A 72,089-nucleotide genomic window follows, 5' to 3' on the forward strand; every position below is an offset into this window, starting at 1 on the left:
TCGAACATGCTTTGTTGAGACTAGTAAAATCAACACAGACCCTCAATTTGCTGTTTTTCTTCTTCACAAAAACAATGTTTGATAGCCATTGCTAGTATTGGACTTTTCGAATTGCCCCCATTGGTAGGAGCTTGTCTACATCTACAATTACTGCTTTGGTATACTCGATTGAGAACCTTATGTTCTTCCGTACCATAGGCTGAGTGAAGGATTGCAGTTAAGCTTGTGACATACAAATTCAGGATCCAGACCAAGAATGTCATAGGCCGACCATGAAAATACTTCTATATTTTCCTTCAACAAATCCAACAACTGATGTTTCTCATCAGCACTGAGCAAGGTACTGATAAGGAAATATTTTTCAGGATTGCCTTCTTCTATTAGGATTTTCTCTAAGTCTTCCACCATTTTCTCGACTAGAACTCTTCCCATATCTTCTAGTATGGGCTGATCCACTATCCCCACCATTTGGACCTAGTCGTAGAGTTGTTTGGTCTTCATGGTAGCCATGAAATAGTGCTTCACAGCAACTTGGTCCCCTTTATTTGCTCCATCCCATGCTCCATTGGGAAGCAGATGAGCTGATGATAGATTGAAGGGACTGCTTCCATTTAGTATATCCAGGGTCGTCCAAGGATGGTGTTGTAGGGGGGTGGAGTGTTCACAACCTAGAATTCGATCTAGAGGTTTTGGTCCTAGCCATAACAAGTAAGGTTACCTTGCCGAGTGACCATTCTGGTTAGGAGTTGAAGTCGACTAGTGGCATCATTGCCGGAGTGAGGTTTTATTCAGTGAGACTAAGTTTCTCGAACAAGTTATAATATAGAATGTTTGCAACATTACCCCGATCTACTAGGACTTGTTTCACATCAAAATCATTTTCCAATCCCAACAATAATAATCAATGCATCAGTGTGTGGATGTTAAATTCCTTCTATTTTTTTTTCAGTAAATGAAACATTACATAAAGGAAATTTAGGTTATGCTCTAACCTTCTTAAGTGCTAGACCGACTGACATTACTTGTTGAAGATGTGAAGCCTTCACAATTTCCTCTCGAAGCATTTCTTCCTGCTTGGGATCTGTCATGCCGTGGATCACATTAATGACCAGGCAAGGAGGGCATTCGACATTCTGCTGTATCAGTGGGTTCCCCGGCATGGCCACAGTCTTATCTGGATTAAAGTACTCATAAAGGTGCCTAGCAGCTACTAGACCCTCCAAATGTTGCTTTAATGCTCTACGATTTTGAGTCATGTGCCACCTATCTTGATAATAAGTGCACATTAGCTTTTGATTACAACTAGCTAGATCTCCCATCATCTTCAGTGGCCAAGTGAAGTATGGTTCCCTCTTGATTTTCTCTAGGAGGCAGTAAATCAGTTCCTTAAACATTGTACTGATTACTTCAAGGGACTTGAATTAATCTATCTAATTCACTGTAACTTTATAGGGTTCTTTTCGTGCATTTCTTCGCTGGTCCCTCGATTTGGTTGCTTGGTCGTTGCTACTTCGACCAAAATCTGCTCATTCTCAAGATGAGTGTACTGCTCAATTCTGGCCCGAAGATCCTTCATAGTGGTAGCTAGGCGCTTAGTCAGTGATTGCCTCAACTTGTTGTGTATACACAAGCCATGCTTAAAGGATATTAGGACAAATTACTCGCTACAGACATTCTTTTCCAGCTCATTAGACTCCTCTTAGTACCTCCTTGCGTGTTTTCATTTTTTCCTTTCGAAGGCTAAACATGGTGTCTAGCTCCTTCGGAATTTTGCTATTGGAAACAAATCTAGTCAGAAATTCCTCCGAGAGTTGTTTCCAATCATAGACTGATCTAGCAAGGAGGCGATTGAATCATCAGAGTCTGGATTCTCCTAGGTTGGACAGAAACCTTGCACATGAGTGCGTCGTTTCGGTTCCACATAAACATCATTTGTTGGTAATGACTGATGTACATGAGTGGATCCAACGTCCCATCATATGAAATGAACTTTGAGGGAGAGAACTTTTTTGGAGGCTCGAAAGCTTCAATATCTGGAGAAAAATAAGAAAAGATGACCCGATTTAGTGCTCAGTGCTCCCTCTAATGAACAGTATGATCGAGATATTGTGCCTCTCGATCCTTCTGTTGCTCATTCTCTCCGTTTTCGATCAACTAAGTACGGAGATCCTAGGGACAGAGAGGATACTCCATTTGGTGGCTGACCATTTTCTGTCGTTTGCCTTTCTTCGGCATGAACCAAGGACGTGGCTACTCGTTGCTTCACTTTGTACCGAAATTGGCTGATTGCGTTGCCCAAAACCATTTCTATCGTCTTTCTTCCCCAGTGGTTCCAGAGATGGACTCTTTTAGTACAAATGAGAGGGTTCTGCGTCGGTTTTCTTCTTCGTTGGATCGTTCATCATCTTCTTAAGTTGTGCCTTAAGTTCTTGGATCTTTAGCCCCATGGAATCAATAACATAATCCTTATTGTCCTTCTCTATCATGAAATGATGAGAACAACCTGTAACAAAAACTTGATGGTGCTCAACGAAATCTAAAGTCTTATAATTGTTTCTAGTATGCTCTTCCATAACCGTCAGCAGCTCCAGTCTTTTGTCATTTTGTCTTCTCCGTCAATGGAGTTAATCTAGAAAGAGAAGTTTCCTCAATTCCCATTGTCGGAATCAGCTACAGAGCTTAGAAATGAATGAAGTCCATGCTCACTACACAATCCCGTACTAGATGAAGTGGATTGGGGCCTGCAAAACAAAGACACTATCAGAGCTGTCTGGCTGGGGTTGGCCAAAAAACTCCTCCAATGTGGGAATGAGGGATTGAAGAAGATTAAGCTCTCACTCTAGGTGTAAAGAGAGGAAAAGAAAGTATGTTCTATATGTGATTAGATGAGATTCAATCAGTGTAATGACCCTCATTCTAGTCTTAGTCACGTTCATGTGCATCTGTATGATTTTGTCTTGATGAGCTTGCATTTGTACATTTTGAATTGTTTTGCCAAAGTAAAGGTCCCTATCTTGTTTTGTGCTTTTGTGATTTACCTGTTGTAGACCGCCCCCGAGAACTCCCTGGCTCCGCGCCTGCGAGGGCGCGAATTCGTTTTGTTCTCTAGCTACTACAGTCCGGACTCATGTCACGGTTCTGAATCTAATCTCACAAAGCGCAATGTGAGACCGATAAATCACCAAGGAGTCCAAATTCGGTAAATCGTTTTGGAAAACTAATTTTTATAAAGAAGTGCCAAACATGGACTACTTTGCCAGATACAGAGTCGCCACCTAAATATTTTATTTTGGGGGAATTTAGGAAACCCTGACTCGTGCCTAAGGCCACGTGTCCATCATCACCAAAGTTGCCTCGGCTTGAGAACTTGGGTACGAGAGGGGAAGGTCATACAATGAGCACCCCTACTCACCCGATCAAAGATCGGCCTGTACTAAGCATGATATTTTGTTTTTGAAAACACATGTGTTCTTATTCCGGTTATTAACCTAAAATTACTATGTGATGTGCACAGCATACAAGTACAGACTGGATCGCCTAAGTTGGAACAAAACATTACACGTTCGTTTGTTTGAAAACGGTTTGCTACTCGCAAGTAGGCTAAAAATACGGATTTCAATGAATTGTTCCAATTCAAGCAATCCAACCTTCACCCACAGACATTCAGGCAGTTATATCAAATAAGCAGTTAGCCTCATGGTAAGCATGCTTTCATGGCAATCAATAACACACATGCAGTATGCTAAAGTGTAAACACCCACAGTGTACTCCGAGCCAAAACAGAGAACTAGTTAGAAATCATGCATGATCCTAGTTCATGTTAAAATGGCTAATGCAACACATGCAAAAATGCAACTAAGGTAGGCTCGGCTATCCTAAGATGTCACGTGAAATGCAGCAATTGATACATGCATTCAAATCAGAATTGAAATACAATACAGTTAGTATGATGCGCTGAGCCCGGTGCATGCAAAACAGATGAATGGATGCATGCATGCGAAGCATAAGGATGCTAATGAAATATGCCCTAAAACTAACCATCGTAAGCGGTTAAGTAAAAGAGAGAAAGAAATGGGGGTTGGAAGACATGCATCACACACACACACGCTTATTACAACAGTTGGCCCTCTCGACGGAGGGTCCGAATAAGAAGCTAACTAGCTAATCTAAGCTAATTAAACTAATTATTACATAACGAAGCTAATTAACTAATCTTAGTTAAGTAACTATTACAAAACAAATTGAATAGTTAAACGCATTAACTAATTAAGTACAAACCAAAGCATAAACTAGCTAAGCAAATTAGCTAAGTAAAGCGATAAATCAAGAGCCTTAGAGGGAGAAGAATGCACGCATGCTCGGTCGCCTCGTTCGGAAATCCGTCGCGATGCCCCGACTTGCCTCTGTTTGCAATTGTTCTCGGAACCTTGCACCAAGCTCCACAAAGCTTCAACTCCACCATGGGAACCTGTGGGCGGGCTACTGACCAGTTGTTGATGCTTCCAGCCACTGGCCGACCACTTTTTGTTGCTGCAGACCAGAAAAAGTGGTCGGCCAGCTAGTTTTTCTGGCTGGCTGGCTAGTTTTTGTTGCACTTCTCTAGTTTGCTGCAACAGAGAGCAAGAAAAGGTATGGCAATGTATTTGCAAGATATGTGTGCATAACCACCCTTCTTATCATTTCATAAGCTCAAGGGAGTGCGGTTCTCGACCCTCGGGCCACCAATCACGCATTTCGATGCATGATGGCCGAGAGGCGAAGTTACACAATTCAATGCAAAATGAATGCACACATAAACACATAAGGCCTAAAACTCTATCATGTATGATCAAGAGCATCGGCGACCGAGAATTGAGGCACGTTTCATCACTTCAAGTATGAAATATCCCTCGTTTCTCATGTTCGGACTAACACCTAATCCAAACAAATGCAAGGCAACTAAAGCATGCAAACATGTAATGCAACTCAAGCATGCAAACATGCAATGTAAGGCATGCATACACAATGCAATGCAACAACATGGCATACTCAATGCAATAAATAACATGGCATACTCAATGCAATGTGATTATGACATACACAATGCGAACAAGAACATAGCATGCACAATGCAAACAACAACATAACATGCACAATGCGATGTAACATGGCATACACAATGCTCAATGGACTTAAACAGAATATGGGCAAACCTCAATCATGCCCAAATCAGTGGCCATTATGATGAAATAAAGGCATGAAATGCAAGACAATGCATGCACAATGCAAAGGTCCATTTAACGGGCATAAGAGCACAACTCTCAAGAGTGCTTAAGGAGTGACAAACATGGAAGTGTAACAACACTACAAGCTTTGAAATCAAGTGTGAAATGATGCCAAATCATTCAAACAACACAAGTAAAGCATACAAGAGGGCCTAAGGCACAAAGCTAGCAAAGAGCAACACATAGGAGGCATGCAAAACATGGCACAAATGCATGAACCAACGATGGATAGAGCTTAATTAGGTATAAACAAAGACCAAAACATGCTAAGATGAGGGCTCAAGGACCTAGGCAAGATGGCATACATGCTAGGCCATAAACTAGGCAACAATGCATAACACTCAAAGGTACTTAAAGAGTGAATGAAGTGGGAACATGGCAATGCTACATGCTCTGAAATGTCATGGTAAATGATGCCAAATCATGTACATGATGCAAATGAAGCATGCTACGGTACCCAAAGCTTGAAGCTATCATAGGCATTTACACTATAGCTATGCAAAACATGAAGCATATGGCCAAGGCAACCTAAAAACAGTCCTAGAACATGTCAAAATGAGTCTAAAACATGCATGGAAAGAAGCCAAAATAAGCTAGCATGAAGGGCATAAGGCATGGATCATACAAGGCAAATAAGGTGGATTGCACTACACCTATAAAGACCATGCATGAGATGGCTTCGCCAACAAAAATCAGAGTTATATCATGGAAAAATAACCCCCAAAACACATTGAAATGATAGCTTGCAAGCTTAGGCATGAAAGCATACGCAATGACTTATGTTAAGGCATAAAGGGCAACCCTCCAACGCATTGAATGAGTGAAAGATGTGAGTATATGACCACACTACATGCACTGAAATCACATTTCAAATGATGCAAAATCATGGAAATAGGTCAAGCAATGCATGCTAGTGGACCTGATACATAAAGCTAACAAGCTAGAATGCATTATAGCTATACAAAGCATGGCATGCAAGACCAAGTCAACACAAATTAGAGCTAAAGCATGCTAAAACATGGACAAAAGCTTCTCAAAGTTAAGCCAAAATCATGCTAGAAAGATAGTCTAAAGCATGGCACACATTAGGCTAATTCATGGAATTGCACTACAAGTGCATGGAGCATGCATGGGGCTATCAAACCCAACCTTAACAGAGTTATGGAATGTTAGAACAACACCAAAGACCTACTGAAATGGGGTCAACATAAGCTAGAAAGACATGCTACTTCATGAAGCATACAAGACTAGTTTATGAAATTTACACTACAAGTGTATTAAGCATGCATGGGGTGATCAAGACAACCAAAAACAGTGGCATGCCATTTCAAAATAACCCCAAATACATGCTAAGAACAAGCCAACACAAGCTTAATAAACATGCTCAAACATGAGGCATATGAAGCAAGTATTCAAAACACAAGGAGAGGGGATGACCCTCTCCTATTTGGGACCCCAAAACCACCTTTCCACCACTGAAAATTCTCTGGATTTCAATGGTAGAAAGGTCATGCAAAGGCTAGAACAAGAGCCAAAAGGAATGGCTCAAAACAAGGCTTAACAAGGCCTAAGAGGGGGTAGACCACCCCCAACACAAAAGTGACCTTAAACAAACATTTTAAGGACTAAAAAATAGAACTTTTTGCAGTTAAGAGTTAAGCTTAAATCAGCATGAAAATAGGTCTAAAAGCTTAAGCAAAAGCAAGGTTCAAGAGGGTAGAAACTCACCCTTGATGAACACCTTCAAGGCTGCAACTCCAACACTCTTTTTGAACCAAAACCAGTCCAAAAACTTCAAAAACAACTTCAAGGGACCTCAGCTCCAAGAGTATGGTGTTTGAGTGTGTGTTTATGTGTTAAAGTGTGATGAATATACGCTTTTAGGCATAAAAATGAAGAGCAAGAGCAAGATAGATACAAAGATGTGTATGTATAGCTTAAGGCACAAAATTTGACCCTAGAGGAGGGAGGAGGAGGTTCTCTCTTATAGAGAACCAATGCTCAATCTTGTTGGACAAGCTTAGGGTTCAAGGCCATCCTTCCATACACGTGTATGAAGGATGGCTTTAGTGCCTTCCAGCTGTGCCAACTGGATGAAAATATCTCCAAAAAGGTGACAAAAAGTAGCCGGCCAGCTACTTGAAGTGGTCGGGCGACCACCACAAGTGGTCTCCCATGACAAAAAGTGGTCGGCCATGGTGGGAGAAGGTCAGCAGCATGAAAACAATGCAGTGGTGTGGTGGCCGACCAGAAAAGGTGGCAAAGACCAAGGAGACCAGTTGGCCGATCAGAAAACTAGCTGGCGGGCAGAAAAGTGGCCTCCAAGGGGAAGAACTGGTCTCCCATCCTTGTACCACCTTCCAAACAAGGAAAACAAGGTTTGTACCAAAAACAAACCAAAACAGATGCAAGACGAAAGTTCGGGAGGCAAGGCACGCGGCCGGAAGCCTCGAAAACTAGTCTACGGGCATCAAAAGTGGTATGCGACCACACAAGTGGTCTCCCGGACCGCAGTGTCCCTCTAGGCAGAGGCAACAAGGTATGATTCAAAAACCACGCCAAACGGAGAATGTTAAGCGGTCCCGAGACAAGGCGCACGACTGAGGGCTCCAAAAATCGAAAACTAGTCTCCAAACGCGAAAAGTGGTCTACGACCACAAAGAGGTGGTCTACAAGACCTCTCCCTCCCTCCAGGGAAGAGAAACAAGGTTCGGTCCACAAACCGAGCCAAAGTACAAAGAGTTCAAAGGCTTGGAGGCAAGGCTCTCAGCCAAAACTCCGGAAACTCGAATGCATGATGCTTAAGGAATGCAATAAACAGACACAGCGGTGCTTTAGAAAGCACCTCGTGGGGTGAGTGGCGATGAACCGCTCTACTCTGATGGAGATCTCCCCTTGGGTTCTTCGAACTCTTACCTTGCATTCTTCGAACTCTTTCCTTCAACTCACAATATAATGGTTCTGATATACTGACAAGGGATAACCTCCGTATGTAGAAGCCACAGATGCTGCTTTTCTTCCCGACCATATTCACAACTTTCCCTATTCTCCAATGGGGTGACCGACTAGGTTGGTTCAGTATCCAGAATTGAGGCACGCACACGCTATCTCAACCTATGGGGCTTCCATACAGATTTCAAGCCGGGGATACACCCCTGGGTATTTAAACCAGACTTTAGTCTCGGAAATCCTGAACCTTTGCGTTCTAGGCAACAACCATTCGAACTCTAGTTTCCACCGTCGCAGTTGGTCTCCTAGGAACTCATTGCAAACACGGCCAAGATGTCCCTGGCAGGGAATGATACTCAGGGAGAGCACTTCTGATCGCCATTCTGGCTTTGAAACAGGCTTGAGCTTGGAGTAGAGGCACACTCATACTTCGGAGCATTAACAAGGCCTGAAGGGCTATATTCGGAGTACAATCCCAGAATCTGAAACAAACTCAGATGCTCCGATTTTCCCTCTTTTCTTTTGCTTTGCCGTCTGGAACCTATATAGCTTCATATAGGTCCTTGTTCTACTGTTCTCATATGACCTGGGTTGAACCTTGCAGTTTTATGAAAGAACAAACCCTGTTTTGCGCAAATGTGGAGAATGTCACAGCACTCTAAGCACAAAAGGAATCATTTTGAAATTTGTAATGAGGAAAGGGTTCTCAACCGGGTATTAAGCCTACGACTAACCACAGCCAAAATGACTCAACAAAGGAAAACAAAAAGGTAAAACAACCTAAGAACATCTATTGACACACGAAACGACTCAAAACAAGAATCGAGACAGACAAAACACAACAAAACAAAAGACTCAAATGTGCACAGGGAGCCTGTTTCTCCGGGTATTGTTTCCCACCCTTTCTCATTTGTGATTCTCACATCACTCGGCCCTCAGGCTCTGTTTTTTTTTTTCTTAAAAAGCCCTTTCCTCACTTTTTCTCTCAACGCACATCTCTCTATTCTTCAATCTCTCATTTTTTATCCCTCCCTTGGGTGGTTGATGGATAAACAGGAAGTTGTGAGTTCTTTCCCCTAGCATTCCGCTAGATTCTTCTTCTGCTCACAACAGTGAACTTTCCCACAGAGGAGTTGTGACAAGATGTGCAGTAGATCCACAGCTGACAGTGGTTGGCGACGCCCTTGGCTAGTATGGATGTGATCATACCTGTCTAGATGAGGGAGTGAAATATCCTGATCCATTCCATTTTGTGCTTCACACTTAGCTTGATACCTCGCTGCTCGGAGGATGTTGAGGGCTTTTAGCTTTTTTCTGTTGTTAGCTTCAGTTGTGCTCTTTCTGGTGAATACGGTGCCCTTTCTGGTAAGTATGTTGACAATGGGGAAAAGACAGAACACCTGACTCAACTATGCCCCTAGTTCATCATTTTGACCATTTTTTGTTTTTGAGCTTCTACTAAACAATTTTGACCAAAACGAGAGTTAGATTAACATGCTTGTTCAATTTTCTGATTTAAAATCATGCAAGTTAGGTTATGAGCACTGAAAATTTTTCCTTTTTGGGTCCAAGAAATGGCCCAGTTTTGGAAAATGGAATAATTTTCGAGAAAATTAGTTAACCTCAGTAAAAATTCTCAAAAACTGTTTTTGCAAATGGCCACTGCTCGACCAACACAGAATTTACTCTTGAGATGCACAACCTCAGATCCAAAACAATGGAAAATTACCCTTGCCTAAATGGCACTGCACGGCAACGAAAAGTTGCCCCTTGTCTGAATGGCACCGCAACATACTGTATGGCAACGGAAAGTTACCCCTTGTTTGAATAGCACCGCAGCACACTGTAACCAGTTCTCATAGTGAAGATCACAATCGAACTCTCAGATATAGAGAAGACAAAGATGATCAGAACCATTACATGGACATAATCGATTTGGAAGTGTTTATAGCTGGACTTCAGAATGAAGTTGCCTACGTATCCCAAACATAGGAATCAAGCCTGACGTAGTTCCGGGTTAAGGTACACTCGTGTATTAACCTTTCCTTGTATGCTCTAACTTTTGCCAAGGCCATCTTTCCGGGTTTTCAACCTTGCGAGCTATGTCCTTCTTCTCTTTTCTTTTTCTTTTTTTTTTTTATCTTTTCTTTTCAGAATTTTTCTTTTCTTTTTTTATTCTTTGCATTTTTTTTTTCATTTCTTTTTCTTGCTCTAACTTTTGCCTGGGTCGCCCTTCTGGGTTTTCGGCCTAGCGAGCCTCTCAAGGGTAAAAGTGTAGCTTTGTCCATGTCAAATGGTTTTAGGATCTCGAAGCCATCTGAATCCGGGAGAATGGTTGGGGTTCCCTGATAATGTAGGAGTCCATCCAGTGGGGGCTAAATTGACCCTAGTGTTGCGGATAGGAACTTGGTTGTCCTTCAGTAATACTTTCCTCTTTCCTCCCTTCTGGGATTTGGCATTCTTGCCGATCTTTATTAGCTTGAGGAATGTCCCAATTTTTGGCTCTTCGAGCATATCTGACATTTTTCTGACCCCTAGTTCAAGGGCTACTTCTGATCTAGCTTCGCAAGCTTTTTTTGATGACATCTGATGTTCTTGATCTAACTTCCTTGACCCTAGTTCATGGGCTGCTTCAAATCTGGCCACACAGGCCTCACATCATGATTGACCTTTGAACATTCTGAGTCCAAGTTCAAGGTTTGAAAGCAAGGGGTCGAGTCTCGAGGTTGAGAGCGATCCTAAGCTGCATAATCTCAAGAGCGATTCCACACAGGTCTTCGCAGGACGGCGCAAAACATTTTTTGAAATCTTTTAAGAAAGCGACTAGTCGCTCGTGCTGAAGACAATGTAGAACCAATCTGGATCAAGCCAGGATCCTTCTCAGTACTCACATTGACAAGCATGATCTCATTCATTAAGGGCTTAGCATGCCTCTCTTTCTCTCAGTTGATCAAATTTTTGCAAATCCCAAGGAATTCCTCCCTCTTTGTTTTCATCACAATGTTCAAAAAGTTTTGAAAAACTTAGGTCAATGCAATAATTTCAAGGTACAGAAGAGACACAGTTTCTAGTCAAATACTGCCATCTTATTCAGAACTTCTGGTACAACTGGCACAAGGCAAAAGCAAACACAATAGTGTAAAAAACCACTGCTGTTTCATTCAGATCCGTTGGCACAACTGGCTCCAAGGCAGAAACAGACTCAAAAGAAAGGAAAAAGACAAACACAAAACAAGCAAGTGATGTCCGAGATAACACCCCCGAAATCACCTGACTCTAACAAAACAGGACTGCCTTGATACAACGAGACAGACTCAACTGACTCAGTATGAAAAGACTGACTCCATACAACACAACAAGACTAACTCAATACCCAAGTCAGAAAGTACAAAAACTAGCATTCGCAAATGCTCAAAATAGTGCGTGCCATACGCCATATTTGGAGTAAACTGAGCGCCATCCGCAGGTGGTTCACCCCCTAATCACATCACACTATCCCCCAAGTTCACTGATCCAATGACGATAGACTTTGCTGAGCTTGGTGGGATGATGACTTTGTTGTTAAACAAACCCTGCACTTTGTGGCGAAGACGGAAGCAATTATCAGTGCTATGACCGGTTTGTTGATGGTACGCACAGCACTGGGTAGTATCATGACCGGGTGGAAGACGACTAGAGAGAGGCCGAGGCTCGAGGGGTTTGAGATGGCCTTTTTCAACAAGGATTTGAAGAGCCTTGGACAAAGGCTTATAGAGGGCATGGAAGACCCTGAGGCCTCGGGGTAGATACTTCGAGGTTTGCGAATTTTTGCTGGGCGTACTAGCAAAGGGGTCGGCAGGTGCTGACTTGGTTTTCTGATCTCTTCTGGGTGTAGACTTAGAGCTCAGATGATCGTTCCTGGTACGACTGCCGTTCTCTCGGTTTCCCCCTTGATTTGAACTGCTCTCATTCTGAGTGGCGAAAGTGTCCTCCACAGTTTTTACAATAACTGCAAGCACTTGCTGTTTGTTCAGTCCTTCAGCTTTCAGAGCCTCAACAACCCACAGAAGGTGTTCATAGGGATCGATGTCCGCCCCTACCTTGTTCTTTCCACTTGCCTCAACTTGGTCGATGGTTTGGGTCGCTACATCAGTGCGGAGCCCTGTTGTTGTTGACATGTCATTACCCAAACTTGGAGTGGCTTCATGTTGGCCAATTTCAATTACAATTCGCCCCAGGAGTGGGGAGTCTTCTGCTGTGAAATTTTCGGCATGTAATGTGGTCGATGGCGGAGCCGATAGTCCAAAGGCTAGATCAGCCACAGTTCTCTAAAGATCGCCGATCATTCCCATCAGCTCAAAAGTTATGGGCTTACGGGTTTGAAATGATTGGGGTTCCAAGACTGGATGTGTGGTAGACGCTCCAGACAGGCGTTGCATTTCAGCATCGGTCTCACCCTATATGCTGATTCCCTGGTTTAATGTTGTTGCCATGACCACAATTTCTTCTGAACTCTGCGTCATCATGAGTCTGTTGAACTGAACAGAGGTGATGTGGCTAGTGACTAACGGATCAGATGAACTGGTGAGCCTTGACTGGCCTTTCTCTACCTTGCCTCAGCGAAGGAAAACACTGGCTGCTCTATACTGAATCTCTGACCTGACAAAGTCTATCAACACAAGTCCAATGCACTTGGGAGATATCGGAGCCTTCTGAAGCTATGGTTCCACGACCCACCTTGCAAAAGAGAAAACAAGCAGCACCTCAGCCTGATTTCACCAGAACAGATATAAGCATAGCTGAATGACTGCGCTCTTTACTGAATTCTGTCCAAAATCAGAACCAAACTGATACCCTCAGGCCAATACTCAAACTTGTAACTGATATACATAACCTGTAGAGACACACTCTGACAGCATATATCATGCAAGTAAGAGCCAAAACACCCCTATGGAGGGGTAGAGTTTCCCTGTCCTATTTTGTCAGGAGCTAGGGTTTCACTACGCACACAACGGTTTCAAACAACCTATAATCGGGTAAGCAACCTGTCCTAGCTTGGAATGGTCACTATGGATTCCGAATATGCACAAGGTTGAATGGTCAAAAAGGGTGCCTTGGTAAAAATCGGGGTTTGTGTTCCCGTCGTGGCAGAGCCCGCAACCGGTCAGCCTTATGGCACGCTTTTCCAAGCAAGCCTCTGGCAAACCGTTCAGGAATAGCATACAGAAAACATGGTGTCCTAGGCGCACCAATGCAAATGCAATGCAAAGAGACACATAAGTGTAATCAAAACAAGATATCATGAGTTCGAGTTAAGTTCTCTAAGTCCCCAGCAGAGTCGCCAGAAACTGTGGACCACCCCCGAGAACTCCCCAGCTCCGCGCCTACGAGGGCGTGAATTCGTTTTGTTCTCTAGCTACTACAGTTCGGACTCGTGTCACGGTTCTGAATCTAATCTCACAAAGTGCAATGTGAGACCGATAAATCACTAAAGAGTACAAATCCGGCAAATCGTTTTGGAAAACTGATTTTTATAAAGAAGTGCAAAACATGGACTGCTTTGCCAGATACAAAGTCGCCACCTAAATATTTTATTTTGGGAGAATTTAGGAAACCCTGACTCGTGCCTAAGGTCACGTGTCCGTCATCACCAAAGTTGCCTTGGCTTGGGAACTTGGGTACGAGAGGAGAAGGTCATACAATGAGCACCTCCGCTCACCCGATCAAAGATCGGCCTGTACTAAGCATGATATTTTGTTTTTGAAAACACATGTGTTCTTATTTCAATTATTAACCTAGAATTACTATATGATGCGCATAGCATACAAGTACAGACTAGATCACCTAAGTTGGAACAAAACATTACACGTTCGTTTGTTTGAAAACGGTTTGCTACTCGCAAGTAGGCTAAAAATGCGCATTTCAATGAATTGTTCCAATTCAAGCAATCCAACCTTCACCCACAGACATTCAGGCAGTTATATCAAATAAGCAGTTAGCCTCATGGTAAACATGCTTTCATGGCAGTCAATAACACACATGCAGTATGCTAAAATGTAAACACTCACAGTGTACTCCGAGCCAAAATAGAGAACTAGTTAGAAATCATGCATGATCCTAGTTCATGTTAAAATGGCTAATACAACACATGCAAAAATGTAACTAAGGTAGGCTCGGTTATCCTAAGATGTTAGGTGAAATGCAACAATTGATACATGCATTCAAATTGGAATTGAAATATAATGCAGTTAGTATGATGCGCCGAACCCGGTGCATGCAAAACAGATGAATGGATGCACGCATGCGAAGCATAAGGATGCTAATGAAATATGCCCTAAAACTAACCATCGTAAGCGGTTAAGTAAAAGGGAGAAAGAAATGGGGGTTGGAAGACATGCATCACATACACACACGCTTATTACAACAGTTGGCGCTCTCAACAGAGGGTCCGAATAAGAAGCTAACTAGCTAATCTAAGCTAATTAAACTAATTATTATATAACGAAGCTAATTAACTAATCCTAGTTAACTAACTATTACAAAACAAATTGAATAGTTAAACGCATTAACAAATTAAGTACAAACCAAAGCATAAACTAGCTAAGCAAATTAGCTAAGTAAAGTGATAAATCAGGAGCCTCAGAGGGAGAAGAATGCACGCATGCTCGGTCGCCTCGTTCGGAAATCCGTCGCGATGCCCCGACTTGCCTCTGTTTGCAACTGTTCTCAGAACCTTGCACCAAGCTCCACAAAGCTTCAACTCCACCATGGGAACCTGTGAGAGGGTTGCCGACCAGTTGTTGATGCTTCTAGCCACTGGCCAACCACTTTTTGTTGCTGCAGACCAGAAAAGTGGTCGGCCAGCTAATTTTTCTGGCTGGCCGGCCAGTTTTTGCTGCACTTCTCCAGTTTGCTGCAACAAAGAATAAGAAAGGGCATGGCAATGTATTTGCAAGATATGTGTGCACAACCACCCTCCCTATCATTTCATAAGCTCAAGAGAGTGCGGTTCTCGACCCTCGGGCCACCAATCACGCATCTCGATGCATGATGGACGAAAGGCGAAGTTGCACAATTCAATGTAAAATGAATGCACACATAAACACATAAGGCCTAAAACTCTATCATGTATGATCAAGAGCGTCAGCGACCGAGAATTGAGGCACGTTTTATCACTTCAAGTATGAAATGTCCCTCATTTCTCATGTTTGGACTAACACCTAATCCAAACAAATGCAAGGCAACTAAAGCATGCAAACATGCAATGCAACTCAAGCATGCAAACATGCAATGTAAGGCATGCATACACAATGCAATGCAACAACATGACATACTCAATGCAATGCGATTATGGCATACACAATGCGAACAAGAACATAGCATGCACAATGCGATGTAACATAGCATACACAATGTTCAATGGACTTAAACCGAATGTGGGTAGACCTCAGTCATGCCCAAATCAGTGGCCATTATGATGAAATAAGGGCATGAAATGCAAGACAATGCATGCACAATGCAAAGGTCCATTTACCGGGCATAAGAGCACAACTCTCAAGAGTGCTCAAGGAGTGACAAACATGGAAGTGTAACAACACTACAAGCTTTGAAATCAAGTGTGAAATGATGCCAAATCATTCAAACAACACAAGTAAAGCATGCAAGAGGGCCTAAGGCACAAAGCTAACAAAGAGCAACACATAAGAGGCATGCAAAACATGGCACAAATGCATGAACCAACCATGGACAGAGCTTAATTAGGTCTAAACAAAGACCAAAACATGCTAAGATGAGGGCTCAAGGACCTAGGCAAGATGGCATACATGCTAGGCCATAAACTAGGCAACAATGCATAACACTCAAAGGCACTTAAAGAGTGAATGAAGTGGGAACATGGCAATGCTACATGCTCTGAAATGTCATGGTAAATGATGCCAAATCATGTACATGATGCAAATGAAGCATGCTACGGTACCCAAAGCTTGAAGCTATCATAGGCATTTACACTATAGCTATGTAAAACATGAAGCATATGGCAAAGGCAACTCAAAAACAGTCCTAGAACATGTCAAAATGAGTCTAAAACATGCATGGAAGAAAGCCAAAATAAGCTAGCATGAAGGGCATAAGACATGGATCATACAAGGCAAATAAGGTGGATTGCACTACACCTATAAAGACCAAGCATGAGATGGCTTCGCCAACAAAAATCAGAGTTATATCATGACAAAATAGCCCAAAAACACATTGAAATGATAGCTCGCAAGCTTGGGAATGAAGGCATACGCAATGACTCATGTTAAGGCATAAAGGGCAAACCCTCCAACGCATTGAATGAGTGAAAGATGTGAGTATATGACCACACTACATGCATTGAAATCACATTTCAAATGATGCCAAATCATGGAAATAGGTCAAGCAATGCATGCTAGTGGACTAGATACATAAAGCTAACAAGCTAGAATGCATTATAGCTATAAAAAGCATGGCATGCAAGACCAAATCAACACAGATCAGAGCTAAAGCATGCTAAAACATGGACAAAAGCTTCTCAAAGTTAAGCCAAAATCATGCTAGAAATATAGTCTAAAGCATGGCACACATTAGGCTAATTCATGAAATTGCAGTACAAGTGCATAGAGCATGCATGGGGCTATCAAACCCAACCTTAACAGAGTTATGGAATGTTAGAACAACACCAAAAACCTATTGAAATGGAGTCAACATAAGCTAGAAAGACATGCTACTTCATGAAGCATACAAGACTAGTTTATGAAATTTACACTACAAGTGTATTAAGCATGCATGAAGTGATCAAGACAACCAAAAATAGTGGCATGCCATCTCAAAATAACCCCAAATACCTGCTAAGAACAAGCCAACACAAGCTTAATAAACATGCTCAAACATGAGGCATATGAAACAAGTATTCAAAACACAAGGAGAAGGGATGACCCTCTCCTATTTGGGACCCCAAAACCATATTTCCGTCACTAAAAATCCTTTGGATTTCAGTGGTAGAAAGATCATGCAAAGTCTAGAACAAGAGCCAAAAGTAATGGCTCAAAACAAGGCTTAACAAGGCCTAAGAGGGGGTAGTCCACCCCCAACACAAAAGTGACCTTAAATAAACATTTTAAGGACTGAAAAAAAGAACTTTTTGTAGTTAAGAGTTTAGCTTAAATCAGTATGCAAATAGGTCTAAAAGCTTAATCAAAAGCAAGGTTCAAGAGGGTACAAACTCACCCTTGATGAACAGCTTCAAGGCTGCAACTCCAGCACTCTTTTTGAACCAAAACCAGTCCAAAAACTTCAAAAACAACTTCAAGGGACCTCAGCTCCAAGAGTATGGTGTTTGAGTGTGTGTTTGTGTGTTAAAGTGTGATGAATATACACTTTTAGGCACAAAAATGAAGAGCAAGAGCAAGATAGATACAAAGATGTGTATGCATAGCTTAAGGCACAAAATCTGACCCTAGAGGAGGGAGGAGGAGGTTCTCTCTTATAGAGAACCAAGGTTCAAGCTTGTTGGACAAGCTTAGGGTTCAAAGCCATCCTTTCATACACGTGTATAGAGGATGGCTTTAGTGCCTTCCAGCTGTGCCAGCTGGATGAAAATATCTCTAAAAAAGTGACAAAAAGCAACCGACCACCCCAAGTGGTCTCCCAAGGAAAAAAGTGGTCGGCCATGGTGGGAGAAGGTCAGCAGCATGAAAACAATGCAATGGTGTGGTGGCCGACCAGAAAAGGTGGCCCAAAGACCAAGGAGACCAGTTGACCGACCAGAAAACTAGCTGGCGGGAGGAAAAGTGGTCTCCAAGGGGAAGAATTGGTCTCCCACCCTTGTAACACCTTCCAAACAAGGAAAACAAGGTTTGTACCAAAAACAAACCAAAACAGATGCAAGACGAAAGTTCGGGAGGCAAGGCACGCGGCCGGAAGGCTCGAAAACTGGTCTACAGGCATCAAAAGTGGTCTGCGACCACAAAAGTGGTCTCCTGGACCACAGTGTCCCTCTAGGCAGAGGAAACAAGGTATCGTTCAAAAACCACGCCAAACGGAGAATGTTAAGCGGTCCTGAGACGAGGCGCGCGATCGAAGGCTCCAAAAATCGAAAACTAGTCTCCAAACGCGAAAAGTGGTTTACGACCATGAAAGGTGGTCTACAAGACCTCTCCCTCCCTTCAGGGAAGAGAAACAAGGTTCAGTCCACAAACTGAGCCAAAGCACAAAGAGTTCAGAGGCCCGGAAGCAAGGCTCTCAGCCAAAACTCCGAAAACTCGAAATGAGCACAACATGCATAATCACCGAGCGCTCAATCGATGACGTCTGAGTCTTAAGGTCGGTCAAAAATGGGGTGTCTACACCTGTGTATTACTGGTATGCTTTATTCCTTGCTTGGTGCATTAAGCCTAGGTCACACCCTTGAACCTCTTACACCTAGGACCATCTTAGAATCCACTTTGGTTGACCTCCACCTTCACCTTGGCACATTGGCCGAGATGTCATCATCTAGGCCGAGGTGTGCATCACCTAGGCTGAGATGTGTATCATCTGGGCCGAGGTGTTATCATCTAGACGTCCTAGATCTTTGATTCTTGCACCTAGTGATCTTGTTCCTGGACTGGTATGACCTAGACTAAGGTGTGGCACATCTAGGCCAAGGTGTGGCACAGCTAAGTTAAGTGTTATCCTTCCTAGTCGAGATCATTGAGACCTTACTTGCCTATGTCTTGATCCGAGATCCTTGCCTTGTTAGAGTGACCTTGTCACCTTACTTATCATATACACTTTGTCATATCCTTGTCTTTTCACTCAGGCACCTTTTTGAGGAAATCCAATCCGGTAGTGCCACGTGTCCCAGCAGAGGGTTAAATCAGTCGGCAGTAGAGAAAACATATCATTTGCTATATCTTTGTTCTAGAAGAGAGAGAAGCTCTAGGAAAAGAGGAAGAAGGAGTCCTTAGAGTGAGAATAGATTCTCAAGCTTGATTCTTAGAGTTTGAACCGTTGGATTCGTGCTTTAAGGTTAGAGTCTTAATCTACTCTTGTTGTTCTTTATATTGATCTGATCACATTGCATGATCTAACATGATTCATGAGCCATGCATTGATTTGAAGTTTGGTTTTAGAAAGAGAAAATGATGTTCTTGTGTTCTTCAAGAAAAACCCACGTTTTGATCTGGAAGTTTGTATCAAGATCCATGTTTTTGTGTTTGTTTTCATGGAATCTTCAAGTATGGGTACCCAGGTCCATGTTTTTTAACTCATATCATGAAATCTCATATTTTGAATAAAGAAGTTATGATTTTAGTATTCATGTTCTTCATGTTCATATTCTTCATGTTCTTCAAAAAGAAACCCAGATTTTCCAGACTTCATTTCCCTGAATGTGGTCATCGGGACCACACCTCGGCCAAGAGGTATGGGACCTCGGCCAAGACCTGGTTGGTACCTAGCACGCTCTCCCGAGATAAACAATAATGTTTTAACTCCCAGCACATGTTTTACTTTGTCTTGACCTAGTTTTGAAAGAAATGTCGGGATCATTTACGCTCATGTAGAGCTTGTTTTAAGGATGCATTGCACAACCATCTTTGAGCATTACTTCTTTGTTCTTGAAATACATTCAGTGGACTTTGACATGTATTTGTAGGTCTTGGATTCTTGCCTTAATCCCTGCACCTGAAGAGCTATGTGAGTGGTATTTTAATAAAGCTATGTTCTAATGTTTTGATAAAGGCTTTGCTTGTTTCATTTTGGAAAAGTGTTTGTTCAAGTATGAATTATTATTCCTAGTTTTGTATCAAATATTATCTTGTTTTGATGACATTCTTGGAAAGTCCTTAGTGCTAGAGGACTATAATGCAACTAATACCCTTGTTTGAGATATCTTCCTTGCCACCGATGGTCTTGTACGGGTGGGTTTGTCTAATCAATTTCGGGTCGATTATTCCCTTGTTTTGTCAGGAATGTCATCCCTTGTATTATATTGATGCTAGTAAGCATCCCTTGAAGCTTTGAAAGACTTGATAGATGAACTTGGTTCATCCGTTGATTTTGTATAAGATATGCTATGTATTGTTTTGATAAAGATCTCGAATATCATTCATTCAAACCTTTATTACTAATATCATTCACTGAGTATCCAATCTCACCATCCCTTTATATATATATGTAGGTGATGAGTAAGAAGGCGATGATGCCTAGATGTTATTTGCAAGTTGTTTTGGATTCATGTTTTGCTAGCATCTTGAAGATTATGCTTCTTAGCTTTGTAATTCATTTCTCTTGTATATGTCGGCTTTAGAAGCCTTTTGATCAAGATGTAACATGTACTTATTTTATTTGTATCCAGGTTGTATACTATGTTAAAATGTATGTCATTTCATTTGACTTATGCACAACTCTTGTGGACTATATAGATTTAAATTTATTGCTTCCGCACATGTAAGCCCCATATGTATACTCTAATTGTGTGTGAATCCTTGTAAGTTGGCCTTTGGTAATCTCGGATTACTAGCCTTCATGGCACCATTCTACTAGGGACGGAATGGGGTCGTGACAATCAGATTAGTTACCTTTAATGTGAAGAGAGTGTTTTCTTATATACAAGACTTAGCTTATTCCCTAAGATGAGGTTCATGGATTTTGGGTGCCTTAAGGCCTTCTTTAGCATTGTTCAAGATCGAGGACCACAAGATGGTTATCTATAGAGTCATATGCTTATTATAACTATGTATATAACAGATCATATTCCCTCTGTCAATTGATCCCATAATTCTAGGAATGGAGGACCAGCTGAAGTGACATTTTGCACATGTATGCATTTATAACATCCACGCCTGCTCAGGAGTTCCTCAACTCGGTTCCATTCATACATCGGCTCGGTCCTTTCTGAGTTTGCTTGTAGAGATGAGCTGGCCCATTTGGATGACCTTGAGTAGATTTGACCCACTTTGGTTCTATTGATGAGTTCAGCCCAGCTTAATATCGTACCTGGGTTGGCCTAATCCCAATATGCTTGTCCCAAGTATTTGAGGACTTGGAAACATGATCCATGTGGAGATAGGCTGAACAGTTTAGCCTACATGGATATCTGGCCCATGTCAGAAGGCCATTCAAATTTGAGCTTAGTGATTTAGACCAGCCAAGATTTAGGGCGGGTTTGGAATGTTATAAAAAAAGATAAAAAGTCAAAAAGTTACTAAAAAAATAAAAAAGTTATCACTATTCACAAATTAAAAATATAAAAAAATTAATTTACACAAAAAAAAGTACAATCCAACTTCACACAGGTGATGGTACTGAAGTGACTGGAAAAATTACACAGGTGCACTGTGATGGAACAAATTATAAATTAGATATCTATATTCATTAAGTTGGAGGGTACTGCTGAGCCTGTGGGGCCCCACCACGGGTTCCATTTCGATAATTCAAACCATTCAATGTGTAGAACTCGTCAAGTATTATATGCTTGTAAAAAATCACGTTGATCAGATATGGATAGCTATGTGATCAAATCAGATTTTTTTCAGCCATTTATTTTTTACCGTCATTTTTTTTCATACAAAACTGTTTTGATCAGATAGCTATTGATATCCGATCAACATGATTTTTTACAAGCATATAATACTCGACGAATTCTATACATTAACGGTTTTGATTATCAAAACGGGAGTCTTGGTGGGCCCCCACGGGCCAAACAGTACCGTCTAGTCCGATCTTGGATTGTAGGCAATCTGCTCCTATACTTGTTTCCTGTCAGCTATCTGGCTTCCTGGACAATCTAAGTCAATAGGCAATTCATTGTAGTAGGGGTAAAATGATAATTTTGCTATTTTATACAATATTTTAATACATATTTTTTCATAAAAAGTTAAAAAATTATTTCAAATAATTATTTTTTTCCTCTATTTTTTAATCTAAAAATTCATAAAATTCACTTATTTTAGGCAATATTTTAATATAAAACTTTTACCTCTATTGTAGACAATTATTTTTTTTCCCGACATCTCAAATAATTTTTCGATACGTTGGATGTATATTTTATCCCTTCACTATTCTAATATGGAAAATGATTGGTGGCCCTAAAAAATTTGCCCCTAATGCCCCTAATTTCCATTTTTAGAAACTGTTTTCTTTTTTTCTTTCTTTTTTCCTTTTTTTTTTTTTTTTTTTACCTAAAGTGGAAATTTCGGGGCATTCGACCCCGAAATTCGGGCCCTCAAGCAGCGCCGTTCTAATATAAATGCAAATGATCATAAGTTAATGGTGATATGACAAGTACAATAATGGCGTGTACTGTACATAGGCCAATAAGACCCACCTCATAGCTTAGGGGGTGAGTCTGAAATGTTGATTATAAATAAGGCTGCTTGGTTTGAACGCATAGGGCAAAAAGGTAATTACATGTCTAAAGAATGATTTGGGCCATTAACAAAAAGAACAAAAATATTTGAGATCTCATTTTTTTCTCTACTCCCTTCGACTCCCTTTCCTCCTATTGACCAATTATTTTTTTCTATTTTTTTTCTTTTCTTTTTTTTTTCTTCCAATCACCATCCGCCACATGTGTATGAGATGGTGGGGTGGTGATTGGGGGGTCTCTATCAATACTCCAAAAAGAAAGGAGGCAAAATATCAAAATAGAGAACCTATTTCATGATCACTGAAAGCACGGTAGAGAATGGTTCAATTGCCTTATAAGATAGGGTGTGTAGATAAAAACAATTGCTTCTGGGTTTTGATCTAATCTTCAATTTTGGCTTGAGGGACAAAACAACCGTGGACCCCAAAGTAGCTGGCACAGTGGCATTTCGCGCGCGCACATACTCTCTCTCTCTTTACTCTTCTTAAGATGTTTGGTGAAAATTATTTTAAATTAAAAGTAGATAATAATAAATAAAAAGTAAATTATAAATATATTTCTTTAGATTTGTTTAAAATATAAATTATTTTTTATGGTTTGAAAAATAATAAATATTCCTTTATTATATTTTTTTATTTAAGAGAATTAACTAAAAAAATAAAATTTATAATTACTTTTCTATATAATAATAAAATTACTTAAATTATTAATTTAAACATATTTTTAATATCATTAAAAGTTGTTAATTGACTTGATGATTTATTAATAAAATAGGCGATTTTAAATGAAATTAGAAAACTCAAGGGGTAAAATGTAATTTTTCAAACTATAAGGATAATTTGTATTTTAAGCAAACCTCCGAAGGTGTATTTGTAATTTATTCAAAAATAAAAAATAAAGCATCCCTTCCTAATTTCTTAAAAATTAATTTTTTTAAAAATATTTAAATTATTCTTACTTAATAAACTGTAAGTAAAAATTCTATCAAATAATCTAATACAAACTTCTAAATTAAAATATATTATAAGTTGTTTATATAATCCCTACTAAAGATAGCTTCAAACTTTGTGCGGCCTCTTTATGCCGACACTGATTTTTATTATATATTTATTTATTTATTTATTTTTTGAAATTTTTTGAAAAAGTGATTTGTAAGAAATATAATTACTACAAAGTAATGAAAATATAAATTTTATTCACAATCCGATGCATGAATTATTTGTACATTTATTACTTTACAATTTTTTTTATACTCTATTATGATTATTATTATTATTATTATTATTATTATTTTGTTATTCTCCCTTTTTTTTTAATCTAAGGCGAACGTAAAAAATGAAGTCTATTATATAGAAAGTTTTATAATAAACATTTTATTTTGAGGTGTTTATCATATGTCACAGTTATGATATTTATAATTTGATTATGTTGCTAATTATGACTTAATTATGATTAATTGTGATATTAGTTATACTTAATTTGATTTTTATTTTAATTATAATTAAAAACGTCTTTGGTTATATAGCTCATTATTATTTTTAATTATAATTAAAATAGATTTAGTTATGATATTTGCATATGGTAGCATGACTCTCTCTCTCTCTCTCTCTCTCTCTCTATATATATATATATACACTTATATTTATGGGAACATGTGCCTTATAACTATAAAAGAAAACGGCATAATTTTATAGTTTTCGAGTTATAACTGAAAAAAAAAGAAAAAAAAAAAGAAAGTTATAACCAACCACAAAAAAGTCATAGCCACATATCTCAAAATAATGTCACAACTAAAGAAGAAAATGACGTAACTAAGGGTGCATATAGTATGAAGTGTATATAATAGAATTCTCCTATATTTATATATAACTTGCTTGAATATAAATATTAAAATTATTTATTTTGTTTGATGTTGAGTTTTCAAAAATATTTTTTGATTTTTTATTCCATATTCTTTTGTTTTTGCTAAATTTTTTAAATATTTTAGTCTTTTTTTAATAAAAAAATACTTTATAGATCGATTTAATTTAGATACACTTAAAAAGTAAAATATTTGTAGAGAAATTTTACAAAAAATCAATAAATACAAAACATGTGAAAATATACTAAACTTTTGTACTTTTTTTTTTATATTTAGTGATTTTTGTAAAGATTTTTTTATTATAAATCATATATTTTTTAAATGTATCTAAATTAAGTGGATCTAAAAGCAAATAAAAAAGAATAAAAATTTGGACCCCTTTCTCCCCACCCCTTTGACCCCCTTTCTTTTTTGATTGGTCACTTTTTCTTTTTCTTTTCTCCTCCAATCACCACCCGCCACGTGTGTGTGGAGGTGGTAGGGGTTGAAGTTTGAGAGGGTCTAAATCACTGCTGAATAAAAAAATTGATTAGAATATTACAAGCCTTCACTATAAAAAGAAACAAATATATTTAATACTCAAATCCAAACAGAGTAACTAGATTTTTTTACCTGTGCTATGCACAAAAAACACTTGAAATATTAAGTGACAAATTCAATTTTTAAATTTTGTATTAGTGAATGTTTATATTTCCTGAGAAATTTCCATATAATTTTTTTTTATATTTATAATTGACATAAATTAATGTCATTAATGTAAACATAAATCATAATTGTTGAGATACTATGGAAATTTTCAATGGACAATAACATAATTAATTTATTCAAAAAAATTTGTATCGAATTAAAAAAAATATTTTTGAAAAGGCAATCATAACTGGTATAGTTAACAATATTTTATAAACAATTCATATATTTAGCAAACCACCATCCATTATTCACCACGTCTATTGTTTTTAAAGTTTTTTTTAATTAAAATTTCAATTTTAAACAACTAATCATTTGATTCACTCTAATGAAATTGAATAAAATGAAATATTCATTCATTCGCCTCTTTATAAAATAATTATTCTCTTACAATGATAAATAATAATGATTTCGTTTATAATATATTTTTTAAAATAATTTTTTATTCTACTTTATTTGAATGAATTAAACATAATATAAGACCTACATTACTTGAGAATTCTATTTTTTAGACAGAAGTGGAGGCTCAAGGCAGCCCGACTTCTTTCTCTTTACAAATATTAATTATCAATATAGTTTAATATTAAAATTTTGGCCTAATATGTTTTAAAAACAGTACAAAAGTTATTCTTCTAAGTTACGATTTGTTATTTTTAAATAGGTGTACAGCTTCATTTCACACGGCCTACTCGACACCCCCAGTTCGTCCTCATCCATACATTTTAAACTATCCTCGTCATAATTCTCTTGAACCGTTTATAATTTATTTATTTTTATTTTAAAAATTTGTGTCAAAATTATTTGGTATATTTTTTACTTACATCTTATTAAATAAAAATAAGTTTAAAAAAATTGATTACTGGAAAATTAAAGAATAAATGTTTTTGACTTCTGTTTATCTGATTATTAACTTTGAATTTACAATAAAACCAGGGCCGGCCCTGAAAATTCAGGGGCCCTAGGCGAGCTTATAAATTTGGGCCCCTTGTACATATGCCCAAAAAAAAAAATATTTGCTAGTAGCCACTCAAGTTTGCTTGAGTAAATTTTGGCCCTTTGATTGTTTTTTTAATTGGACTAATTTTTTTATTTGTTTTTAATATAGGCCTGCAACATGTTTTTATTTGGGCCTTTTATAGTGGGCTGTTTTATTTTGGAGGGCTTCTATTTTAGTGGGTTGTTTTGTTTTTGAGAGCTTCTAACAATAATTGGATGTTATTTAAAACTTGATAGTATAATGGATCTTCAAAATTTAGGGCCCTATTTTGGGGGCCCTAGGCACAGGCCTTACTCGCCTTAGCCCAGGGCCGGTCCTGAATAAAACACACCAAAACAGATCCGAAAAATCGATGGCTAAAAAAGGATCTCTATTCTTCCAACCCCTGGCCCGACCCTGAGATTTCTGGAGCCTAAAGCCGATAATCAACTAATAAATTTTTGGGCCCTTTCACATTTTTTTTTATTGAATGAAAAAAAAAAATTTAAAAGTAAAGGACAAAGGATTTATGTCAAAATCACAAAAAATACTTAGTATTACATTACAATAACTAATAAGTATCGTTTGATCTTCACTCTTCTTGTATTTTTAGAAGCAAATAAATCAATCATACTTGCATAATCTAATTTTTTTTGCAAAATCATTTTCACTGAATAACAATGCTAATTATTTTAAATGAGCCTTTCAATTTTTTAATAGATTAATTTATTTTAAGTTAATTTGGGCATTTCTTTTTTTTTTTTGACTTAAAATATACTTAATATATTAGACTAAACTATAATAAAAGAGACTCCCTTTTTGGGTCTATTTTCTAATGGATAACAGTGCTAATTTTTTTGAATGGCCTTTCAATTTTTTAATAAGTCAATTTATTTTAAGTTAGTTTAGATCTTTTTTAATTTTTTTAAACTTAAAACATACCTAATATATTATACTAAATTATAATAAGAAAAATCCCTTTTTTAAATCTATTTTATGGGTCCTAGACCATAGCCTTATAGCCTATGCCTCACGGCCGGCCGTGGCCGTCCCCGTCCCCGTCCCCGTCCCCGTCCCCGCTACCCCCCAATTTCCCTATTTTAAAGATTTTTATATCTTAATTTTTGTAACATGGTATGATTGAGAGAGGATAGAGAATAAAAAGCAAAAAGTTTGCACAGTGGAAGAGATAGCTCGAGATAAAGGGATCGAAAATTTTACATTTAGGCCTAATTTGGGAAGACTAAATAAGTGCACTTTTTAATTTTTTATGAAATATGGGTTGGGTTTGGGTTGGGTTTGAAGTGATGTGTTAGAGAGGTGATGTGACTTAAATAAGATGATGCGACTTAAATAGGATAGTGACTTTTTGAGTTTTTATCTTTTTTCAATCATGCCAAACTTAACCTATTATTATTTTGTTATATTTTATTTATCAAATAATGTACAACAGTTATAATCATTAACATGAGTTCTATTCAATAGTTATAGATGTGTGGTTAACAAATTATAATGATAAGAAAAGAATAATGATATAGAATTTTTTTTATATATAAAATTATATTATTCTAGATAATTTTTTTTTGTATAATTTTTTTGCGTTAATATTAATATCTTGATGATCATAATTTTAAAAGTATATATATTTTGTTTATTATCTTATGTGTCAACACATTATTAATTTATTGAATATTACAATGCAGGTTGATACATGAGATAATAATAAAACATGGTGACAAAATGTAATAGTTTATACGAGCTGTGTATTTTTAATATTATCTAATTTTAATTGTTGAATTATACAATCTATTAATATAAATATAAATATATTTTTGTAATAAAAAGCACCAAAATAATTTATTACAGAAAATGCATGACAGCAAAATCAAACTCAAAAGTAGCCTTGCATGCAAGTTTGGGCCTCTTTTGACTGGTTAATAAAACCTTTGTGCCTGTGAAGAAATTGACAGATGGAAGCAATCTTTACCACTTTATAACAACTGGCAAAAGGTAAAATTATTAGATGGTTGCTTACCTCCACTCCCACTCCAGATGGTTCTAATCTTTCTTCTCCCTCCACCAAATATTCCACCACTTCCCCCTTTTTATTTATTTATTTATTTTTTATAATTCCATAATGGGGACCAACTAATTTGAAAAAGGCAATGGTGGTCACAATTTGTGTGGCTCAAATGGCTCAAAACTGTCAAAACGACGTCGTTTTGAGCACAAAAAATGCCAAAACGACGTCGTTTTGACAGTTTTAAGCCATTTGAGCCACACAAATTGTGACTCTCAAACATTATTCTTTGAAAAACCAATTTTAATGTCTACTAACATAATCTAATTAAATTCAAAATAAAGCCCTATATGAATTACATTTAAAAAGTTTTGAACATACACTACTAGAAATATGATTTTTTGCGTCTATTTTTTTTGCGACTGATTATTAAACGGTCGCAAAAAATCAATTTTAGACATCAAAATCTTAATTAGCATCTCATTTTCCTGACCCAATCATTTTTGAACATCATAATCTTATTTTACCATCAAAATCTTATAAAACTTGACTCACTCTCTCTCCCTCTCAATCCGCCCCCTTTTTCCCCAAATCTGAGCTCTCTTTCTCTCCCTCTCCCTCTCCCTCTCCCTCTCAAAATCTGCCTCTCTCGCTCGAATCTATCGATCGATTCAACTTTCTCAAGTCCACAACTGTTGAAGATTTCATAATCGGTAAGCCTAAACACATCTTTATCGATTCAACTTTCTCTGTAATGATCCGAGAAATCAAGTTGTGTGTACAGAAATCAAGTTGTGTGTAATGATCGATTCAACTTGCTTATCCACTAATCTCACTGCAATCTTCTCGATCGATCAGGTTGTGTGTACAGAAAGTGAAGGAATCGGAGATAACCGAGCAGGACTCGCTTCTACTGGTACAGTTCAGCTTTTGATTTTCATTTACTGATGATCATAGCAACCTATATATAAATTTCACTATCTACTTATCTTCATTTTTGTGGATCGAATTCTGGAATTATTATTTGAACTTACGGTTTTCTCATATTCAGAATTAGATCATTGAAATTATCTTCAACATGCTCTTGTTATGTATTAAAATAAGCTACTGATTATAATGCTCTGTCACGGATTGGGAAAAAATGTGCATTATATATTGTATGAGTGATGTCTTCCTCTAGTTGATAAGCCTCAACATTTCTATTGGAAAACACATATAAGAAAATATAAATTTGAGGCAAATAGACATATTGAGGGAATATTTTGATGTCCTGTAACAATTAGCATAGTTCATTTTCCTAAACCTACAATTGCTCAGTTCTTTATTCACAAATACAATTCATTATATGTATATAATGAAAGGCTATTTTTTGTTTGTTTGTTTTTTTCCCCCCTTCCCTTTGATGATTTTAAAATGTTACATGGCTTGGAGGCACTTAGATTGTACTTAGACTGTGTATGAAATAGAGCTTCTTCTCATTATAAGTGACTTCAATCGGGATAAAATTTATGTGACAATAGTTTCATATATATGCATCTATCTTTTTTCTTCATGTTTTCTAATGGATGGTTGTTAAGATTACTAACAACCATATATATGCATCTATCTTTTTTCTTCACATCCTCGTATAGAATGTATAGAATGTATATGCATCTATCTTTTTTCTTCACATATATATGCATCTAATAGTTTCATATATATGCATCTATCTTTTTTCTTCACATCCTCGTATAGAATGTATATCCCTCTTCCTGATATATATGAATAGATATACAACAAAACATGCAATTAGGTATGAGAAGTGTTATTGTTTTCCATGGTCTTGATCAACGTCTTCTCTTAGGCAGTCTTTGAGAGGGGCTTTGATGACTCTAAAGATGGGAGGCCTAATTTCTATTTGGGCCTTGGCGGTTCAGAGTTGGGTTCTTTCCAAGCAGGTTGGCCTTTAGTTGGATGAAGTTAAAAAGCCCATTGATAAAGGAAAGGTCAGGAGCAGAAGGTGGTCTGCAACTTCACCAGCGAGAGACCTCGAACCCTAAAAAACCAAAATGGTACTCTCTCTCTCTCTCTCTCTCTCTCTCTCTACTCTTGTGTAGCTATAACCCAATCAAGTTGGTTCATGCATTCTTTCGTTAATTGGTTCGTTTTGTAGTCAAGCTAAGATTACTATTGCTGTTTTTTTTTCTTTGAATTGTAATTGAAACATAAAAATAAAATCTTTGCTGCTTTTGGGGATTGTGGTTTGTTCATCATTATTATATATATCCTGATTTTAATGAATATTTTGGGGACTCAGATTTTACATTTATTTGCTGATTATTCTTTTATTTATTTGAATCTTTTATATATGACAGCCAAAGCAAATCCATGAGATCAAGGACTTCCTTCTAACTGCCAGAAGGAAGGATGCACGTTCTGTGAAAATCAAGAGGAGCAAAGATGTTGTCAAGTTCAAGGTTCGTTGTGCCAGTTACCTCTACACACTTTGTGTGTTTGATTCTGAGAAGGCTGACAAGTTGAAGCAATCCCTTCCTCCAGGTTAGTTTTTAAATTAAATAAATTGCATTTCTTTTGCTAATTATGTGATATGAATGCCTTGTTGATGATGACCAATGGGTGTTTTTTTCTTTGTGAAAGTTTAGATAATGTCAGGATAACATTTGAACAGTTATTTCAATTGTTGCGGATAATTCTAAGTGCTAATTGGAAACAATTGAAATAAGAACTAAAGAACTGATCACAAGTGCTTATTGTAAACAATTGAAATAAAAATTAAAGAAATGATCTTTATTACGTAATTGCTTGAACTATGCATGTCAAAATGATTATTATGTCCATGCTTCAAACCCTATATAACAAAGTCCCTTTTTTGCCACATGTATTTGAGGCCTTTTCTTTTTTCTTTTTTCTTTTTTCGTTTCCATGTAATATTTGTACATTCTGTTTTGTCATTTGTTACCCCCGAAGGAAAAAAGAAAAATGGTGAACCTGAGTTCAATTGTTACCGATAAAAAAAGTAGTGGGCCTTAGTTGAAGCTGAGCAAGAAGGCGAGGGTGAATTGGAGTGGGCCTTCAGAAGAAATAAACCAACCTCCTGATTTTCTCAAACTCAATTTAGATAAAATTCATATCACAACCATGAACTTAATCACACGTACGAGAAAGTTTGTAGTGCACATAAGTAGCTGTTTGCTCTTAGATCATGTGAAACGAGCAGTCTGTCTCGACATGACTGCTTGAGTGAACATTTCACTTCTTGATCGGTGAATACAAGCTTCCAAGATCTTTGCTTTAGGCCTGAGATACCAGGAGTATGAAAAGATGGCTAGAGCAGCATCACCACTGCTGGAGTAGTTTCCAAGGTTAACCCTCACCAAAAATTGTATCAACACCTAGCTATATTCCATCCCAGTTGGGAGTGCAGTTCTTTCTGATGAGAGCGAGGTTCTAATGCAATTCTTACTTTGAAGTGTGGAACTGCTGTTCTGAAGTGAATTTGCACCCCCCAATGGGAGGTTGTTGCAACTATATAATTCCCAAATATGTGACTAGTACATTTGTGAATCTTGACTAAATTGCAATTTTGGAAAAGTGGTTGTGACCGAATCATAAACTAAATTAAAAAATGTTTATAAATTTTAGTTTCCTTGTATATGGTTGTGAAAATGAATAAGTAGATGTGGAGTTTGTTTTCTTCTTAAGTGAGTCTGATGCTTTATTCCTTTTCCACCAGTTTGTGTTATTCATTTTCCTAGAACTGTGTGGCAAACAGGTGCAATTAAATCTCAAAGAAGGACATGGTATAATATCTCTCAAAGATCAACTCTCAGGTATAACTTCATGTTTCCTTCTTTTTCCTATCTAAATCCTGCTGTATTTTTATATGTCAACTGTGTTACAGAGTAATCTCAAGTAGAGTTCTATTTTATAATTTTTTTCATATATGGTCATTTATAGGCTTTATGGAAATAACAGTTCAAGGTGATGAGTTTTAAGTTAAATTTTTTTGTGAGAAAGGAATGGCCCCATTCAATTTCAGTTGGAAATTCAAACAGGAGATTAGTTCTTCACCATATTTACAGACTATAATGTTGCCTTAAGTTTATTTCTGCTGTTAAAAGATTAATGACCTTTTAAAGCCAATTTTTGTGGTATCTTTAGAAGTGCATACTTTTTTTTTCATGAGTTGAGTTTGTAGATTTAAATTCTGATGCTTTATCTAATGGCATGCTTTAACATCTTGCTTTACTTTCAGGTTGAGACTGGAGGCAATGCAGGTGTCCTCTTCAAGACGCACCCTAACATCAACAAAGAGCTGTTTTCCAATGGATTGTATTTTTTTCATAATAGAATTTTTCCCAAGTTTTTAGTTGTAATAACTCACATATGACTCCAATTTTGAAACTCAAATGGAATGCCTGATTAAACTACAATGCTATACTCGTCTAAATTCTTGTCATTACTACTCTTAGAGTGCTTAACGTTACACTTTTTCTTTTTCTTTTCTTTTTTTTTTTTTTTTTTTTTTTGCAACGGTAACAAGATGGTCGCCAGAAATCATGTTAGTGTTTTTCTTTGTTTTTTGCGACGGAAAAATAGTGGTCGCCATAAGTAGTTTAGGCGGTCGCGAATAATTTGCGACCGTTGCTTTGCCGTCGCAAAAAGTATTTGCCACCCCCACATTCGCGACCCCCATTTGCCGTCGCATGGGCCGTCGCAAAAGGTCTTTTGCGACTGTTTTTTTATTATTTGCGACGGTTTATAGCGGTCGCAAAAAGTGATTTTTTTAGTAGTGATAACAAATGAGATATTAAGGCCTCGTTTGGGAACAGGCTAATTTAGTAATTTTTTGGCTATTTGGCTAAAAAAGTAGGTAAAAAAAACTTATATGTTTGGGATGACTTTTTGGCTAATTACGAAAAGATGTGCAAAAAGTAGAGAGAAAAGAGAATCTTTGACTTTTTTGTATGAGTTGTTGACTTTTTGACTAAAATGATAACTTTTTGACTTTTTGACTAAAAAGGTAAATCCTCAAACGGGGCCTAAAAGGAGTACACAGTATCCCAAACTCTAAGCCTTGGCCACAGACTAAACCAATTACCACAACCCCAATCCTATGTCCTCATTATCATCCTAGGATGACACCCAACTTGTTCTTTACTACCTCTCTTTTTCTCTATAAATACAACACTTTCTTCATTATTCATGCATATCAACTCCTACAAGAAAGAGTTTTGGTTCAATTCAAATACTCTTTATTAGCAGCCATGGCCATCCCTAAGGTTCTAATAGCTTCACTTGTTGTTTCTCTTCTTCTTCTCCATCTCGTTGATGCTGCTGATGAAACGGTAGGATCTCATCATCACCTTAATAAGTCAGTAGAACATATTATGTATATGTAAATAAGTTCTTTTACTTTGCTTCCTTTTTAATTTTTGAAGTATTTGATCAATTTTTACTAACCTATATACTTGTTTTGTGGAATTACAGGAGAACACCAATCTTTCTCAGACTTCTTATGTCCAGAAAATGGGTATATTTGCGTTTTCTTTACATTTCCAAGTCTCATGGAATTATAATCATAATCAGATTGATTTCTCTTAGGACTGAAGAGTCCAGTTTGAACTTTTAGATTGTGTCTATTGAGTTGAGACTTTAAAATTAAAATTTAAAATTCAAACTTTTTGTTTAGACAGGAAATTCTATAGACACATCTCTATCATATTTGATGGTAGTAAATATTACTTATTTTTGTGTCTATCATATGTGTAATATTATCACAAAATGCATTAATTTTATTTTTAAATCACAAATTGTTGTAACTTTATCAAAAAAATTATATAACATATACCATTACAATACATAATATATATTACAAAAATTCATAACAAGAGTACATATGATACACACCTTTTGAGGGGTTTGTACCATAGCATTACCATTTAAGAGGTGTTTAGTATGATCTTAATAAGTATATTTTTTTATTTTTCACGAAAAGAAGACTCACATAAGTATACTTATCTAAATAAGTGTATTTATTTAATTTATGTCAAATAATGCCTTAATATTAGGTCAGATTTTTTACTCAATCAAATAATGAGCTTTTATGAATGACAAAATCAAAGCTTTCGGAGCATGTTTATGACAAACATGGCCAAATTTGATTAGGAGATGTGTTGCTTGCAGCTCAAAATTTAATCCTTCAATTCTCCAAATTTCAAGGTCTGTTTGGTTAGACTTGCAGTTTGGTTTAGACTGTTATTCCTCTACATGAGGGCTATATATATATATATATATATTTATTATTATTTTTTTTAGAACAGCTATATGAGAACTATTAAAGCCCGTCACCCCCTTTGGGATTATCTTCCCTTCACCCTTTAATAGTATATATATATTTTTTAATTTTTTTATTTCTCAATCTTTTATTCTATTTTAACCAAATAATTCGATGATATATGATTCCGATCAATAATCTCATCGTATTAAGAAAATTGAAAAAAAAAATGATATGTAATTGGTGAGATCATCTATCTTTTTTAATCTTGTCTCTCCTGACAAATATGAATTTAAATTACAAAAAGTATCGATATCAGACAATTTGAAAGCTTGAGAACTTAACTCGCAAATCTAAAAAATAACAAACTCAATTATAATTATCAACAACCCATTATTCAAATAGGTCTAATAGTGATAATAATAATAAATAATAAAAAAAACTACTAATATAGGAGTAATTAACTGTTAATAATTTTATTTATTTAATTTTTTTTTCTAGATTGTGGAGCTGCATGCGTTGCCAGGTGTCGGTTAGCATCGAGGCAGAAAATGTGCAAGAGGGCATGCGGGACCTGCTGTGCCCGTTGCAACTGTGTACCACCGGGTACTTCCGGTAACCAAGAGGTGTGTCCCTGTTATTACACCATGACGACCCATGGCGGCAGACGCAAGTGCCCTTAAATATCTACAATTTTACAAACTATATGATATGATTCTGAGTTGTATGTGTTTTGAGAGAAACCAAAGACCAAAAAATGAAAAAAAAAAATGTGTAAAATTAATAGTATGACATTTCTGCATTATGTTTGAGTGTAAACTAAAATAAATACATAATTGTGGGTGTTGGATATTTGTGTGATGTACTTTGAATAAGGAATGAAATTTCTAGTTTCATCTACCTAGTTGTTGTCCTTTGCACTTTATTAACACTTCTTTTTTTTTTTTGTTCTTTTGTTGTTTTCAATTATATAAAAAAAATAAAATAATTGTCTCATCTTACATATTTATCCATATATATATATATATATATATCATTCTAATTAAGTAATATAAGAAAAATTACACTATTGGTCATGTAATTTGACCCTTATTTCATTTTGATCTCTCTAATTTGAATTGAATTAATTTTGACCATGAATTTTTTACTGAAAAATGCTATGGTGCCTGACTAAACTACCAAAATTTTTCTGGATAGTATGTTTGTGTGCTGTAGATTGAATTGATGAAGTGTGGAACCAAGTGTGAAACAAATATGAATCATAGAATGATATTTCTAGGTAAAATTATGGATAATATTTTTGGGACCATAGTATTACTATTTTTTACTGGTCTAATTATTAATATTTGTATGGCAAATGCGCACACAAACAATATGTGTCATATTTTTAGAAGGAAAATTATAAATTTAATCAATTCAATAACTTGACCTCAACTATAATTCAATAAGTTTTTTTGGTCAAAAACCTTAATGGCATTTTCAATTGGATAAAATTGACACAAAATCTAAAATTAAGTCAAAATTGAGCTAATTGAAAATATAGGAACTAAAATGGCACAAGTAATAGAATGTATAGGGATTACCAATATAATTTATCCAATATTATAAGCATTTTCATGATATATGTTATAAGACTAAAGAAAATAAAGTAGGAAGAACCATAATGGAAGAGGAAATATAAAAGGCCACACATTTAATAAACAATTTTTCTATATCTTCATTACCATGCAAACTCACCTATTTATAGGTGATAAAACCCTCACTATTCATGGAGTGATTTACCACATGGTATGCCATACTACCCACATGGTAAAGCTTTTCCCTATTTACACTTTGGCTCAAAACTATTTAGAATTTCAATTGCATCTCTTTTGATGGTTATCCAAATATTTCACAACACTCCCTATTGGATAACCATATATGCCTCATTAAAACCTTCCCAAGGAAAACCCAATGGGAAAAAACCTTTGGTGAAGGAAAAATAGTACAATATTATGGTACGTGATTTGTTTAGATTGCCTCATTAAAACCTTGCTAAGGAAAACCCAGTGGGAAAAAATCTTAAACGAAAGAAAAAAAGTACAATCTACAAATCTGCTTAAATGGATGACTCCCCCTCAAAGTTGCATAATAAATCTTTATGTCGACGCATTCTAATATTATGCACAACTTTTTGAACGTTGTAGTAGGTAGTGCTTTAGTAAATAGATCTGCCAGATTATCACCTGAGTGTATCTTTGATGTAGCCTCCTTTGATCTGTGTGATACATGCAACATTATCTTCATATCATATGGTTAGACTATTTTTTGTTGAAGGTGATCCACAGTTTTCTTGAATATGATAAATCATGGATCTAAGTCAAATACATTCTTGACTTGCTTGATGAACTACAAGTATCCTTGAGTGATTTGAAGAAGTAGCAGTCAATATTTGTTTTACTAATCACCAAGATATAACCGTATTTCCATTGGTAAAAATATATCCTGTATGTGATATGATTTTTTGTGGATCAAAGTGATATCAAGCATCTGCATATCTAATTAGTTGTGGCTTTGATTCATTTAAATAAAATAAATCCATATTAGTTGTTCCACGAAGATAAAGTAATATTTGTTTCACTGCATTCCAATGTCTTCGAGTTGATGTAGAATTATATCTTGCTAATAAATTGACTGCAAATGCAATATTGGGCCTGGTACAATTTGTTACATAATAACACTGATTGCATTGAGATATAGTATTTTAGGACCAAGAATTTCTACACCATTTTCTGGAGAGTGAGAAAACCATTGGAGTATTTAATGTATGAGCTTGTTTCATATAAAGGTGCTTAAGAACCTTTTAATTGATGAATAAGAATTTTATTTGGCAAATGTTTGATCTGTAGGCCGATACAAAATTTCGTTTTGCTAAGTAAATATTCTACAGTTTATGTAAGTTCTTCTAGAGTTCCACAAGTTTTTAATCTTCAACATATACTACAACAATTGCAAATTTGGATTCCTCACTTTTGGGTTTTGAATTAAATGCTTCTAGCATTTTATAGGGGTGAGCATGGTCCGGATTGGACCGGATTGAAGTAAAACCAGGACCAATCCGTTATCTATGGATCCTGAAAAATTGGAACCAATCCAATTCGTTTAAATCGTGGAACCAGATCCTGAAAAATTGGAACCAATCCAATTCGTTTAAATCGTAGAACCAATCCGAACCAATCCATTTAAACACGGATTGGATCGGTTTAGGACTACGGATTTACATAATTAAATAACAAAAAAATATATATAACACTTTAATTTCATAAAAATATAAATATAGTACCATATTAGTTTCACAATAGCAACATGTCTTTTCATAATAGCGACAAATTATTCTAGAATTTAAACAACCATAAGAAAACTAGTTCCACCATAAGTATTTAGACCATTATAAATTAACATTAAAAACTAGCAAACAAAAGTAATAAAAGAAGAAAGTTTAGGTTTGGATTTAAATTTTATATGAATTCAAAGAAGTCACTATGCAGGAGGGTGTATAATAAAAATATAGACTATTTGTATACGGTCCGGATCAGTTCCAATCCGGAACCGTGGGGTTCAATCCGGAACCAATCTGTGAATTACGGATTTTTAATTTTTCAATCCGGAACCGAACCACGGATTCAAAAAATCAATCCAAACCTACTGGATTGGACTAGACTGGATCGGATTACGGATTTCACGGATTCCTTGCTCAGCCCTAGCATTTTAAATCATTTAGGAATTATATATATATATATATATCACTATCTAGTGATCCATCAAATTGTTGTAACCACATCCCTTAAAAGCATATCTAATTTTTTTATGATTTCCAAGCTGATGAGAAATCTAAATGCAATTGCATTTGTAACGGGTGAATAAGTTTTCTCATAGTTAATACTAAGTTTCTGCAAGAAACCTTGCACAATAAGTTGTGCATTATATCTAACAATTTCATTTTTCTCATTGCACTATAGTACAAATACCCACTTATATCCAGCAATACCCACTTATATTTGACAGGCTATGTCCCTTCAGGGGGTTAGACTACAATTCTAAATGCTTCATGTTTTTATAAGCAAGTTTAATTCTACTTGTATTGTTTTATTTATTTTTTATTTTTTTCCCACATTGGCCAATTATTTCTACATCCTCATTCTTTGACAGTTTGTGGTTTATTATTATCATCACTTCTAGCAATGCTTTCACCATTAGTTTTGGTAATATCAAGAGCAACGTTAAATGAAAATATGTTGTCGACAACAATTTCATTTCTGTCACAAATATCTCCTGTACTTATATAATGTATTGAGATCTCATTATTTTCAGGTACCTTTTCCACTTCAAGGGATAACTCTTCAGGAGGTTCTACTTCAAGAGATAACTCTTCAGGAGATTCTTTTTCTAGAGGTTCTCTTTCAGGAGGTTTATAAGTAGGAGATTTAGATTAGATTTATTATAATAGTCTGTTTTGTGGGTCTAACCTCTCCAGGAGCATTAAGAATTTTTCGTGAGTTTAGCCTCTTCAAGAGTGTTAGGTATAATCTCTTCTAAAGCACCTCTTTAGGAGCGCGAATATAATCTCTTCAGGAGTGCTAGATATGATCTCTTCAGGAATACCAATTGTCATCTTCTTTTAAGAAACTTTGTCTTTTGCACCGACAAGTCTACAACTCTTCTGGCTTGACTTAGATACATTTACAGGTATACCAGCAGATTGTCCTTCAGGAACATTAATTCTTGTTAGAGCATTAGCAACTGAAATATAGGATTTTATTATATTTTTAGTGTCGGTATGAGCATCTGGTAATTGATTTGCTTACTTGGCAAATAAATAATCTTTTGAACTTCTAGTTCACATTGATTAGTACGAGAATCAAGATAAGATAACATCGAATTATTTCAAGTGATTTCACATCGAGTTTTAGTCTGTGACTTTTCTCCCCCTGATGATGGGAAGACTGTTTTATCAAAATGACAACTCACAAAGCGTGCTCTAAATCCATTGCATGTTAAGGGTTCAAGATATCTAATAATAAACTAACATAAACTCCAAGTTTACGTTGATGACCGATTTTATTGTGATAAGGGCGTGCAATAGAAATATATACAACATAACCAAACACTCTAAATGAATAACATTTAATGGTTAACCAAATACAAGCTATAATGGTGAGTATTCATGTATACAGTTGGTAATTTATTTTTCATAAGCAAAGGTTAAGCGATCAACTAAAGCCATTTAATTAAAATTAAACTATACCATTTTGAGTATGAACATGGGCAGTAAGATGCTTGACATCAGTACCAATATGTATGCAATAATCATTAAAAGGTGTGTTACGAATAAGACTATCTAGTTAATATATCTATCAAAATTATGAAATAACGAATAGTCCATGTTGATATGAATAGAATAGTCTAATAATTAATTTTTTCAGTGACCAGACACAGTATGGATAATCACTTGATGGATAATCTCTTGGTAAAAGAATCTTTTAGTTCTTTAATGGATGTCATATTTGATTTTTTTTAATAATTTAATACATCCTTATAGATCTCGGATGCTCAGAGAAATTGTGCCCTGACATGAATGCATTTTTGGATTATAAATATAACACTTCTGGTGCATTAAGTTAGAGCACTTTTGGAGTATCTTAACATTTGATTCAATTGCTTTTATTGCTGTATAATACAACTCATATAAATATCAATCAACTTCAGTAGTAATATATAGATATTCTTCTTTACCTTTATTATGGTTTCATTAACTAATACGACATATATCTTTAAAATTTAACAGATGTCTTATAGATCTGCTAGAATATATTTCATCAATATCAAATTTGATTCCATTTGACAATCATAATATTGGCTCTTCCAGAGTTTTTAATCAAGTTTGCAGAATTTGAAATTTTACATTAGCTTTTGTCATCATCAAATGTTTTTCATTACAAAGAATTATAAGTGTGTTTATACTATTTACTAAATTAATATTTTATTCACCATTTTAAAATTAGTCAATACTTCAATACAATCCATGTATATAGATAGCTGATCATCATTTCCAAAACATGATCAAACAGGAAAATATAAATTCCAAAAACATAACCAAAACAAATATAATATTCAGAAACCAGTGTGAATATTTTCATTACCAATAATCTCTTCTTCTTTTTTTTTTATTTTATTGAGGCTTGTTATTTAGAAGGCAGATGCTGCAAGTGAAAAAGATTTTAATAGTAAAATACTGTTGATGAATAGTGTTTTGAGAAAATTGTTAAACTAATGCACAATGATGAATAGTGAACTTCTGGGTGAAAAAGATGAACAATAATTATTTAGGCATATTAATCACTCTCTTTTCTAATAGATTTATTTGCCATGCAATATGCCCCATGCATATGCAACATGAATACATGTATATATACATACATCATTCTTGAAAGATTTTATTATGTACACTTTCTCATTTTTCCTATGATATCTTGTGATTATTCCACTTCAGGTGGAATAACATGATATTTTTGCTCGAATGTTTCTGAACATGTCCCCTACGAATTCTATAATTTTACCTTAGCCATGTCTAAAATCACGACTTCTCTCTCGTCCATGACCATGAAATGCAATCTCATTCTCTTTAGGGAATGGAATAGAGCCAGTAAGGCAGGATTGATGATTTTTCAATAAAAGTTGCTTAGTTTGTTCAGTCACGAGAAGGCATGAAATCAATTTAGAGTACTTTGTAGATCGACGCTCTTTATATTGCTACTACAGGAGCATATTATCAGCGTGAATATTTCAACACATATTCTATAGATTGTACTCACTAACTCATTCATAATTTTGCAACTTCATGTACAATCAATTATAAAGAGCTTTTTGAGAGGTTTACGGTCTTCTGGTATTCGTATTTCTCCTTCAAATTATTAAACAAAAATAGTGAATCTATTATCGTGGGGTATGTAGTTTTGATTCTTCTTGGAGATGGTGGCGAATGAATATCATTGACTTTGCGCGATCCTTCAGGGATGCTTCATTTTCATTTTTAATGCTATCTTCAAGATCCATTGCCTCAAGGTGGATCTTAATATCAAGTATCTAAGATAAATAAATTTTTCGAAATATCAAGATCTATGAATTCTGATTTTGAAGGATTTGACATATTTGTGCACTCAACACAACAACAATAATATATTTAGTTTTGCGTGAATATATTAAGAAAAATATAGAATTAGCCTTATCATGAACCGCTCTTATAAAGTATTTATTTAAAATATATTTCTACCTCAACCACTTTGGAAAAAAACCACACTACCCTTATTTGTATGTGATTCCACTTTTCCTTCTTAGTTGGTCAGAATTTTGTGCTGATAACGTGTTATAAAACTAAAGAAAATAAAGAAGAAAGAATCATAATAGAAGATGAAATAAAGGACCACACATTTAATAAACAATTTTTCTATATCTTCATTACTATGCAAACTCACTTATTTATAGGTGATAAGACCCTCACTATTCACCACTATTCACCACATCATGTGATTTACCCCATGGTATACCACACTACCCACATGATAAAGCTTTCCTCTAGTTACGCTTTGGCCCAAAAACTCATTAGAATTCCAATTGTATCTCTTTGATGGTTATCCAAATATTTCATAACAAAATATATATATATATATATATATATAATTTCATTCTTTATCCCATGTATTAATAGTTCTTATCTTAATCTTATGGTATTACCAACCTTGAACAGTGGTAAAGAAAGTTTATGATAGCAAGAATCAAATTGGTATCTATGATTCTAGAAAATTTAAAATTCAAACTTAATCATAAAATTTTTAGAACCAAACCAAAAAAAGACTAGTGATTTGGTTCTACATTGATTCCACAGTTTCAGGTTACAAAATTGATCACTATGACCCTGTTTGGTAGAGCTGTGGGAAAGTGCTTATAGCTTATGCCTAAACAGCTTATAGCTTATAACTATGAACATAAACTAATTTCTGACTTATAAATTAAGCATCTCCTGCCTCACTCAAAGAATAAGCTGATTTCTGACTTTCAAAAAGCTATAAGCTATAAGCTATAAGCTAAACCAAACACATCAAAATAGCTTAAATTAAGCTAAAAGCTGAAATAAGCTGCTTTTATATCTTAACTCTCAAGTTGGTTTAATATTGATTGTACAGCAGTCTAAAACAATTCACAAGCAGACTTCAAATTTTATGATATATTCCAAAAACTTTAATAAAATGAATTCTGCGTCTACTCCCAAGTATTATGAAATGTGAAAAAAGTTACTTTTTGTGTACTTTTTAATATATATTTTTTACAAAATTTATTTATATTTTATTTTTGTAAGTATATTTAGGTTAAGTGCATTTAAAAATAAAAAATCAACTAAAATATATATATAAATAATAATTATTTAAGATAAAGAAAATGAAAAACAAAAATTTCAAGACTAAACCAGACAAGCTTTTATGTGTGTATATTATTTACTACACAAATCTTTAAATTATTAAAGTAATAAAAGTTGGCATATTTTGTAAAAAATTTAATAATTTAATAAATAATATGTGACTGATATATTTATTTTATCTCAAAAATCAGCATGACTGAATTTTATCTTAATAAAACAAAAAAGAGAATGAATTCCATTTTCAAGCCATCTTATTCGCTAGACTTTATTTCGATCAAACATTTTAAGGATTTTTTTAATTATTATTTTTTTACTTTTTAATGAACAAAAGAAAGCTCGTTCGGGCGATAAATCTAAATTTAAATTTTCTTTATCCAAAAGTCCTGATGATAAAACATTAAGGCCATAAGAATAAACTTTATGAAATGACCAAACTAACCCTGTCTCTCTTCAAACTCTCATTAAATTCACGCGTATTATCTGTTGAAAATCATTATCTGTTGAAAATCAAACTCACTTTCTCTCTCTATCTCTCTAATAGATTGATAGATCAAGCACTCATTTCTCTCTCAATCTCTCCATTTTTCTTTCTCTTTCCTCTCTTCTGTCCCTTCTCCAAACAACAATCAACCTTTAACTCTATTTTATTCATTTGAAGAGGAATCAACGCTGGAGGCTCACAACGATCGTGGACGTGAGGCTGGTAGCTTGAAATATCGGGATTATCAACAATCACAGGGTTAAAAATCACGGCCTACACGATAGGTGACGAAGGAAGGTATGAGTGAGAAGATTTCTCCATTGCCGCCATAGGTCAGTGGCAGGCTTCGGCGGTGCCACTAACCTATTCTTCCCAAAGTATATGAGCTTCGAAAGCTACAGGCCGTCTAAGTCCACAACAACGAGGGAAGTTGGATCCAAATATGGATCTGGAGCTTGAAGGAGCACTACTCCCTAACATCAACTTCGTTCTTGGATTTGTTTCTTTGAAAATGCCTTTTGCTTTTTTCACTTTTGGTAGCTTAATTTTGTATAGGTAATGGATCATTTGTATGTGTGGGCGTGTGTTTGAGAATGAAAATTTTGAACAGATCAGCTCTTTTCTTTTTGTATTATTATTTTTTAAAATCTGTTTAGATCTCTTGTTGAACATATTTATTTGGATAAAAAAAAAATGTTGTCGAACAGATCTGTTATCTGTAACAGATTTGTTCAAAATTTGAACATATAGTAATTTGGTGTATTTTAATAACAAAGATTTGAATAGATAAAAAATTAACAAATAAAATTCAGGGGAAAACATTGAGCAGATAATAAAAATTGGACAGATAGATTTAAACAGATAAATGAAAAAATTGAATAAATAATAAACTTGGACAACTATTTGAACATATAAGGAAAAAAAAAATTTAAACATATAGTCAAAAAATTTGAATAGATAGGGAAAAAATTGAATAAATGGAAAATAATTTGAACAAATAGATGTAATTTTGAACAGATAGAAAATAATATGAATAGATAGTCAATGAAAATCAATTGATAAATTAAGAATAAAATTAAAAATAAAATGTTATTCAAAATAAATAAAAAGATTTATCACCAAACTATTTCGCAAAGGGTGAACTTCTCATTAATAAAAAATATTCATTAAACCTAATATCTTATACCTTCTTTAATTTGGATTTTGTAATAATTATCTCAAAAAAAAAAAAAATCCTTGGAAAGAAACAATTTTCAGAACTCAGTTCCTGGCCTTGGCTGCGGTTTGATCTAATCTAATCTTCGAATTGGAATATGGGGCAAAACAAACGAAGTAGCTGGCACATAATCTTCGAATTGGAATATGGGCAAAACAAACAAGGTAGCTGGCACATATTATTCCTAGAACTAGATGACAAACCAAAATCCTAATTATAGCTTTCATACTTACAGTGCAGCCAGTAGTGGTGTACAGCTAGAGGGTGGCCATGATTTGATCACTCTGATCCAATTGGATATTTTTAGGAGTATTACTGTACAGTTCGGATTTGAATTTGGCTTGAATGGCTTAAAATTTATTTTATCGATCGTCTGGCGAGAAGGCTAACAGTCATGATAAATAAATGTTTCATCCGATCGTCCGGATGAACATTCGGCCCTTCATCCGGCCAGTCGTCTGGTAAACACCCATTAGGGCCATTCGAGCCTCCTCCTTTTCAAGTTACAAGGTATTCTCCATTTTCAGGTTTCGTTTGGAGTGTAAGTTGGCTCTTAATTTTTTAATTTTTTATTTATTTGAGTTTGAGATTAAAAAGTTTTGTTTGGAATAGATTTTTTGACTTTTTAAATTTTTATAAGGGAAAAAATAAAATATTTATGTTTTGGATGTGATATTTTGTCTTATTAATTAAAAAAATTATTTTATTTTTTTATGACTATTTTAGTCCCAACCCATCCTAATCCAACTTCCCAAACGATGCTTAGATCATAATATTGATAAGTTGAAATTTTAAATTTTTTTTTTTAATTCTTTGACTAATTTAGAATAAGGAATTTTAATATAATCTAGTCTGATTTGTCAATTTATAAAATATTAATTTTAATTTTTATATTATTTATTTACAAAATAAATTAAAAAATAATAAAAGACAAGAAAAGCGCATGTATATATATATTCTTTTAGGGTTTAAATGAAAATATTAGTCAAAAGATCATATTTAATTTTATAAATATTTCAAATTCAAATAATTGTTAAAATGGTCTAAATGATTAATAGCTCTTCAAGAGGGAAAAAAAATTCCAAGTCCATAGTTATTGAGTAAAGTGGGCAAACTTTATAGAGACTCTGGTTTAGACCCAACCCATTTTATGTTTTGTATCCGGGTTTCATTGCCTTATATAGTTGTTCTTGTTTTGTTTCCCTTTATTTCTCTTTGAGTTTGGCTATTGGGAAGTGTTGGTTACGTTTGGAACAGGTTGGTAGCTTGTTTTTCAAACTGTTGCTGCCCAGAATTTTGCTTCTTTGCTCGAGCGACACTTTTTGCGCTCGAGTGATCCTTGTGAACTTCCAATACTTTTGCAGGTCTGCAGAGATACTAGGAGTTGGCATTTTTTGCCTAAGCGGTATTTTTTGTACTTGAGCAATGTTTGCTCGAGCAAGCCTTTTATGCTCGAGCAGTGGTTCTCTATTTGTAAAACTTATGGGAGGTGGTATTCTTCGCTCGAGCAAAATTTTTTGCACTTGAGCAGTGCAACTTATTGTGTCTGGTCACTCGAGCGACACTTCTTGCGCTCGAACGGTCTGCACGTATATCAATTCGTAAAGTTACTTTTCTGAGTCACTTTTTCATCTCTCTCTCTCTATAAACATTTCAAAACCTTATTTTCTCACTCACTCTCTCTCTAAAACTCATTTATTTCACTCAAATATACCTAGATCCGTCGGCCTTTTCACCCGTGTCCCTTTGTTAAAAAGGTAGAGCTCGACGAAGGCTTCATTCTAATCAAAGCAAAGTTGATTTTCGGCATCTTTGAGTTTCTTTCACTCTCTCTCTCTCTCTCTCTCTCTCTCTCTCTCTCTCTCTCTCATTTTCTAAGCTTGAGGTAGGGATTCTTTGCACTTTCTATGAGTTTTAACTTAGTTATTTGCTATTTTTAAACAATATTGTGATTTTGGAAATTTTTGAAACAAATCTAGGATTTTGGGTTAAAGATCAAAAGAGGGGTTTTCAAATGAATTCTTGGAAATGATTGTGGTGTTGAAAATAAAGTTGAGTTGTGATGAAGTGGTGGATTTTGATACTCGGTATTGATTTTGGAAGAAAAAGAGATTTTTCCCTAAATGTCAAATCCATGCTAATTGCATGAATATCCCGCCATCAAAACTCTACAACATGACTTTGTCTTGGCCTTTCTTAGTTTAGGGCATAGACGTCATTGGAGCGATCGCACCAAAGGGTTCAAATGGGTATGAATTCATTCTAGTTGCTATTGACTATTTCACCAAGTGGGTAGAAACGCAGTCGTATTTAGTATTGAAAGCAACGCAGGTGGCTAAGTTCATCAAAAATAACATCATCTGCAGGTATGAAGTGTTGAATGAAATCATTTCAGACAATGGTTCACATTTTAAAGGGGAGGTGGCAATCCTACTAGAAAAGTATGGTGTAACCTTTCACAAGTCATCCACTCCACTTACAGACCGCAAGCCAATGGAGCTGTTGAAGCTGCAAATAAGAACATCAAGACCATTATACGTAAGATAGAGGAAACCTATAGAGATTAGCCAGACAACTGCCTTTTGCACTTTGGGGATACAGGACATCAATCCTAACGTTTACATGGACAACCCCATACTCTTTGGTATATGAAATGGAAGCTGTTTTACCAATTAAAATAGGGGTGTCTTCATTTAGGATTATGGTTGAATGCCAGATAGGAGAAGCTGATTGGAAACAAAACCGATTTGAGGAGTTGATACTATTTGATGAGCGAAGATTGAAGGCGTTATACCATGCCTAGAGGTATCAACGCAGGATTGCCAGAGCATTCAACAGAAAGGTCAAATCCAAGATTTTGAAGGAAAGAGACTTAGTGTTGAAGGATAATCGAGCTCCCATCCACGATCCTAGGGCAAGTTCAGACCTAATTGGATGGGTCCCTACATCATCAAGTCAAATTGGTCAAGAAGAGCAGTTATTCTCATAGATTTGGATGGTTTGGAGTTCTCGCAACTAATCAACATGGACAAGCTAAAAAAGTACTGCATTTGAGAGGCCTGCTGGGCTGAAAACCCAAAATGGCGACCCAGGCAAAAGTTAGGGCATAAAAATAGAAAATGGTAAAAATAAAAAATGAAAAAAAAGAAAAAATTAGAAAAGCTCGCAAGGTCGAAAATTTAGAAGGGCGGCTTTGGCAAAAGTTATAGCACAAAAGGAGAGTAAAAATACTCGAGTGAACCTTAGTTATGAACTAGGTGATGCCTGATTCCTATCTTTAGGATACATACGCAACTTCATCCTGAAGTTCACCTTTAATCATATTCAACATGCTTGTCTCGTCCATGTTTGATTGGTCTATCCTTATTCAACTTGGCTATCTTATCCATGATCGATTGGATTATCTTCATTCAGTTTGATTATCCTATCTCTTCTTCATGAAAGGTTCAGTTGCAATATAGGGTTAGTATATCTATTTGGAGTTTGTACATCTCGAGGGTTGATTTTGGGTTTGTTAGGTAATGACCATTTGCAAAAATGGTATTTGATGAATTTTAATGGAATTGAATGATTTCCTAAAAAATTATTTTATTTTTGCAAAACTCAGGCCATTCATTAAACCATAAAAGGGAAATTTTCAATACTCGTAACTTTTATTACATGGTGTTAAAACAGAGGATGGGATAAGTACGCTAATCTTGTAAAGTCCCAGTGTCCCACATTGAGAATGGAGGAGGAGTTCCTGGGCTAGAAAAATTAAAACCTAGACCCTTATATAGCATCAAGGCCTTTTTCTAGATGGTGAAATCTCTAGCAGAACTCCTCAGTTAAGCGTGCTTAGGCTGGAGTAGTTTTGGGATAAGTGACCCACTGGGAAGAACAAATTCGTTCATGCATGAGCCAAAGCGGACAATATTGATGACATATGAAAGGTTGGGGCATTTCAAATGGTATCAAAGTCGACACTCCGGAGTATTGAATGTGGACCTCTGGCGTCTTTTGGTGCATTTGGGCGGGCTTGCAAACTGGCAGGCTATTGTACGAGGATGTGCAGCCCTAAGAGGGCAGAGTGTAAGGTCCCAATGTCCCACATCGAGAATGAAAAGGGAGTTTCTGGGGTATAAAAGTAAAAACCTAGACCCTTATATAGCATCGAGGCCTTTTCTAAGGTGGTGAAATCCCTAGTAGAACTCCCCTGTTAAGCGTGCTTAGGCTAGAGTAGTTCTGGGATAGGTGACCCACTGGAAAAAACAAATCCGTGCGGGAATAGCCCAAAACAGACAATATCGATAACATATGAAGGGTTGGGGCATTACAAATCTATCTCCCATTTTGATTACAATTTTTTTTTTTTAATTGAAAAGAGTCAAAGCAATGAACTAAAGACACAGTCGAGTCAGGTCTTCTGTCTCTTATTTGTTGCACCCTCAGAAGTCTCCTGTTTCTTCCTTACATTTTTGGGGGTCTTCACTATCAGGGCAACACCAGCGCGCACCTCTTCTTCAAGCCAGGGCATATATGAATTAGACATGGTATGAGTGAAGCTATTAGCAGGAGCCAAGAGTTCTCTTATCCTCCAAGCGGGCATGTATCGGGAGAGATGTGTGGCCTGAAATGGAAATGAAGCAAGGTACTTGACTTCACCAATAGGATGAGTTTAATCATGTTCGAATTGTCTTCTGAACCTGAACGAGAAGTAAACGACATAGTGGGTCAAGCTGATTAGCTACACACCGAGCCGAAGGAACATGCTATAAGTCATCTAGGGCAATTTAAGCCAATGGCATCACCAAGCAATGTCAACTGCAGACCTGTGACACATCTAGTTAAACCACTCTTCCTCTAAAGAAAAGTCCACTAGTTGGGAGCGAGAAGAGTAGCCTCTGATTGAATATTGGGCACAAGGAGCCACTACTTTCAACTTGTCCACCAACCATATCTGGGAAGGGATTAAAAGAAAGAGAGATTAAAGAAAAGAGAGGAGTATGTTGAGGGAAAAGTAAGCAAAGGGTTACAAGAGTGTGAAAAAATAGTGATGAGTGCTAGAGTGATGTGAGTATCAGAAAATGAGAAAAACGGTGGGAAACAGTACCTGCAGGAGTAGTGGACTTTCGCCAAACTGGAAGGTTTCTTGTTGATGGAATGTATCCAAGCCCGTCGAAGTCTTGGCTAACGCTAAGCCAATGTAGATCTGACCCTTCCGAATGCATTGAGTTATGTCCACCAATTTGATGCTAGCTTCAAGGCCACCAGGAACGAGCAAGAAATGTGCTAAAAGACATAGATGGAGGACATGATGTCACTGCCCACGCAAAAGAGGATCATTCTGTTGCTGACTTCTGAAAATCGGTGAATCAGGGAAAAAACATCCACTTTGCTGTCATGAGCTAGAGATCAAAAAACATCCACTTTGCTGTCATGAGCTAGAGATCGAGATTCATTTAATGCCATACTGCACATTTGAGAAAGGGCATGTGCATAGTCAAAATTTGATCGGGGCATAATTTTCTCATCTTGAGAAAGATCCATTAGTGCTCGGAACTCTTCAATAGTCGGACAAAGCTCTTGTGCCGAAAGCGGAATACATGAGTACTCGAATTCCAACAACGAGCAGCTACACGAAGAGACGGACGTTGAATTGGGGCACGACTCGAAGAGAAAAGAGGATTTAGGCTAAATCCGATGAAATTCACTTTATCCATGCCATCTAGGGTGGCCACCCAAGCCTTGAGCCTGATGAGGGAACTCTCCATTTTCAAGAGCAAAATATTTAGCTTATAATTTCTATGGTATAACAGCAGTGTGAGATCCCCTTTTATAGAAGGTAGTGGGCTGGGTAGTGCAAAACAACTGCCAACATAGATGTCTTCCACTGAGTTACACTGTTTTAGCAGGCCGACCAATTTATCAGTCAGTCGGCCAACTTTTTATGGTACCTGGACAATTTCCCTTATAGCTGGCCAATTTCCCTGCCAGTTGTCCAACTTTTTAGCCGGCCGGCAACTTCTCTTTTGCTCCTCCTATATCCTTTTGGCAGGGTACCAAAAAAAAATGAAAAAAAGCTAGCCGGCACATTAATTGGCTAGCTATCCAATTAATCAACCGACCAGCAAAATTCCTCTCTGTCTAGAAATGAAAGTTGCAGCAAATGGGGAAAGCTCAACGGTTTGTTCGTTTAGGTCTTGTTTTGAGTCTTTTCTTTTCCAACAAGTTTAATGTGATGTGCTTAAGCTATTTATGTTTTGTTTGTCTGTTGTCGAGTTGTATTTTGAATTTGGACAGTTGAAAGCTTAGTGACCAATCCATTAATGAAAATAAATCACTTTTGATTTCAAATCCACAAACAAAATGTTTTACTACTCAAGTGCTATGCCATTCATGCCACGATGTCCTGAATAAAACTTCTTTCATTCAAAATTGAAGGTCTAACTTTCCGATTACAGTTTTTCAAAACAAAAAAAATTCAAGAAAACAAAAATCTGAAGCTAATATATTGGTGCTTGTAGCTTGTTTTTCGTGTTCCTCGGAGGGGTTTAGTTTCCTCGGATACAATAGCCCTACAGTTCGGACTCCCGTAGTTCTAAATCTGGTTTCACAAGTGCAATGTGAAATAGAAAGAACACAAATGAGTCTGAATCTGGCAAATCTTTAAAAAAATCCATTTATCATCGGAGATGCCGAAAATGAATTGCATTGCCAGATTTCAGAGTCGCCACCTAAATATTTTTGGAAAATTTAGGAAACCTATGACACGTGCCAAAGGCCACTTGTCCGTCATTACCAAAGTGTCTCGGCTCGGGAACTTATGTATGAGAGGGGAAGGTCATGAATTGAGCATCTCACTCACCCAATCAAAGATTGACCACTACTAATCATGATGTGATTTTTATGTACATTATATGTTCTTGTCCAGATTTATTAATGCTAACTTACTATGTGAAGCACACAAGTATAGACTGAGTCACTCACATTGGAATGTTTTAATTTCATGTTTGTTTTGAAAAGATGCTTTGAATATGTGCTACTTGAAAAAGCAAGCTCATATATACATTAATCAAATCATCCCAACTTAAGCGAAATAGCCTTCATCCACAGGCATTTAAGAGATATATCAAATAAGCACGTAGCCTCATGGTAATATGCTTGATATGGCAATATAAACATACATGCAATATGCTAAAGCAAAAATGCTCACCTAGTACTCAATCGAGGCAAGCTAATATAGAAGGAAATAGTTAGAAAAATGCATGCTCTAATATGCAAGTGACTAATGCAACGCATACAAAATGCAATGAATTGGTTCGGTTTATTAACATAGCATATATCGCAACTCAAAGCATGCGATAGCACACGTATTCAATTAAGTAGGAAATAACAACAAGTTTAGAATGATGAATCAAATCTAATGCATGCACAAATGGATACGAGGCATGGCAATGATATGAAAATGTAAAACACGATGCTACCATTATAATTATATAAATAAAAGAGAGAAAGAAATGGGGGTTGGAAGATATACACAAATATTACAAGTGTGCCATCATGTAAGAGGGTCTGAATGTTCGAATTTAAACGAATTATTACAATACCAAATTAACTAATTTAACTAGCTATTACAAATAACTAAATTTAACTAGTTATTACAATTTTGAACGAATCTAACTAATTTAAACGTATTACTATCAAAGCATTAATTTAAAGGACCACGGGAAACGAAGCATCGCACGTACACAAATGAGAATGCCCTCCCAAAAACCTCTCTATTTTGCTACCAGAAACTATTATGCTTGCAGTTAGAAAATTAATCTGTTTTTGCCTCAGCTTCTGCTCTATTCTGCCATGAAAATGACACTGCTTGCACAAAATAGGGTGGTCGGTTGGCCTTAGAAAGTGGTCGATTGGGAAGAAATTTGGCAGGTTGGACGCTGCTTTTAGATATTGCCCTACTGCAACAGAAATGAAACAGAGCAAAAATAGAGTGTTTCCAGGAGATGTTTGTCCTTTCTGCCTCTTCCTATCATGAAACTGATCAAGGGAGGATTAGATTCGGCTCACAAATCATTTGCAAGGTTGTTACGTGATGATCTATGAACCGATAGAACAAAGGTTCAATAAATGGAAATTAAAGACCAACAAAACTATCTCCCTATCATGGAGTTACCTCAAGGGTAGTGGTAGACATTGCTTCTCGAATCATTAACATCACTAAAGAACATGTAATGACTCGTAACGCAATAGGTTCAATATAACGTCCGATTGAACCCAAACCAATTTATTACTCTTGTTTACCACTTTTAGTCCAATTTTAACCTCTTTTACATTACCTAGTGTAACATTGCCCGCGGGGGACCTCGCTACAGCTCGGACTCGACTTTTGTAGTCACGGTTCTAAATCTGAACCAAAGAGTCCAAATCCGGCAAATCGTTTTAAGAAAACAGATTTTTGAAAGAAGTGCCAAACATGGACTGCTTTGCCAGATACAGAGTCGCCACCTAAATATTTTATTTTGGGAAATTTAGGAAACCCTGACTCGGTGCCAAAAGGCCACGTGTCCGTCATCACCAAAGTTGCCTCGGCTCGGGAACTTGGGTACGATTGGGGAAGGTCACTTCGTGAGCACCCCCGCTCGCCCGGTCATAGACCGGCCTCTACTAACCATGATATCAATTTTGAAAACATTGTGAGTTCTTATTCCGGTTTATTAGCCTAGGTTACTATGTGATGCGCACAGCATACAAGTATAGACTGGATCGCTTGAATTGGAACAAAACATTTTGTGTTTTTGAAAGAGGTTTTTGCTACCCACAGGTAGGCTTGAAACATTTGATGATTTACTCCAATTCAGATAACCCAACCTTCACCCACAGGCATTCAAGCAGTTATATCATATAAGCACATAGCCTCATGGCAAGCATGCTATTCATGGCAATACTCACACGCATGCAAGGATGCTAAAGCATAAAGCTCACCGGGTACTCCAAGCCAAAATAGAAACTTATTAGAAATCATGCATGAATCCTAAGTATACAGAAATGCCTAATGCAACACATGCAAAATGCAACTATAGCAGGCTCGGCTATTCTAAGATGATATACGAAATGTTACAACTACCATATATTCAACTTGGAATTGAAAGTACGATGCAGTTAGTATGATGCGCCGAGCCCAGTGCATGCGATACAGATGAATGATGCAAACATGCTGTCATACTGTATGCTAATTTAAACATGCCCTAATCTAACCATCGTAAGCGGATAAATAAAAGGGAGAAAGACGTGGGGTTGGAAGACATACATCACACTCACCCACACTTATTACAGTTGTGCCCTCACTCGGAGGGTCCGAATAAATATACAGTCCAAATATTACAGTCCCCAAATAAAAGAATATTACAGTCCAAAATATTACAAAATCCTAATTAATTAATGAATTAACTAAGAAAGCAAATAAAACTGGCATGCAAGCCAGAGACTGCCTTGCTTCTGGTGGATGATGCATGTCCGGACTGTCTTGCGCGGAAATCCACCGAAATGCCCCAATTAGCCTCTGTTTACACCTGTTCTTGAAATGCGTGCCAAGCCCCCCCAAAGGTTGCTGATTCTTCATTTTGCTGCAAACAGAGAGCAGGAAAGGGGCATAGCAATGTATTTGCACAGATATATGCATGTCTCGATCCTCGTGCCACCAATCACGCATACCGAGGCATGATGGCCGAGGAATCGAAATGCACAACTCAATATAAGATGCATGCACATGAAACTACAGCTAAAACCTAACTCCATCACGGATAATCCGGAGTGTCGGTGACTGGGAATTGAGACACATTCCGTCACTCGGAGTACGAAATGTACCTCGTGTCCCGTGCCCGGGCTAACTCCTATTCCGGACATGATGCGATATGCATGATATGCATGAAATGCAACTAATATACAATCCTAACATATACAATGCTACGAAAATGATATGCCTCGAAATGCGTGCACACGGGCACGCAAACCGAGAAAATGGCAGAATACGATCTAAGATACAACCTATTATGCACTATGCTATGAAAATGATATGCCTCGAAATGCGTGCACACGGGCACGCAAACCGAGAAAATGCATGAATGCAATAAAAATGAGACGCCTTGAAATGCGTGCACACGGATACGCAAACTGAGGCGATAGCAAAATGCTACGAAAATGAGGTGCCTCGAAATGCGTGCACACGGGCACGCAAACCGAGGCAATGGTAAAATGCTACGAAAATAGGGTGCCTCGAAATGCGTGCACACGGGCACGCAAACCGAGGCAATGACGGAATGCGATTAAAATGAGATGTCTCGAAACACGTGCATACGGGCACACAAACCGAGGCAATGGTAAATGCAATGAAAATGAGATGCCTCGAAACACGTGCATACGGGCACACAAACCGAGGTAATGGTAAGTGTCTCGAAATACGTGCACGCGGGCACGCAAACCGAGACAATGATATGTGTCTCGAAATACGTGCACGCAGGCACGCAAACCGAGGCAGTGATATGATGCAATGAAATGGCATGGAAATGAAAAATGGGCTTATACCAACATGAGTGAGCCTCAGCCGCACTCACATGAGATGCCGATGGCAGAAAATGAAGTGCCTCGAAATGCGTGCACACTGGCACGCAAACCGAGATGATGCTAAAACGATGCGAATGACATGAAAACATGATATGGACTTATACTAACATGAGTGAGCCTCAGCCGCACTCACATAAGATGCCGATGGCAGAAAATGAAGTGCCTCGAAATGCGTGCACACTGGCACGCAAACCGAGGCAATGCATACGCAATGCAAATGACATGAAAAATGACAAATGGACTTATACTAACATGAGTGAGCCTCAGCCGCACTCACATAAGATGCCGCGGCAGAAAATGAAGTGCCTCGAAATGCGTGCACACTGGCACGCAAACCGAGGCAATGCTAAAATGTGATGAAATATGGAAAAAATGATATGCAAGCATACTAATGGAATTTCAGCACTAAAATATGGGGGAAAATAGTCCCGAAATGAAGCGAAATGACATGAAATGTAAGGAAATGTCCCGAAATGCGACATTATGCACCCGAAATGGCCTATAGCTATGCCAAACATGCACAATATGGGCATGCAATGCAAAGACAGAAGCTAGACAGTCCCAAAAGATGTACTTTCACAGTTATAAACATGGCCAAACAGCAAGTATAAGTAAGGGAAAAATAGCATGCAAGAATAGGGGCCAAAAGAGGGGTAATGAAGCAAGTGGTATAAGCAAAACTCAAATTGAAAAATTTCCTTCTACAGCACTGAAGATGGACCAAAAATATGAACATTTACAGTATATGGCAGACCTCAAATCAGTATACAAACATGCTAAAAATGTGATGCAAGACAAGGCTCAAAAGGTGCTATAACATGAAGTATATAAAATAATCACCAAACAGAAAAAAAGTGTGAAGGAAACATGAAGTATAGGCCAAAATAAGACCACTTTCAGTTCGGACCAAGGTCCAAAAACAGAAGCAAAGAGGGTTTCCAATTTATGCAAAAATGGGGCCAAATAAGGGGTATAACTACAAGTGACACATGGAGACACCAAACAATGTTGAGACCTTCTCCAATGTTGAAGAGGGGCTCAAAATAAGCCTTATATCAGTTTATAACATGCTCAAAAACAGATTGCTCATGGACCAAAAATAGCATGCAAAATCATGACATACAAGATGATCAATGAAGCAAGTATATTATGGAGGGCTCAAACAGGGTTGAGCCCTTAATGAGAAGTGAAGATGAGCTCAAAATATGGCCCTTTTCAGTTAGGGCCAGAGCTTGAAACCAAAAAGAAGTGGGGTTTAGAAATAGATCAAGAAAAAGGTTCAAAAGGTTAAAAGTGTTACTTACCCTTGAAGATTCAAATTTTTGTTGCTTTTTGGATGGATTTGCAGCTTCTCTAGCCTTCAAGAATCCTTCCTTGTTGCTGGAAATGAGATGATGGTGGTAGAGCTTGGTGGTGTAGAAGGAATGATGATTAGGGAGGGTTTTTTGAAGAATTGAGAAGGAAGAAGATGGAGTTGGCTATGGAAGCTTGAAGAGTAAATTTTCTAACCCTTGCAAAGGAGGCCACCAGCTAGTTATAAGGATCAAAAAGGGGGTGTAAAGGTGGGGGAAAAGGAGGGTAAAACTCCCCCACAAAATATCCCCCGGATACAGGAAATATCTGGGGGATATTGCCCCACAGCTGTAAAGTACACAGTGCAAGGAAGCAGGCCGGCCTCACACTTTTGCTGGAGGTGGCCGGCCGGCCACACCCCCTAGCCGGCCGGCTAGGGGTCAAAAGGGTCAAGGTGATTTTCTGGCCGGCCAGCTATTGGAGAGGTACCCCTATATGTGTACAACACAACCATGTAGTTGAAATTTCAAGAAAGTGGGCCCAAGGGGTTCAACAATGGCTCGGAAAGAGGGGGTCAAAAGGGTCAAGTTGACTTACTGGCCGGCCATGAACTTTTAGGGGCCTCTCATGTGTGTACATCACAGATATGTGGTTCAAAGTTCAAGAAAAAGGGTCCAAGGGGTTCAACATTAGCCCGGAAGAAAGGGGTCAAAAGGGTCAGGTGACCTTAATGGCCGGCCACCAACTTTTAGGGGCCTCTCAGGTGTGTAGATCACAAATATGTGGTTGAAAGTTGGCAACACTAGCTCCAAGGTATTCAACATTAGCCCGGAAGTGCGAAAAACGGGCGCCGGGAGGCTCCGGAAGAGAGATAACTGGTTGTTGCAACAATTGCTGGCCTCCCACCCTTCAGTGACCTTCCTTGTGATAAAACAGAGGTACCTGCCAAAAATGAACGAAAACCGTTGCAAAACGAATGTTCCGGGGCCAAAACACGCAGTTCGGGGTCCCGAAAATGGGCTGTTAAGCACCGAAAATGGTATTCGACCTCGAAGTGTGTTTCTCAGCCCCCAGTGTCCCTCAAAAGGGATGAAATAAGATGTATGCCAAAAATCAGAGCAATAGGAGATGGTTAAGCGGTCCCGAACCGAGGCACACGGCCTGACGGCTTCGAAAACCGGGAACCGGACTCCGAAATGGGCAAAATGGCCTACGGCCACCAAATGTAGCCTACGGACATTTGAGAGACGGTCTACGGGACCTCTCCCTTCCCTCGGAAAAAGAAACAGAGAAAACCGAGTCTGGTTCGCAAACCGAGACAAGGCACAGAAAAGGGTTCGGAAGTCCGGAGGCAGGGCTCACGGCCGCGACTCTGAGACTTCTGAACGAGCACATTATGCAATATCACCAAGCGCTCAATCGGTGACGTCTGAGTCTTAAGGTCGGTCAAAAATGGGGTGTCTACAGTTGCCCCTCTTTGACAGAACTCGGAAGTCACAAGTGACGGGAGTGAATGTCAAAGCCCAGAGACGACCCATTTTTGACAAGGCCGAAGACTTAGACAAACATACAGGATAAACAGAGATGCGCCCGCAGGCATGCCCGCAGGCAGGGGGCAAAATGCAAATGATATGCAAGAAGCCGAAGGTAACCCAATGATCATGCAAATGCAGCAAGCTGTAATGAAGCAAATATTCGCAAATAGATGCAACAGTTTTAAGCGAGAATGTAAAGCAACAACTACATTTCATGCAGTTAAGAATGCGGAGGATTATTCAATCCCCGCCACGTCTCACACGGAGAAGATACGATACCTGCGCGATTCGTCTGGTCGCACCAGCCTCAATTGAACCGTACATACAATATCGTGCCTGCAAAAGAGAGAAATTGCAACAAGCACAATATGCTAACAACATGTATTTAATGTGATTTCGAAAGTTCGACACACGCAGTGCCGGTGAGTGAATGCATCGCAATGCAAAAATAGAACATGCGTGACAACGTATGCTCAAACACAGAAGTATGATTAACATCAAGAAACGTGCATGACAATGTGAGTATGCTCATGAGAATGCAAGATAATGTGCATGATAGTACAAAACGAGCACGAATCAGGGTGTTCATTTGTCATGAAACAACGAGTACGGAAAAGCGTGTTTCGGCGAAGATAACTCAATCGCGGCCTCCGATCTGCTTCTTTGAAAGGTTACAACTCATTCAAAAAGGATACACTTTGATTTTGATGAGTGACGATGAGCCACATGTCAGAACTTGAAACCGAAGTCCCGACGGAGCAATTTCCCGACCGGAAGTGTACTTTTCTTGAACTTTTTCAGGTCCCGGGAACTCCGATCTTCCTCAAAATTTGCAGAGAGCTAGGTGAGCACGTGGGCATGATGGCCGGCCGTTTATCTTCCCAAGGGGAGGTGGCCAACCGGTTTCCACAAAAGCTAATGGCTGGCCGGCCATTTCTGCAAAAAGCAGATGGCTGGCCAGCTAGAAAAAGGGGCCGGCCGGCCATGCCCTTTTTCCGGGGGCATTTCGGTCTTTTTCCCTCCTTTTTGATGCTCTTGCAATCCAAGGCTTGAGGCTTATAAAAGGCAGCCGAGCCTCACTTCATTTCTTGCCTCTTTCAATACTTTTCTCTCCAGATTTGAGTTTCACGCGCGTTTTCCAACGCCCCGCGCAAATTGTTCCCGCAAAAACACTCAGTTTCAAGCACTTTGGAGCGATTAAATTCCGGCTTCGGAGTTTCTTTTTGCATTTTCACCACTTGAGGTAAGTTTATCTTAATATGTGGAAGATTTTCTCGGGAGTTGACTTTTGTTGACTTTTTATTTCCCGAGAGTTGACTTTTGTTGACTTTTTATTTCCCGAGAGTTGACTTTTGTTGACTTTTTCCAATCTTGGCCCATTTTGCTCATTTTTGCTCCCCTTTTGCAGATTCTTGAAAATGGCGGGTACTTCTTCCCATGGCGGAGGTTTTCCAGGTGCCGGAGATGATTTCGATCCCATGACTCTACCTCCGAGGACCCGACCTTTCATTCCCGGGAGGTACCGTCCGCCAGCTCACGTCCTCCCGCGTGCCGTCTTCCGTCATTTTACCAGCTTTGACGAGCGAGCACCCGTGGATCTACTTCTCAGAGAGCCGGAGCAGCATCTCTCTCACGAGGCCCGAGAGGTATTTACCTTATCTTCTGTATTTTACATTTCGCACCTTTGCCATGCTTGAACATGTAGTTTCAACACTTGAATTTCTGAACACTCGGCTCATTAATTAATTGCGAACACACAGCCCACATTAGAACACACGGCTCAAATTTCAAATTCTCTGAACACGCAGCCCAGGTAGATAGTGAACACGCAGCCCACAAATTAACTGAAAGTTGAACACGCAGCTCAAATTTCAAATTCTCTGAACACGCAGCCCAGGTAGATAGTGAACACGCAGCCCACAAATTAACTGAAAGTTGAACACGCAGCCCAAATCTCAAATTTTCTGAACACGCAGCCCAGGTAGATAGTGAACACGCAGCCCACAAATTAACTGAAAGTTGAACACGCAGCCCAAATCTCAAATTTTCTGAACACGCAGCTCAGGTAGATAGTGAACACGCAGCCCACAAATAACTGCAAGTTGAACACGCAGCCCAAATCTCAAATTTTCTGAACACGCAGCCCAGGTAGATAGTGAACACGCAGCCCACAATTAACTGAAAGTTGAACACGCAGCCCAAATCTCAAATTTTCTGAACACGCAGCCCAGGTAGATAGTGAACACGCAGCCCACAATTAACTGAAAGTTGAACACGCAGCCCAAAATTCAAATTTTCTGAACACGCAGCCCAGGTAGATAGTGAACACGCAGCCCACAAATTAACTGAAAGTTGAACACGCAGCTCAAATTTCAAATTTTCTGAACACGCAGCCCAGGTAGATAGTGAACACGCAGCCCACAATTAACTGAAAGTTGAACACGCAGCCCAAATTTCAAATTTTCTGAACACGCAGCCCAGGTAGATAGTGAACACGCAGCCCACAATTAACTGAAAGTTGAACACGCAGCCCAAAATTCAAATTTTCTGAACACGCAGCCCAGGTAGATAGTGAACACGCAGCCCACAATTAACTGAAAGTTGAACACGCAGCTCAAAATTCAAATTTTCTGAACACGCAGCCCAAAATTCAAATTTTCTGAACACGCAGCCCAGGTAGATAGTGAACACGCAGCCCACAATTAACTGAAAGTTGAACACGCAGCTCAAAATTCAAATTTTCTGAACACGCAGCCCAGGTAGATAGTGAACACGCAGCCCACAATTAACTGAAAGTTGAACACGCAGCCCAAAATTCAAATTTTCTGAACACGCAGCCCAGGTAGATAGTGAACACGCAGCCCACAAATTAACTGAAAGTTGAACACGCAGCCCAAATTCAAATTTTCTGAACACGCAGCCCAGGTAGATAGTGAACACGCAGCCCACAATTAACTGAAAGTTGAACACGCAGCTCAAATTTCAAATTTTCTGAACACGCAGCCCAGGTAGATAGTGAACACGCAGCCCACAATTAACTAAAAGTTGAACACGCAGCCCAAAATTCAAATTTTCTGAACACGCAGCCCAGGTAGATAGTGAACACGCAGCCCACAATTAACTGAAAGTTGAACACGCAGCTCAAATTTCAAATTTTCTGAACACGTAGCCCAGGTAGATTTTGTAAGTAGCTTATTTCACTTCATCGGCACACAGCCCAAACTTCATTCCATTGGCACACAGCCCTTTTTCATTTCATTGGCACACAGCCCATTTCATTTCATTGGCACACAGCCCATTTCATTTCATTATTGACACATGTATTCATTCTGAATGCAGGGTAGTTCCCGCAGTGTGCGGGGGTATGGTTCCACTGCCGTGAGGGATTGGTACGCTGAGCTCCCGGAGGGCGTCAGAGACTTGGTAGATTTGGCGGGGTTCGGCCCCTTCTGTGTCGGGTTGTCACGTTGTCCTGCCAGGAGGACGCTGATGGCAGCCTTGGTAGAGAGATGGTGGGACACCACCAATTCCTTTCATTTCTCTGCTACCGGGGACATGACCATGACCCCTTTTTACTTCGCTGTATTGACCGGCCTTGACGTCGGAGGTTGGTCCATCCCCTACGACGAGGACATGGGCGAGTGGGAGGCCGCCTGGATGTATTTATTGGGGGCTCACCCACCTGTTGACAGGGTCTCTGGGAGAGTCCGATACACTTGGTTCTCTTCCCATTTTCGGCGGGCGGAGATGGTGCCCGAGACTCCCGATGAGACAGAGCAGTATGCTCGTGGCTTCCTGATGTTCCTCTTCGGGACTACCCTGTTCGCCGACAAAGGGAACACCATTGGGCTATACCTGCTGAGCGCTCTGGTTGACCTATCACAGGTCAGTAGATATGATTGGGGTGGCGCCGGCCTGGCTACCCTCTACTTTTATATGAGCGCGACCTCCCGCGGGCGGGGCGACTTACTTGGCGGCTACTGGAGAGCTTGGGAGGTACTTTTCTGTCCCCCTGATTTACATTTCTGCTTCTCATTACTTGTACATTGCACCCACAGCGCACTTTTACAGTCTGTATTTTGCTCTCAGCATTTCATACTTACATTCTGCACTGCTTTTCTCAGCTATGGGTTTATGTATACTTCCCATCATTAGCCCCAGAGCTGGAGGTGGTAGGGATTCCTGTGACCCCATATTCATTGATATTCGAGGGCCCGCACCGGCCGAGGCCTCGAGAGACCCTCCTTCGCCTGCGACAGTATTTCGACACGGTGCGACATTCAGAGGTACCTCAGAACTTTCAGTTCTTTTCATTTTCATCTTTGATTTGCTCTGTATATTCTCGATTTCTGATTAGTTTATGCATTCATCATTCGCAGATTACATGGCAGCCCTGGGCGTCTCTGGGTGATGGCCTCCGACTTCAGTATACCGGGGCATCGGACATCTCCCAGTATAGGGTCCTGCTTGAAGGGCCGGTTGGCAGGGTATGGTTCCTGGGGGAGCGCTTTCTGCGCCAGGTATGGGGGTATCTTTCTCAGGATATTCCCGCAGTACCCCCAGCCAGTATGCGGACCGCTGACAGACTCTCTTACTCAGAGGTAGTCGGCGCCATGCTGGGCACTGATGCTTTACTGCATGTTGAGGAGGGGGACTACGCCACTTACCGTCACCTATACTTGATGCCTCCATTGACGGAAGCTCGTATCCCGATGATGAGGCCTGCCGGTACGTCGTCCTCGGATCAGGCTCGGGCTCGAGCTACAGACGTCCCTTCTTCTAGCAGGGCTAGCACATCTAGAAGCGGGAGCAGACTGGTTCCTCCGACTCCGTCGATTCATCCTCATGTCGGATGGCCAGATATGCCTACTGAGTTGATGGCGTGGCAGTATGGGGCTAGCTCTCCGACTCTGATTCCACTAGAGCCTCCGATGCCCAGTGATCGATACGCCATTGATCCGGACTCACCGCCGGTATGCTCCACTTCTTTTCATTCATCATTCAGATGTTTAGACACTCTTCTGTTCACTGATGATTATGAACTCGTTTTTGCAGCCATCGCGAGGATACATGGAGGAGGTGGTTGGGCTGGTGGCCACACTCGAGGGCATGGTCCTGCGTAGGGAGGCACAGTTGTCTGTCGCGGGCATCCAGGTACCTTCAGTTTTCTGGCATTTATCATACTTCTGATGACATGCTGATTTCTACTGCATCGATAGACCTTTTGTGTAGAGCACATCTGACACACACCCCACTTATACACTGTACTTACATGCACTCACTTCATGTAGCCTCTGCTTGTATCTGCATCTGATGTATATATTTGGACTGATGTATTTGAATTGAATTCTTTGTTTTCAGATGCCTTCCTGGTCCGGTCAGCCGCAAACCAGGCCATCCGGGCCTCATTGGGGAGCTGGGCCATCTGGGCCTTTTCAGGGGGCAGGGCCATCTCGGCCTTCCAGAGGACCCGGGCCATCTAGGCCTTTCCGAGGAGCTCGAGGAGGGCCCGTCCGCAGACGCAGGGCTCACGTTGTGGAGGTGGAGCCTGATGAGGAGGAGGAGGATGCTGAGGAGGAGGAGGAGGAGGAGGAGGAGGAGGCTACCGACCGTCAGTCAGAGACATTTGCTGAGGAGGGAGGCTCCGACTCAGATGATGATGACAGTGCGGAGATTATCCCGCAGAAGAGGACAAGGCGTGCTTCTCGTTCCCGCTCCCAAGGACTTTGATGTTGTTATTTCCTGCTTTATTTTTCTTTTTGCTAGTAGTTTGTAGCACTTTGCACATTGTTAGGCAGTTTTATTTTTTGTAAAACTTGTACCTTTGTTTGTTGTAAAGCATGATGAAATGAAATAGCTTTTGAAGAGATGTTTGTATTTTAAACTTTTAGCATCGTATCGCATCAATTTATTTCGCACAAAAATAAAATTGAATGGAAATGCGCATTGTGTAATCACCAAGTCAGGTAGTGAACCGACGCAACAAACTAAACAACTCAACTTACTAAGATATAACAGGACCTTAGAAAGTTTACAACTCGATAAGCAAAATACAACAACACAAATAAACCAGACTTTAACAAAAATTGCTTAAACAGAGAGCAATGACTCAAAAACACAAAACACGTCCGCTCGACAAACAACTCGATAAGCAAAATGCAACAACTTGATAAACAAAACTCAACAAAAACAAAGTGTACTTCTGACGATCTGGGCATCGGAACGCATCCGAAACGGAGGGAGATGAAGGCCTTTGATTCTCCCGTTACCTGGAAATGCTTGGAACTCTCCCTCGAAGGGTAAAACAGGGTCAAGGAGATACACTGCAGCATTGCCAGCCATCCTTGGGAGCCGGCCGGCCATTTTTGGTGGAGAGAGATAGCTGGCCGGCCATTTCTGAAAAAGTAAATGGCTGGCCAGCCAGAAAAAGTAGCTGGCCGGCCATTCAGTCCTGCAGCCACTAGATTTTTGACACGTGTCCCCGTGAATAGTGTTTTTCCTTCTATATAAGCCTCAACTTCGGGAACATTCATTTTATCTTAGTTTTAGGCAAAGATGGAGGCATTTCTCGCGGAAAATATCATATCTTGGATCTCTTCTCTAGATGGCTCGGAAAAGCTGAATTTCCGGGGTTTCGGCTTGAATGCACTATTCACGCTGAGCCGTACTCCGTTACATCTCCCTTTTCTACATGCCGCGGCAAGGTTCTGGAATCCAGTGACGCATGTTTTTAGCTTTGGTAGTCAAGATATGTGCCCCACTTTCGAAGATTTTCAAGTTTTGATGGAGTCTGAGTGTTCTGAAGTGATCTTGCCCCAGTTCCGTTTTGGTCACGCCCAGGCTTTAGGGCGGATGTGTGGGCTCACAGCGCATGACGCTCGATCTCTGATCTGCAGTGGAGAGCTGGACATCCTCGGCTTGATCCATCATTTTTCCGACGCCGGTGACCGCAGCAACCATTATTGGCAGGGTTTCCGGCAACACGCCCTCTGCTTATGTTTGTTGTCTCACTTTCTGCTTTCCTCGGGCTTTGGCGGGGCTAGCATTCACCTGATTGAAGTCGCCCAAGGTTTGAGAGAAGGGAAGAGTTGTATTGCCATGACCTTGGCCGAGACATTGATGGGTTTAGATTCTGTCTATCGCCGGGAGGCGACTAGGTTCGCCGGGAGTCCACTGCTGCTGCAGGTAATGTTTCCCACCCGACCTCACATATATATATTTGCTCACATCACTCGGCCCTCAGGCTAGGTTTTTCTCACAAAACCCTTGTCTTACTTTTCTCTCATCGTACATCTCTCTATTCTTTATTCTCTCATTTTCCATCCCTCCCCTAGGTATGGTTAATGGATAAGTTGCAGGTTGTGGACTCTTGCCCTGTTTATTCAGCTCGAGGTTACTTCTTTCGACAGCGCCTAGTCAATGCTCTTGACGAAAGGTGGTGGTTCGATTGGATGTGCAATTTGTCTGCAGACGGCATTGCTTGGCGTTGTCCTTGGCTCAACCTCCCGGCAATGAGCTACAGTATGTCTCGGCTGATCGGGATCCAACTGATTGGTCTAACCCATTGTGTATTTTATTTTCCGTTCCGGTTCCTGCGTCAGTTTGGCCATGATCAGACCTATCCACCGGAGGGGATTGAGTACCCAGCCGCTTTCCCGATCCGGGGCGCACAGCTCGGCCGATATGCCACGGCATGGAGGACTAGAGAGCTCCTGGCCCCTGCTTCCACTTTCAGTTGTACTTTGTCCGATGAGTGCGTGGATTGGCTCAATGAGGAGGCACAGGTTGGGCCTAGCTTGGCATCAGATGCTCCATCCAGCTCTGGGGGGGAACGCAGAGATACTTGATTCAACTATGCCCCAAATTTATTGCTTATTTAGCATTTTCAAGTTTTCTTTATGAATGTACTAAAAAGCAACCTCGATTGTAATGCAAGAGCAGGAGAACTCAATTTTGAAATCAATGAAATTGAAAGTTGTGGTACTGAAAATTTTCCACTTTTGGTCCCAAAATGGTCTTAGTCTTAAAAAGATTGATTTGAACAAAGTCAACTTTCATTAAAACTTTTCAAAACTATTTTCGATGTGGATCAGAATTGGACACGCCGGAGATCTGTCACTGAAATGCACAACCCCAGATCCCTGCAACTGGAAAGTTACCCCTAGTCTGAAGAACAATGCGGCACTTCATAGCAACGGAAAGTTGCCCCTTGTCTGAGTAACTTTGCATCGTCACGACAACGGAAAGTTGCCCCTAGTCTGAACAGCACTGTACCGGAGATCGCGATAAATGCTGATGGATAGAGATGACTGAGATGATCAAGATGGACAGAGTTGATCGGGAAAAAGTTTATGACTGAACTTCAAGGTGAAGCTGCCTACGTATCCCAAGGATGGGAATCAAGCCTTACGTAGTTCAGGCTAAGGTTCACTCGAGTATTTTCACTCTCCTTTTGCGCTCTAACTTTTGCCAAGGCCGCCCTTTGCGGGTTTTCAACCTTGCGAGCTCAGTTTTTATATTTTCTATTTTTTTGTGCCTGAATTTTGCCTAGGTCGCCCTTTCGGGTTTTCGGCCTAGCGAGCCTCTCAAGGATAGTATTTCTTCAACTTGTCCATATTGATCGGTTGTGAGAACTCCAAGCCATCTAGATCCATCAGAACCACAGCCCCACCTGACCAGATAGCTTTGATGATGTAAGGACCAGTCCAATTGGGTTTGAACTTGCCCCTTGGGTCGTGGATGGGAGCTCGGTTGTCTTTGAGCACCAAATCTCCTTCTTTCAGATTCCTGGACTTAACTTTCTTGTTGAAAGCCCGGGCAATTAAAAAACAGGTAGTGCCGCAGCTTCCTGGTTGCCCATACCAAGGCCAAACAAGCCTTCTCCAGCGGCGTATAGCGGGTCTCGTAATCCAGCATCTTTTTGCTCAGATAGTAGATGGCTCTTTCCACTTTGTCTTCTGACTCCTGCGCGAGCATGCAGCCCATGGTGGTCTCAGTTACCGAAAGGTACAGTATCAACGGTCTCCCCGGCTCTGGCGGTGACAACACGGGTGGGTTCTGTAGATATTCTTTGATCTGCTCAAAAGCTGCTTGACATCGGCCGTCCCATTGGAATTTCTTTCCTTTCTTCAGGAGGCCAAAAAGTGGTTCACAAGTCAAGGTTAATTTAGAAATAAACCGCCTTATGAATTGCACTTTACCCAGAAAGCATCGCACCTCCTTTTCAGTCCTTGGTGGTGGCATTTCTAAGATGGCCTTGATTTTGGAAGGGTCGACCTCGATGCCCCTTTGTGTGATCAGAAACCCTAGCATCTTCCCCGCTGTAACACCAAACGTGCATTTCTGGGGATTCAGCCGCAGCCGAAACTTTTTGATCCTTTGAAAGAATTTTTGTAAGGCGGTGTAGTGGCCCTCTCTATCTTTGGACTTGACAATCATGTCGTCCATATACACCTCGACCTCTTTATGGATCATATCATGCAATATTGTAGTCGCTGCCCGTTGATACGTAGCTCCAGCATTTTTCAACCCAAATGGCATCACTCTATAACAATATGTCCCCCACGGGGTAGTGAACGCAGTCTTCTCCCGGTCTTCGGGTGCCATCACTATCTGGTTATAGCCTGAGAAACCATCCATAAACGAAAGCAAGGCATGTCCTGCCGTGAAGTCCACCAATTCATCGATGTGCGGCAAAGGGAAGTCGTCTTTCGGACTGGCCCTGTTCAAATCTCTGAAGTCTACACAGACCCGAATTCTGCCGTCCTTCTTCGGCACTGGAACTATGTTGGCCAACCAAGTTGGATATTCAGATACCAGCAGGAACCCTGCGTCAATTTGCTTGGTGACCTCTTCCTTAATTTTAAGGGCCCAGTCTGGGCGAATCCTTCTGAGTTTCTGTTTGACAGGGCGGGCCTCTGGATCAAGAGGGATCCGGTGCTGTACAATCTCAGGATCGATTCCAGGCATGTCTTCATAGGACCACGCGAAAACATCTTTGAAATCTTTTAATAAAGCGACTAAGCGCTCGCGCTCCTCTGAAGACAACGTGGACCCGATCTGGACCAGCCGCGGGTCCTTCTCAGTACCAACATTCACAGTAGTGATTTCATCCATTAAAGGTTTAACAAATCTCTCCTGCTCTTGATCAATTAATCGTTGCAAAACTGGGGGAATTTCTTCCTCGCTGTTTTCATCAAAATTTTGAAAATCCTGATTTAAGCAATAAATCAAAGGCACAGAAAAATACTCGGAAACCACATCCACATCATTCTCATTAAATACTTCCAAGCCGTCAGATTCCTCTGTTACAACAGACTCAAAAGAAAATGAAAAAGACGACCTAGACAGGACTGTGGTATCCGGGTTATCACCCCCAGGAATACCGGACTCAGACTCAGTCGAGCTGGAATCTGATTCCGACGCAGAAGATTCGGTAGAATCAGATTCCGGCTCACTACCTGACCCGGAACTGCTAGATAAAAAGCCTTCTTCATATTGCCAGATGAGAGAAGGTGCGATAGATGCATCCAAGATTGGCGCTGGAAAGCCTGCAGCTATTTCATCTCCAATCACAGAAACCAAAGAGTTATCCCCCAAGCACTCTTGGCCGATCGGAGGATCTGATAGTAGACTCGCCAGTGCTACCCCCATTTCAAGCTCTGTGCTCTCAGAATCCACTGTTTCACACTGCTCAGCCTCAGTTGGTGGGTCTGTCTGCGCTTCGGCAACGTCATCCCCAGATAATTGTATGTCGAAGAATATTTCAAAACCAGGCACGCGCGTCCCCTCTGCGTTTAGCCATGGCTCCGGGAAGCCGCAGAACGGAAAATCTTCCCCCTCCCGGACGAAACGTCCGTTTAGGGTACCCCAGATGGGCCTGTGCATTAAATCAAATGGCTTCCCGGCCTTCTTCGCTCTGGCCCTTCCGGCCATTTCTTTTCCTTTTCTTACCCAGTCTTCTTTGGTGGGCAGATAACCCAGTCCAAAGGCATGAGGGTTGTGTGGCACTTCAGCCAACACTGAGACGCCCTTCCGGCCGCTTCTCCCTAATCCCATCCCGGGGGTATGTTTTAGCTTGTTCATGAGGTAGATAGATTGTGCACTGACATACATGCCCTCATTCACAGCCATGACATTCTGCACCACTTGAGCCTCGGCCAAAGTGAACCCCGACAAAAACACATCCTCCGTGTCGTGCTCAATCTCCAAGACAGGTGTGGACACTTCCGGCGGCGGATGGATTGATGAATTTCCGAAAACTATCGCTACCCCTTTCCCATGGGGGTACTTTAGCATCTGATGTAGAGTGGAAGAGACTGCTTTGACCTGGTGCAACCACGGTCGCCCCAAAAGTAGGTTAAAGGTTGCGGGAACGTCCAAGATATGAAATTCGATGTTGTGTTGTCCTGGACCAACCTTGGTTTGAATTTTAACAGTCCCCATCACTTCTCTGCTGGTATTGTCGTATGCTCTGATCACTTGGGTGGTTGGGACGAAGTCTACGGGCTTCAACTCGATTGCATATGCCGTTCTGGTCGGGCAGACATTAATCGCAGACCCGGTATCAACAAGTACCACCGGTATCCACTTATCTCTACATTCCACAGAAATATAGAGAGGTTTGTTATGGTTTGTGCCCTCAGGCGGTAGCTCCTTGTCCGAAAAGGTTAATGCCGGGGAACCTCCTCCCGGAAAAACCAGCCCAACCAGCTGTTCAGGCGTGGTGTCTATGGAGAGTTTGGACTTGTCCATGGCAGATAGGACAGCTTCTCTGTGTACTCGTGATGCCATTAGCAGTCCCCAGATGGAGATGTCTGCTTGTATCTTCTTTAATTGTTTCAGCACAGCTTCATCCTCAATCTGCTTCTCCTTCTGTCTCTCCGCTTCTCTGTCCTTCCCGGATGCCTCGGGTTGGTCCAGGTGTGGGGGCTTGAAGTACCGCCCACTTCTTGTCATATGGTCAACCTCATCGAGGTACCAAGTATCATCCGGCTGGTTATTCCCCCAGTCTTCATCCGTGTGGGCAAGACACAAGTCGTCATCTTCCCACCACATTCCGCTGGCAGCCAACAGACACCTGTCTGGCTCCGGTCCACTCGCACTCTCAGTGCTCTCTGTCCATATGCTCGCAGCATTGTCTGTCTTCGTGCACACAGCACTTTCAGTCCCCTTAGGGCCTTTAGCTTTTCTAATTCTCTCAGCCTCCTCAAATTTTCCTTGTTCCAACTGCGTCAGTACAGTCGTTTGCTCAACAGTTCCTACATCCGTAATGCCCATGTCCTGAGCGGAATTCTCTACACCGGCGCTCTCCGGCGATACAACTTGATTTTCGGCCGTTCCGGCCACAACTGATATTTCTGCCCCTGCCGGGCTCTGTTCTGATTGGGCTTCCCCCACTGCATCCGGTTGATCTTCGAGCCATCCTGTGGCCTCCTCTGATTCCTCATAATCATACCAATTAATTGACGCCTCCCCCAATTCCTGGTCATCAAGAAGTTGCAGGTTGGCAAAGTCCTCCCCTGCAGCTGTCAGCTCATCTGCCCATAGCCCATATCTATCCCCCCGGATCATGCATAGCTCTCCTGTCTCTGGCAATTCTACACTTAGCCCAATTCGGCTCGTCGATAGGATGTGCTTGCTTGGATCATAGGCTCCCCCGACAAAATTCTGTCCAGTTTCAGATTCAACAATCTCATTTCCTCCCAAAATCTGCCCTGCCCCGTCTTCGCCGGTCACCACCATCGGTTCTGGTTGGGTTTTGGAGATGTCTACCATGCACAAGAAATCAGTGCAATCGGGGAGGAGCACCTCCGGCTTGGGTAGGTGGGTGGGTGTAATAAAGATGCTAGGATCGTAAGATGCGACCCCAGTCTGGATAAAGTTAATTCTTTTGGGAGGAGGAGCTTGGTTATGTGATGGGAGAGGGTTGGTTGTGACATTGGGTTGATCAGGAGGTGCGATCACTTGTTTGTCAATAAGATCTTGGATCTCATGACGTAATCTGTAACAGCGGTCGGTGTCATGACCGTGTTGTTGGTGGTATACACAGTATTTTGATGGGTCGTAAGAGGGGAGGAGTGGATTCGGTAATGGCTTTGGTTCTAGGGGTTTCAAATGATTCTTTCTGATCAGTATTCCTAGAACTTTGGTCAGAGGCATATATAGTGGGGTAAAGGTTCTTTGGCCTCGTGGTTGGAATCGGTTGTTGGCTTGTGTGTTGCTTCCGGACGCGCCGGAGAAGGGTGTGGCAATCATAGGTCTTGGAGGGGGAGGGGGAATGGTGGTGACCATACCAACTTCCGAGGCTCTCGTATTTGCAGCGCCGCTCGGGCCTGCATTGTTATTGCGATTGAAGGTCCTCCTCGGTTGTTCTCTGTCCTGGTCAAACAGACCTTGTTTCATTGCGTCTTCAATTTGTACCCCCATGTCATGTAAATCTGCGAAAGTAGGGAAGGGGACTACAATCATTCTCTGCATTAATTTCGGGTGGAGATTGCGCACAATCATCCGAATTTGATCTTTGTCAGTAGGCCTTAAAGTCATCGTTGACGCCTTTGCCCTCCATCGGATCACAAAGTCCGAGAAAGATTCCTTGGGCTCTTGTCTCGTCGTTTCAAGATCACGGGTTGTGATCTCGATCTGAGTGTTGTATGAATATTGTGTGACAAAGGCCTCAGCCATCTCATCCCAATTCTTCTTCACTTCTTCTGGCAATCTTGCGTACCAATGGGAGGCCACACCTGACAGGGTTCGGCCGAATAGTGAGAGTTTCTGTGGTCGTGTTAGGCCCATTGGCCGCAAGACGTCCGCGAACAGTCGGATATGGACCATGGGGTCGCCGGTCCCGTCAAAACGGTCTATTTGTGGCATTTTGAACCTATCGGGGAGTGTCACGGCCTCCTCGGTATACCTATCTCCGATATCCGGCATAGCCTTGGCCCCTTGGGATTTTTTGAAGAGCTTCTCCAGTTTGCTCAATTTCAGAGCCGTATGATCAACCTCGACCTCGGATGGAGAGTCCGGGTGATTGGATGTATGGACCTTGGACAGTTGTGGTGGAAGCGGGGGCGGAGCCGGCCCCGTTGGAAGACTCGTGTCCTCTTGTAAAATTTGGACAG

General features: G+C 39.2%; 3 protein-coding genes across 4 annotated transcripts; all 3 read left to right on the forward strand.

Annotated features, from left to right (window-relative positions):
• Positions 1-28,597: 28,597 nt before the first annotated feature.
• On the forward strand, positions 28,598-32,540 carry LOC114287231 (large ribosomal subunit protein eL38z/eL38y-like). Of its 2 annotated transcripts, none has more exons than XM_082873470.1 (6): positions 28,598-28,820; positions 28,966-29,023; positions 29,951-30,158; positions 30,462-30,645; positions 31,880-31,937; positions 32,363-32,540. In XM_082873470.1, the coding sequence occupies exons 3-6, from the start codon at positions 30,156-30,158 to the stop codon at positions 32,475-32,477; spliced, it is 360 nt and encodes a 119-aa protein (XP_082729596.1). In that variant the 5' UTR covers positions 28,598-28,820; positions 28,966-29,023; positions 29,951-30,155; the 3' UTR covers positions 32,478-32,540. The 2 variants fall into 2 exon arrangements, with proteins under 2 accessions (XP_082729596.1, XP_082729597.1); XM_082873471.1 differs by having other exon boundaries at positions 28,603-28,820; positions 29,955-30,158.
• Positions 32,541-33,155: 615 nt separating this feature from the next.
• Positions 33,156-35,284, forward strand: LOC114289534 (gibberellin-regulated protein 1). Its single transcript, XM_028233281.2, has 3 exons — positions 33,156-33,455; positions 33,598-33,640; positions 34,886-35,284. Exons 1-3 carry the CDS (start codon positions 33,246-33,248, stop codon positions 35,065-35,067), a joined length of 435 nt encoding a protein of 144 aa, XP_028089082.1. The 5' UTR covers positions 33,156-33,245; the 3' UTR covers positions 35,068-35,284.
• Positions 35,285-62,140: 26,856 nt separating this feature from the next.
• On the forward strand, positions 62,141-63,159 carry LOC145793228 (uncharacterized). The gene is made up of 3 exons (XM_082875995.1): positions 62,141-62,255; positions 62,349-62,942; positions 63,025-63,159. The coding sequence occupies exons 2-3, from the start codon at positions 62,538-62,540 to the stop codon at positions 63,157-63,159; spliced, it is 540 nt and encodes a 179-aa protein (XP_082732121.1). The 5' UTR covers positions 62,141-62,255; positions 62,349-62,537.
• The last annotated feature ends 8,930 nt before the right edge of the window (positions 63,160-72,089 follow it).

This window comes from Camellia sinensis, chromosome 6, assembly GCF_055761805.1.
Source record: "Camellia sinensis isolate YWXY chromosome 6, ASM5576180v1, whole genome shotgun sequence".
Lineage (NCBI taxonomy): Eukaryota > Viridiplantae > Streptophyta > Magnoliopsida > Ericales > Theaceae > Camellia > Camellia sinensis.

What these genes read in the sequence shown, in the direction of transcription:
- LOC114287231 (XM_082873470.1), top strand. An exon ending in GAAGCAATCCCTTCCTCCAG is followed by an intron (nt 30,646 to 31,879) that starts GTTAGTTTTTAA and finishes TGTGGCAAACAG; the next exon opens with GTGCAATTAAATCTCAAAGA. An exon ending in TCTCAAAGATCAACTCTCAG is followed by an intron (nt 31,938 to 32,362) that starts GTATAACTTCAT and finishes CTTTACTTTCAG; the next exon opens with GTTGAGACTGGAGGCAATGC.
- LOC114289534 (XM_028233281.2), top strand. Translation starts at nt 33,246, where the DNA reads ATGACACCCAACTTGTTCTTTACTACCTCTCTTTTTCTCTATAAATAC. An exon ending in TTGATGCTGCTGATGAAACG is followed by an intron (nt 33,456 to 33,597) that starts GTAGGATCTCAT and finishes GTGGAATTACAG; the next exon opens with GAGAACACCAATCTTTCTCA. An exon ending in TTCTTATGTCCAGAAAATGG is followed by an intron (nt 33,641 to 34,885) that starts GTATATTTGCGT and finishes TTTTTTTTCTAG; the next exon opens with ATTGTGGAGCTGCATGCGTT.
- LOC145793228 (XM_082875995.1), top strand. Translation starts at nt 62,538, where the DNA reads ATGCGGACCGCTGACAGACTCTCTTACTCAGAGGTAGTCGGCGCCATG. An exon ending in TTGATCCGGACTCACCGCCG is followed by an intron (nt 62,943 to 63,024) that starts GTATGCTCCACT and finishes TCGTTTTTGCAG; the next exon opens with CCATCGCGAGGATACATGGA.